The sequence below is a fragment of the Papio anubis genome, chromosome 11, assembly GCF_008728515.1.
Source record: "Papio anubis isolate 15944 chromosome 11, Panubis1.0, whole genome shotgun sequence".
Lineage (NCBI taxonomy): Eukaryota > Metazoa > Chordata > Mammalia > Primates > Cercopithecidae > Papio > Papio anubis.
In genome coordinates, this window is record NC_044986.1 from 25,457,823 (window position 1) to 25,529,911 (window position 72,089).

At 37.2% G+C, this 72,089-nt stretch overlaps 1 long non-coding RNA gene across 1 annotated transcript; it reads left to right on the forward strand.

Annotated features, from left to right (window-relative positions):
* The first annotated feature begins 8,249 nt into the window (after nucleotides 1-8,249).
* On the forward strand, nucleotides 8,250-47,598 carry LOC108580461. Its single transcript, XR_004176894.1, has 3 exons — nucleotides 8,250-13,731; nucleotides 38,872-38,963; nucleotides 46,543-47,598. It is a non-coding gene; the product is annotated as an uncharacterized LOC108580461 (long non-coding RNA).
* The last annotated feature ends 24,491 nt before the right edge of the window (nucleotides 47,599-72,089 follow it).

Genomic DNA, 72,089 nt, shown 5'->3' on the forward strand with positions numbered 1-72,089 from the left:
GGGCGGGGGAGAGCGAGCGAGAGAGACTGATATTAGAGCTGGAGCTTTCCAACTTGTGAAATGTTGATTTTCTAGGACTGAATCACAATGGAGAACACATCAGTATCCAAGGGACCACAACTCCCTGTTCACCCTTCATTGCCTGACCACCTCTAGTGAAACCAAAAATACCTTTCCATATGAAGAACAGGATTGTAAGATTCCAGGAGGCTGACCCTGGGGGTAGGAAGAGTAGGTGTGCTGAGCTTCTGCAAGACACAGAGAAACTTAGCAGGGCTGAAAGCTGGTGATTTTTTGGCCATGCCAGAGGAAGTTTTATGTTTGGGTGAATAAATCTGAAGCTCTTTAACCTATCAGAACTGTCAATTTAAAGTGAACCTGGAAACTTAGTGACAGAAGTAGTAAAACAACAGCTTTTGGTGGTGATGATTAAAGACCATTTAACAAGTTACTGAGGCTACAACAGAGTAGGCAGTGAGAACACTCTAATCAAGGGTGGGTGAAAATGGAACACATAAGTAAATGGAAGTTAGCTCTGGAAATTGCAAGTTTACTCTTTGAAACATGCACAGATTCTCCAGCTCAGTATCAGTCCACCATACCTTCATTTGTAATACAGTTGCAAGAAACCTTCCCAGAGACATGGCACTCTATGCCCATTAGCCTTTAAAATAAGTTTTGAACAGCTTATATAACACAGATCTACTCCTTGGAAATTCTGTTGTAGATGGTATTGAGGCAAATCATAACAGCATTTGGCATTAATAGTCCTGTCCTGAGAACATCCACACTGCTCTAGTATCTTGCCTTAGGACAAGGGTTCTGCTTTATGTGTCATTCTGTAGAATTTTTATTGAGGTAACTGCAGCAGAGATTTCATCCAGCTCCTGGAGACCTTTGACTTCACTGCCTACCTTAACAATCATATCTTTACTATCAGTAAAAATATTCAATAATATTAACACATCACTACTAAAATACTCATCTCACTTAAATCTGAACTTACAAAATTTCCCTTCTTTTGGTTAGTTAACTGAGTTGCTGGCTTTAAATGCATCAAATACAAGCACTGTGAAACCAAACTTTTGGACTAGAAATAGATACTGTTATACTAAGCTGCAAATTATTTCTTAGTCCTGAAAGATTTTGGACTGAAGAGATTATGCATATTTGGCAAACCAAACGTTCACGTAAGAAATGACTGAAATGTTTTGGCAGATTGTGTGTACATGTGCACACTCTTACACTTACAAGCCCAGTAGAGACAGTGTAGGTCATGCTTTGGACAGGTGGCTTGCAGTAAAGTCTACTAAGGCTATTGAATGTAGTAACAGGGGAAGTGACTTAGTATTTCAGCACCTAAAGTTTGCTAAGTAGTGATATCTCTCACCTCTCACCTCTGAAGTCTATTTCCTAATGCCAACCCCCTCAGCCACACACGCACACACTTTTTCAGTACATACGTACCTGTTTTCCAAAACAGCTAATCAATTTCATCTAAACACAATTATCTGTTTCGGCATCATGGAGGAGGTAACGTTTAAAGGTATTTTAGTAAATTGGAGCAGGGAGGATCAGATGAAACTTAGAGGAACTGAATTAAACGAAAGCAGCGGAGACCTGACTTCTAGTCCTATTTGTTATGTACCCTTGACAAGTTGTAATAATAATCTGGTATTTGAATTTTCTCATCTGTAAAATGGGGTCAGTGCCACTCAGAATTCATCCACAGAATCACAATTTGATACAAATAAAAGGGCATTAATGTTGTAAAGTCTTGCACATAGGTGTGTCACTGCCTTTCCAATATTTTTTCTTTCATGTTAAAGGGGGCAGTTCATTAACCCCAAATCTAATAAAATTGAAGACTTATGATTTCCCACTTAGATATCCCACCCTAGAAGGAAGCAGCATACACCATAATATACATCCTTTGGAGTTCTCTGATCTTTATCTAAAAGTTGCTGCTAAGAGACTAATGAATATAATAACATTTGAATGACAGGTACAAATTTATGGTAATTATGAGTTGCCCATCTAACTCTTCAAGAATTCTGGATGGTTTCCTTGCATCATTCCTCTCCCTCTCCTGTTAGTTTTGCTGATACTTTTTGGGCAGCCTTTTGAAGATGTAACTTTTGCCTTGCACATGATTACTACTCAGAATTTTCTATGGATTAATTAGCTAATACTGGTTAGCATCTTAGAATGCAGTGGAAGATAGAATTACACATTCACACACAAGGCACTCAAATTATACATGAAATTAAAATTAATACTTTCCTGTGAATGTGTGTGTTTTGTATGTTTTGTGTTGTGAATGTGTTCAGGGCAATTCCCAAAATTTGAGAGTCATTACTTAAATTCAGATACTAATACAGCCTTGTCATACAGGACAGCCTTTCTAGATGGGAACCTTTGCTAGATCTAGACCCAGTTGGGGTAATCTTGTGACATGAAAGATGCTGCGTAGGGACATATCGCGAGCAAGAACATGTTTCTTCTGCACCACTCTTTATATATGTGCTGTGATCTAATTTTATATATAATTAGTGCTTTGTGTGTATAATTCTGTCTTCCGTTGCATTCTCAAATGCTAACCAGCATTAGCTAATTAATCCATACAAAATTCTTATGAGGTAGATGGTATTTTCTCTTTATATTTTTATGCTAAACATAATTTAAATGTTTTACTTTTTCACTGCTGGTCTCTTCAGCATTAGCAATGTTGTTCAAAGAGATATTAACCTAAGACCATTATCTGCAGTATATTACTTATATCATTATGATGGTATTAATGCTGCATTCTCAATTACATGACTGTCTGGTGGTTTGACATCTGCTTGTGTGCCATCAGCTATTTTTAAGTACAACATGTATCAACACAACCTTGGTAATTACACTGGGTCAAGTTGTTTTGTTTAAATAAAATGCTTTTATCTAGCATCTTTTAAATTTTCGCAATAATCTTGAGGGTGAGATTATCGCTCATTACACAAAACTAAGGTTTAAAAAACAATCACTGACTTGGCCAAGATGATGTGAATGGTCAGGGATAGAGTGTAATTTGGAGTTCACATTGATCTGACTCCAGATCTGCCTTATAGACTTTCAATGTATAACTTTAGAAATCAGATCCTTTTAAGAACTGTCTGTAAAATTATTGTTCTTGCATGGATTTTGGCGGCAGCTGCGAGCAGGCAAATGTTGGTAATGGAGGCTTCATCATATGAAAAATGTCTGTCACATTTTATTCTTTATCTTCAGTAGTAATTGCATTGTTTTCACACCGTTCATCTTTAGAGTCTTGAAATCCAACACTTGGGTGATTATTTGATCATTAGGTCATTGGAAAATCTTGATCTGGTCTTTGTTAATACATTTCTGAATGAGCAACTAAATCTGATTTTATTTCAAAATTGAAAAGTGTTCGGTGTTTATAAGACTTTTTCACCTGACTTTTTAGATATTAGTAGAATTGGCGTTCTTTAGCAAATTTTTTTGAGATGGAGACTCGCTCTGTTGCCCAGGCTGGAGTGCAGTGGTGCCATCTTGGCTCACTGCAACCTCCGCCTCCTGGGTTCAAGCCATTCTCCTGCCTCAGCTTCCTGAATAGCTGGGATTACAGGCTTGCACCACCACACCCATCTAATTTGTGTATTTTTAGTAGAGATGGATTTTCACCATATTGGCCAGGCTGGTCTCGATCTCTTGACCTTGTGATCTGCCCACCTCAGCCTCCCAAGATGCCAAAGGTGTGAGCCACTGTGCCTGGCCTACATCTTTTTCTTTTATGATTGGGGCTCTGATCCTAATCAAAAATGCAAATGCAATGTGGCATGAAAGGCAAGGTGCTACAGAATAGCATAAGATATGAAGGTTAGACCTACGTTCAAATAAGACTGCCTTAATATCTAAAAAGTAGACTACCTGTGTTTTGCTTTCTGACAACATAATCAGTTTTTCTGAAGCCCCGCCCAGGCTTCACTCAATATAGTAGTGTCTTCAACCTGAAAGTGTTGAGCATCTTTCATGTGTAAAGCTCTGGGGAAACAAAGATACCACATCAATCCTATGCCCCTGACTTGAGAGTGTGAACACCTTATGTTGGGTCTTTTCCTATTATTCATAGGCATATATGTTTATAGAAGCCTCGAAATTTGAAAGACATTACTTAAATCAGGTATGATATTGGCAGTAAGATATATAGTAAGATATATAAAAACATATTCATCTGATTTATATCTTTGTGTTGGCAAACATGCAATATTTGGCTACAAAATGCATAATCTAGGAACAGAATTTAAATCTTTTTGAAATTTACTGTTACCCCCTAGAAAAGATTATTAATATTGACTCTGGGAATGATTTACATCTTTCTTAGAAAGGCCTCTCAAAACCACAGAATTGTCCAAACACGGGGTGTCACGCTTGTAATCCCTGCACTTTGGGAGGCCGAGGCAGGTGGATCACCTGAGATCGAGTTCTAGACCACCCTGGCCAACATGGGGAAATCCTGTCTCTACTAAAAATACAAAAAAAGAATTAGCTGGGCATGGTGGCACAAGCCCGTAATCCCAGCTACTTGAGAGAGTGAGACACAAGAATCGCTTGAGCCCGGGAGGTGGAGGTTGCAGTGAGCTGAGATCACGCCACTGCACTCCAGCCTGGGCAACAGAGTGAGACTCTGTCTCAAACCAAAAACTAAACAAAACAAAACATTGAATTGGGCACAAAAATACATGGGCTTATTTTATTCATGGTGTTAAGAATTGCAAATATTTATGGAGTATTTACTCTGCCAGAGAAAATGCTAACAACATTATACACATTTTCTTATTAACTTTAAATTGTGCAGATATTTTCTGAGCACCTGGTATGTCCCAGTTGCTGATCTTGGGATGTGTGTGAAGTGGTACAAAATGTTATGAACATTCATGAGATAGTAGAAGATGTATGTTACCTGAATGACAGAAGTGCTGGAGAGTAAAGATGAGATGGGAACCTTCTGGCTCAGATGGTTATGAAGGCTGTGGCAAGAGTGGTGCTTAACCTAGATCATGAATAGGAAGGATAAGTTTAAAAGGAGCGTTTTGAAATGGCCTTAAGTACAGGATAAAGGAACTGCGAGAACAAATGTAGAGAGGAGAGAGATCAAGATTCACTCATCTATGAGATCACTTTAGAATGAATGTAGATATATTTCATGCCTAATGAGAAACTGAAAATCAATGTCACAAAAAAAATGTGTTCGCCCTTAAATACGTGATTGCCCTGGTTTGCACATTTAAATCTCATCTTGGATGTTTTTTTTTTTTATGCTGGTTTCTCACATGGACAGTGTGGGGGGAACCAGACTGCGTGGCATGAAATGGTCACTCTTGATGCAAGCTGGCTCTGCTCAGATCAAATGGATGCAATAGTCAAAGATTGGCAAGAAACAAAGGTGAAAGCTTACTGTGCAAGTTTTATAGTGAAAGAACAGAGCCTAATTTAAAATATAGGTAGGGGAAAAAAGGACCAGAATGCTCAGTAGGAAATCCTACATGTACATAAAAGATTTCTATAGATCTCTGGAATGTTTCTATACCACCCTTAGATCAGTAAGGTACCTTTTTGCTTTTTAAAATGCTTCACTTCTGAATTTTGTCATGTTACTTCAGTTTTATTCTCATAGTCCTAAGGGGTAAGAATAACATATCATTGTTTATATTCTGTGGGAGATGAAACAGAAGAACTGATTTATCAGTGTGATTTTTTTTTTTTTCCCCACATATCAGTTGTTGGAAAAAGAGACAAACTCAAGACGCAGCATTCTATTGATACCTGGACTTGCTTGGAGTTTTGTTTTTGACATGATCTGGGGACAGACAGTGGTATGCATAGCTTTATTTTGGTTGAAGTCTGTGTTCCTGCCCATAAGGGACCACCATTGGGAAGAAGTGTAGAGATGGGACCACAGGGCTGCCAAGTTCCGGGAGAACATAAACAAGATATGTGCTGTGCTGTAGAGCAAGTTGCTCTAGGGTAACTCCTGAGTTACCTATTCACCTTTAAAAACTGACCTTACAGGGTACTAATAAGACTTACTGAGAGCAAGGTGCCTGCTCACCTATTTATTCAACTTATATGTAGTGCAAGGTGAGAAGAAGGAAGGCAATAGAGGCAAGATGAGAAGAGGGAAGACAGTGAATAAGGGGTTTGCACACTGTTATGAATGTGTCATCCCCAGCTTGTTTTCTGGGGAGGATGTAAGAGAGGTGGCATTTGATGTCTCCCTGCTGGCTACTGACCCTGGAGGGACAGCATGGACAACTTGATTGCTTTAAGTTATCCAAGTTGACTGTTTTCCCTAACAACCCTCTTTATAATTAGTGCTTCCAGTGTTTATGCACCAGCTTCACCTGGCTTTATAAGATTTCACTTGCCTAAAATTATTAGAATTTAGATAAATCAAATGCCAGCTCTCGCCCATCCTCCCCAGATAACAAGCTGGGATTACACACATAGTAACACTGTACAAACCACTTATTCATTGCCTACTGATGCGAATGTTATTTTAAATGCTGACACCATTGTATTGAAGCTATTCGTTTTTTCTTTAGCTGTTCTTGTACCTGATGGAGGCTGAGGGGTTGGCAATGGGGCTGGGGGGGGAGTTTGCTGAACACTAGAGCAACTCTGCTCTAGCCAGATAGGCTATCCACATTATAAAAAGCAAAAAATTATATTTTGAGCAACTTTGTGCAAACACATTACATATTACTACATTAGTCAATTTAATCCTCAACCCTGTAAAGTTATAGGTGTTGTCTCCATGCAAATGCTGTGGAAACTGGGGCTCAGAGGAATTAAGAAACCTGCCCCAAATTAGCTATCTAAAAAGTGGGCAGAGCAGTTATTTGAGTTGCATATGGGTTTATCTAGAAGTTTCTTACAAAGACTTCATAAGTCCATTGAGAGGGATCATAGAACTCTTGGTGTGAGTGGAAAAATCGAAGTGTGCCCCTTGCCCATGTCACCTGTTCTCAGTTACCTATTTTCTTCCTTTCATGACCTCCATCTATCCCTATGAGTAATAGCGTTATTCATAGATATCATTTTTTAGCTGTTTTCCAGGAAGAAAATATGGGGTCTTGACATTTGACTTCTCCATGCTGGCCACTGAGGCTAGGGAGACAGCATGGACTTGTTGTGCACGCTTATTTTAAGACAGGGATACTAAGGCATGGTATCAGGTAACTGGTTAATCAGCTTTGTGCCCTTGAGCCAAAGGTTTGATGGTTCTAGTCACATTTCCTAACCAGAATAACAGAACCCAAACTCATGGGCCATCTGATGTAGGGCTCTCCTATTTGGAAAGTAAAAGTTCTTATTGAACTCTTCAATTCCCTTGGCACTTCTGATTACAATAATTAGAAGATTTGTCACTCTGGTTTGGAAATGCTGTCTCCAGTCCCTCTGCAAAGGTCGACCAAAGACTGCCTGGCTTTGGCCGAGTGGGGATGGATTTGGAACTAGGACGTCCTGGGCTTTCTCATAGGCTACTAAACCAGCATTCAGCGTGGACTTCACTTGCCTGTATTTGCATTACCTTAACTTAGACTCAAGAATTAGTATTCCGTTGGAGGGGCCAGGAAAATGAGCAGGTATCTTCATGTTTTAATAACTCCCTAGATGATTCTTATAAATACTGAAGATTGAAAACCATTCCGTAGAGGAAATTGTTGTTGTTGTTGTTGCTGCACATGTAGGATGTCCTGCCAGCTCTTCAGCAAGAAGAGACAATGCATTTTCCTAGAAGGGGATCTTTCTACTGTTAAAATAAGCACCTTGCTTAGTAATTCTTGTAGTGGAAATGAGTTACAGGGAACCATCATTCCTAGATATCCGCATGAATAAGATATGCATTGTGAGGATAAAGGGGGGTACAGTCTTGTGTAAACAGATGCCTTAGATATAAATACCTAGATTAGCCTAGTGACTTCATGAAGATAACTTTGTGACTATGCCATCATATGTAAAAACAAATACCCTTCTTACAAGTTTGTTAGACTTATATAGGTTGATAGACATCTAACAGTTAAAATAGTGACTGACACATAATAAACACTCAAATGTTAGATGTTGATTACTTTGTCATTTTATTAATAACAATCATGATAATAAGCACAATATCTAATACCAACTAAGAATATATATATAATAGTAATATCACAAGTGATTTTATCTTTTTATAATGTGCTCCCTCTTCTATTTTTTCCCTTTTCCTCTTTGAGGTCTTATTGTATTTGTTCTGTTTTGTTTTTTGTTTACATCTCCCTTACAACATTTGTAACTATTTGCTCAGAGTAAATTATGCTGGTTTTCCGTTTACTTTTCTTGGTGCAGAAAAGCATAAGTTAATAAAACTTATGACCTTGTACAAGAATATAAGAGAATGATAGTCATTAAATATAGAATCTATATGTAATGGCTTGTAAAATACATGCAGCAAAACAAAGTAAAATCATAAATTGGAAAACTTTAAGACTTTAAGACAAAATTTTGAGTTTTCTTATGCCTCCCAAATACCTAATTGGGCATCTGGTACATTAAAAGGATCTCAATCAATTTTGTTGAATACATTTTTGTTCTTGTAAAATAAAATGAAGCTGTAAAAAAAATCTGGAAAGATGTGGCTAAAATGTTACCACATTATGACTGAGGGTTTTGATTATCCTTAAAATTTTCTGTATTTTCTGATGTTTATGAACATAAATAATTGCAGACTGAAAAAAGGGATGGTGAACTTAGCCTCATTATACTTAATTTTAGGCAACTGAATTTGACAAATTTCTGTAACTGCTAGGGTTGGTAGCTAGTTTTGATGACAAAGGTAGCAGGAAGATCACTCTTTTCTCTTCTGAATGTAATAGCAGATATTTTCACTCCTTTCTTCATGAGTTTTGTTTTTCTTTTTAATTACAGAAGAGACATTTGAAGGTATTTGTACCAACAAGACCATATACAGTTTAGACATTCTGGTGACCTGTGCTTCCAACAAAGAACATATATGCATGGGTTAGATACATACATAGATAGATGGATGGGATAGGTAAATAGATATATTTCAATCTAAATCTCAGACATTAGCTTGATCTTGATATTCATCTGTCTATGCATACATATTAACATGTACACACACACACACGTACTTAGCCATAGGTATACATAAGTCAAGCGCTTATACTCTACCTATAACGCCTCACTCGTGGAGGTGTGAGGTATTAAATGGTCTTCTGTGTAAATGGAAAACTCTTAAGACAAAGGAAATTGGAGGAGAAGGTGAGAGACAGTACTGAGATACCGAGAGATGGAGAAAGAGAAAGACGGAGCATGAGAGAAAAACAGACACTAAGTCAAAAACATGGAGATTCAGAGATAGAAAGAGAATCGCAGAAAAAGAAAGTCAATGACCATGGAGAACTTGTAATCATATTTTTAAAAAGTACCAGAGTGAACATGAGCTTGTAGTTTCACAACATTTTTTCCTAATGTACTAATATACTTTTCTACATTTGATGGAAGTTCTGAATTTTTGATTCACAGATGCTACATTGCACTACTAAATTACTCATGAAATGTGCACCAGATTGCAGGGCACAGGCCACCCACAGTTTTTTTGCAAAGGTGTATACATGTGGCTTCTGAATTTTCAAACTTTCTTATTTTTCTTGTTTGGCTCAGAATGCATGTTACCTTTGAAACAGTATTCACTGTAGTGGTTAAATTTCTAGGTCAAACCACAAAACGCCAGGGTTCTCGTATGCTGTGATTTTGCTGTCAGGTGGGTTAGATACTTTACATACTTATCCAAGCATCAAGCTAGAATTGGCAATTTCATTTCTGGTAAAAACTGTAGTTTAGAACTCATGCTGAGAAATAGTTGTGGTGGCCAAAACCTTGAATATTTTTGTCCTTTGACTCTCCAGAGCCACTCAACAAAAGGTAGTTGGTATGTACCCAAGCCACATGGTACTTCTCTTCTTTATGGAGATAGTGATTTAGTCATTTTTCCCTCTTTGAAAAAAAAATAGCACAGGTTAAACCATTGTGTATTTTTGCTGTCTATAAAAGCTACATTCTGTTTAGCTGGGGCTTCTTAAAAGACTTACTCAAATAGCAATATGTTTTACAAGAAACTTAACAATTGTTAAGTTTGGGATATAAGACTGATGGTCTAGTACAGGAAAAACGATGTCCTGCGGGGCAAATTTGGTTTGCCACTTGGTTTTTTAAAATAAAGTTTTATTGGAACACAGCCACATTCATTTGTACATATTGTCTATAGATGTTTCTGGGCTGTAACAGCAGTGTTGAGTAGTTGTAATAGTGACTAAATGTTCTACAAAGCCTAAAATCTGTGTGATCTGGCCCTTTACAGGAACAGTTTGCTTACCTCTGGCCTAGATCATGAGGAAGAAATTTTTAACCATTCCTTTTATATTTGCCTGTGCTATCTTGAAATATTTTTCCCGTGTGTGCAATAAAACTATTAAAACATTTTAAATGATTGTTGTGCTACATACTGAGATTGTGTTCCTATGCATCCTCAGAAATCAGAAACTGTCTTGTGAAGCAACCTGAACATACAGATGTCTTAGAGTGGAGGTGAAGAGAGTATTTAGAAGGACAATCTAGGTAAGAAATCATGGTAGCCAGCATTAGCAAGTGAAATATTAATATGGATTGATGTAGATTAAAGAAGATTTGATATAGATTGTAGGATATATTTTAGTGATCTTGAATCTAGAAAGGAAGGTGGGGAAAAGAACAGTCGAGGAAAATGCTCAGTTTCCAGCAATGGCAGTTGAGTGGATAATGGGATTATGCATTGTGATGGGGGGAAAGTCAGGGATGTGGGGATGTGGGGTTAACAGTAAGGAAGAGGCAATGCTGTTTGACACTGCTTTTGTTTGTACTTTGCAAGATAGATGGAGCTTCAGTACCACTGAGGGTAATTTTGTGTGTGCATGTGTTTGTGTCCACATACACACCTACTTTCAGCTTGACTACACTTGCTCATGAGAGTGCAGTCTAGTGTGTTGTGTGTGCATGTGTCTTAGTCAATTTGGGCTGCTATACCAAAGTACCATAGACAAGGTGGCTTATAAATGACAGACATTCACTTTTTAGAGTTCTGGAGGCTGGGAAATCCGAGATCACAGTGCTGGCAGATTTGGTGTTTGGTGAGGGTTCCCTTCCTCGTTCAGACATCATCTTTCTGTATCCTTGGCAGAAGGGGTGAAGGAGTCATCCAGGGTGTCCTTTATAAAGGCAGTTAATGCTATTCATGAGGGCTCTACCTTCGTGATCTAATCAACTGCCAAAGCCCCCCACTCCTAATACAATCACATTGGGAGTTAGAATTTCAACATGTGAAATTGTGGGGAACAAAAGAATTCAGTCTATGGCATCTGGCTTCTGGCCTTATTGTAGGATTTTAAATCAATGATGACCATACAGAAGTCCCTGATATGAATAATCTCTTGTTGCCTGAGTCCTCTGTGCTGAATAACAGTTCCTTGGGGTTCCCTACAATGTCTGCCCTGGACGTCAAATACAAATCCCATGCTTAAAACCTACAAGTCATTCTGAGGAGAAGTACAGGAGTAAGGACTTGTGCTATGATCTTTCCTTGAGGGTAGAACGTGTTGATCAGATACATGGCCAGCATATTCTTGAGCAAAGCCATTCTCAAGGTTGGTGATTCCACTGTGGTCCACAATAAACTCATTATCCTCTCATGGTAGCACAGAGATGAGCTGCTACTCCTAAACCCTTGTATCATCTGGCCATCTCTCTGAAGCTTCCTGAATGAGGTGTACATTATTAATGCAGATGAAGAAAAGTATATGAATTGATGGCTGCTATAAACTTTATATGAGTTAAGTCAAGAGAATTGGTGAATAACTGAATTACTGGATAAAATTGCTAGGCCAGTTCTATCTACCAAGTCTGTTACTACCAAAATCATGTCTGATGCAAACTCACCCTTTCTTGAAATATCTTAATATGGCTCAGTTGTCATAAAAGACTACATGTTTGTTCCATAACAAGAAGGTTTTTTCACATTAAAAAAATGAGGAAATCAAAGTTTTCTGTCCAGTCCATTAAATTATCAGTCTATCCTCTTAGCAACAAATGCCTGAGGACTTTTAGAAAGGTTTGTTTATTCAATTAGGAATAAATAAATAGAAAATGAAGGATGTTTCTCCCATTATTTTCTTCTCTTGCATCCTGCTTTCTTCAAATTTATCTTTCATACAAGTATCTCAGGAAATAACATTTGAGTTGGGGCTTGATGTGAGAGACTGAGTTGACCTGAGTTGTGTGTTTGGATCCCTTGTTCTATGAGAAGGTCACATGGGGGCTAAACCTTAGAGAAGCCAGCTTGCTTCCTTAAGGACATTACTTTTGCAAAAAGTGATTGCAGACATCAGTAAAATTATAAGAGGGGAGAGTAAAATAGCTCATTACAATAGAGTGGGGTTTACCTAGTTTATGAGCTCCATTTAATTACTAAAGACTAAGACATTTAGAGAAATTAACAACATTCTATTAAGGTCAAAGTGAGCAAGATTTGAAGGGCTCTAGCCATTGTGTTGTTTCAAGAACTCTCTTGGTTTGTAGAGACAAACTGAGATGTGAGGTAAAGAGGCCTGGACTAAGGATACTGACTTCATATTCATTTTCTGCTGTTAGTTGATTCTACAACCTCAAATATGCTGCCACTCATAAATACGGAGATGAAAATACCCATTTCTTTAGCTGGTTGTGAGGAATTCATAAGTTATGAGAGCAGCTGGCACAGGGCGGGCTTAGCTCACTCCAGATGTCCAGTGAATGTTTGGTTCAATCTGTCAATCTTGTCTAGAGAATTTGTTCAGGAAATTTCTCTAAGTCAAGGAGTTTTGTAAGGTGCCAGGAGATGCTGTTGGTGAGTGGAGAAAGATCATCAGACCTGATCCAGGTAATTTGAGTTTTAGTTCTGATTTGTGATTCATTAGTTTGCAAATGAACTAGTGGGCAAACTAATGCCCTTTTAGGCAAGTCAGTCAACCATTAGTTTCCTCATCTGGGATACAAGCGTAATACTGCAGTCCAGTGTAGCACGGGCTCTGAGTGAGACTGCCTGAGTTTGATTCTCAATCCTACCACTTAATAAATGCTTACTGGTCAAGTTACTGAAAAATTCTCTGTATGTTATCTTTAAGCACCAAAAATAGCCATTTCATATAATTTTCATGAGGCTAACATAAATCAACACGTTTAAAAGTATTCTAGCAGAGTGCCTGTTACATGGTAGTTGTTCAATAAATGTTAATCAGCATGATTTTTATTTCTTTTAAACCCTTGCTTGAGTAAAATCAGCAATCATCACAATTGGAATGCTGAGTATACACTGCTAATACAAATGTTAACACTACGTCTCCAAAGTAAAGGAAAATCTATCCAATGCTTCCGGTTTTATCTTACCTGACTTGTTTTCCTCTTTTCTTTCCCCTGTTTTATCTGTGTGGCAGAGCAGCAGCAACTACAGCAAGGCCAAACTGGCAGAAACCAAAGCTCCTTAGTCCTCTGTGTTCCTGGCTTTTTTTTTTTTTTTTTTTTTTCCAGGAATGCTTCACATATTTTCTCAGGAGCCACATACCTCTGATGAGCACAGCAGGTTTCCTGAAACCAGAGGTAGGTTTTGCTTTCATACAGCAGACTTATTTCCTCACTCAGGGAATCAGGTGTTGCTTCATCCATGTGGAATTACATGGCCTTTCCCTTCCAGTTCCAGCAGTTGCCACTCTCGGCCTCAGACCCAGCCAACACAAGTGCCAATGCTGCGTGGAGTCAGTCGCTTTGAGCCACCTGAGGGAACTCAAAGGGCCGCTCACAGAAGAAAGCTTAGGATAGGACTGTGGTCTCAGCTGTGACCCTTTTTCCTGGCAAAGTATGACACTGGATGAAACAAAGATGCCCCTTGGGGAGGGTAGGCTAGCACAAAAGCTAAAGATGGAAGGAAAGTGGCCCTTATTTCTTCCTGTCTGCCATTCAGGGGTCTGTCTCCCTGAATTACTGATATCCTAGCCTCATGTATGTATTGTGTTAATTGAGTACCAGCACTCAGAGCATTGGTTTGGTAATTAGTGGTGCTACTTTTCAGTTGTATGACTTCGGGCATTCACTTCATCTCTCTGAGCCTTAAATTTCTCATCTGTGTGATGCGGGTAGTCATCCCTGTCTTGACTGCTTAGCCAAATAAAAACTCAAGTTTTAAATTCTGAAACCTTAGGGTTCAAGAGCTGGGGAAGGGAGTCTACACGTTTTCTAATGGAGCTATTATCTGCTGCAGGCATTCATTGCCCTCACCAGCATCCTAAACAAATATGGATCCTCTTGATTCAGTTTGAATACTGACATGCCTAGGGAGCTGCCTTCGGGAGCTCTGATTGTTAGAAACTTCTTCCTGTGCCCTCTAGTAACTTTTACCTATTTCTCCTCTGGAGTCAACAATAAATTTCATCCCTAAACTGTTCTGCACATTGACAAATACTGTAAAAAATATCATCACATTTTTTTAAGTTGTCAAGTTATTGTCTCAGCTCTTTTACCTGCTCTGCCTTTTGGGATTTTTCTTTGGATTGATGAATGAAACAGGGCATGGCACTGGGTGTTTGTGAATGTTCTCAAGGGTCCTTGTGGGATTGGTTCTGAAAGCTTCCCTGATTATCTCTGGAGGCGATGATTATTACCAATAGTTTGACTCCTAGCACCATGATTAGAAAAAACCATGTTATTTTTTATTATGAACAAAATGGAGATGCATTAAATTTTAGTAAGAGACCTTGAAAACATCTAAATAATAAAAGCTGTTTGTAACCCAGCTACTGCAAACAAAATAAAATTATATTTTAATACCTTATATCTTGGTCATATTTCCATGTACATGATTATGTGCACATGTGTGATTGTTGGAATTATACAACACATTGGATCTGCATTTTGCTCTTACTATTTTATTTTCCCATGCCACTACCAATTATTTATAAGTATTATGATGCTTGCATCACAATATCTTATTGAATGAATATACCATAATTTACCCAATGAACTCCCTATATTAATCCCTAATTTGTGGTAAGTTTTCAGTAACATCAAGTCTATTCTCTGAAAAATGGAAATGTAGGAGAATACAAGACCTCTAAATTCCCTCGGCAAGGTTTTATTTTCCAAGTGTAGGGGTAGTAACTTTACCCCCCTTCTTCTTTTTATAACTGAGCAGAGTTAGAACAAGTGCATCTGATCCTGTTAGAGCTGCTGGAAAGCTTAAAAAAAAAATTGGTATGTTTAGGTAAACTCTGCATTTCAAATTTAAACTTAACGTGTTTTACTGGTGATTTTTATGACCAACAAGAAGTTTTGGTTTGTTTCACTTATTGGTAGAACAATGGGCCCACCAAAGGCTTGTGCTGCCTCTTTCTTCTGATATCAGGAATTTTCCTGGAAATTGTTTCTATGTCAGGAAGACAATTTTTTTTTTTTTTTTTTTTTTTTTTTTGAGACGGAGTCTCGCTCTGTAGCCCGGGCTGGAGTGCAGTGGCCGGATCTCAGCTCACTGCAAGCTCCGCCTCCCGGGTTCACGCCATTCTCCTGCCTCAGCCTCCCGAGTAGCTGGGACTACAGGCGCCCGCCACCTCGCCCGGCTAGTTTTTTGTATTTTTTAGTAGAGATGGGGTTTCACGGTGTTCGCCAGGATGGTCTCGATCTCCTGACCTCGTGATCCGCACATCTCGGTCTCCCAAAGTGCTGGGATTACAGGCTTGAGCCACCGCGCCCGGCCAGGAAGACAATTTTTTAAGGCACTTGAACTCAGGGGTAAGAATCAGAGTCCCAGGTATGCCTTCCACTCATAATTTGGGCCCCAGTGTTTGTTAGCGCATAACTCGGACAGCACAAAGGATCCTTACTCGTACAACTAGATCTGCTGCCCGTGGTGCTTGGTAAGAGTGGCAGTACCTCTACTCTTCTGCAGACTTACAGAACCAATTGCCAAAATAGAAGGAATAAGAACTCATATTTTTACAAGCACTCTAAGTGAAATATATCAGGAAAATTTAGTAAATAGATTGTGACTCACATAAATAAATGGTGTCTAGGGAGCTAACTTAGTGTGAAAGACCATTGCCAATTACTTTGTCCTGTTCTCACACTGATACTGTAAGGAGTCCTGCAGTATCTTAGATGTAGGGTTTTACTTCATCTTTGGCAATTATCAAAATCACAGAATTGGAAATAGCTCCATAACCCTATATGACAAGGGAGATAGAAGGGGACCTTTCAACACAGAAGTGATCATTTTTGAAAGAGGCCTCTCATATCTCCCCAAAAGCATTAGCACTAACAGAGAAGCAGCTGCATTCTTTCATTCTGGCCAATGCACCTTTGTGGAATGGATAAAAAACTTTGCTATCTCCTCTGGGGAGTGGCTAATTTGAGGCAATGGCATATGGTTGACTTTTAAAACAAAACAAAACCAAACAGAACGTTCTGGTTGCTTAGGCTCAGTGAAGTTCTCAAAAGCCAACACAAAAGGGAAGTCCAGATACATTCTCATTCCATCTGTGCTTCCTCTCTAGTCCAGAGAAAAAAAAAGTTAACTTCATTGGTCCTGATGCCCTGGGATGTTTCCAGCAGACTGTCTTCTGGCTTTTCTGATGTCATAGGTTTCTGTTTTTGCAGAGAACCTGCTAAGCATGTTCCTCATGTGCCTATTAAGAAACATGAAAAGTAACCTACCAAGATGACCCCCTGGTCTTGGTAGTGAGTGCCTATATCTGGTAGGCAGGTCCTCATTGTGGTAGGTTATAATAAAAAGGATTGAAGGTACTTTATCATTCCTTTCCCCATAGTATAACTTTAATGAACAGGAATGCCAGACCATTAAACTAATAACTTTGGTCCAAACAGACAGAATTATCTTGTTAAAAATCAGAAGAGAAAGCATGTGGAGCCGCAGGTAGGGGAGACTTATGATTAGTCGTCTTTACAGTTCACATTTTACAAAATTAAGAATTACGGGCATCCTGAGTCTCAGAGTTGTAGACCATTTGAAAACAAGAGAAGCTTCTCAGCAAGAGAAAAGAGACTCATCTAAGGAAACTCCCATAATGCTATCAGTGGATTTCTCAGCAGAAACCTTGCAGGCTAGAAAAGAAGTGGGAGAATAAAGTGCTAAAAGAAAAAAGCAGGAAGAAAAACTATCAACCAAGAACTCTATATCTGGAAGAGTTGTCTTTCAAAAATAAAAGAGATAAGAACATTTCCAGACAAAAGCTGAGGAAGTTGATCACCACTAGACCTAACTTACAAGAAATGCTAAAGGCAAATGAAAGCTGAAAATAAAGGGAACAAAGGGGAAATTAAGCTAAAATGAAAGTGTTATTTAACAACAAAATATATAAAATTCTAAAACTCACTGGTAACAGTACAGTGTCAATTTCAGAATATTATATAATTGTATGTAAATCACCTCACATAAAGATTAAAAGACAAAAGTATTGAAAATAATTGTAAGTACAATAATTTAATGGATACACAATATACAAAATATATGAATTTTGACATCAAAAATATAACGTGGGTGGAAGGTAAAAGATACAATTTTTGTGTGTGTTGGAATTTGTTTTTAACAGCTTTAAATAAGCTCTTATAGCTATATAAAATGTTTTATATACATATCATAACCACATACAAACTCTGTAAAGGATACACAGGAGATAAAGGAATCCAAATATACTGATATTTGGAGGGAACAGCTATCCCAACTCTCAAGTTGAAATTTGATGCCCCATGTTAGAGGCTGGGCCTAGGAGGAGATGTACAAGTCATGGGGGCAGATCCCTCATGAACGGCATGGGGCCATCCTAAAGGCAAGAGTAAATCCTCACTCCATTAGTTCATGTGAGAGCTGATTGTTAAAAAAGAATCTGCCACCTCCCCAACTCTTGCTTCCTCTTTCATTATGTGATCTCACTTGCCAGCTCCGCTTCACCTTCTGCCATGAGGGGAAGCGGCCTGAATCCTTCACCAGAGGCAGATGTTGACATCATGCTTCTTGTATAGCATACAGAACCAGGAACAAAATATTTTATTTATGAATTACCCAGCCTCAGGAATTTCTTGACAGCAACACAAATGGACTAAGACACATACCGTTAAAGGAAATCATCAAGTAATAAGGGAAGGGATAGTAAGAGAGCAAGAAAGGGACCTACAAAATGGAGAGTAAACAATGAATAAAATGGTAATAGTATTTATCAGTAAATACCTTGGATGTAAATGGATTAAATTCTCCAATCAAAAAACATAGAATGGATAAATGGATGATACACTAAATAAAACAAAAAAACAAGCCCAAACTCTGAACTATATGTCGCCTTCAAGAAACTTACTTCAGCTATAAGGAAAAGCATATACTGAATGTGACGGAATAGAAAAATTTCTCGCAAATGGAAAGCAAAAGGGAGCAGAGATAGATAATACTTAACGTCAGATAGAATAGACATTAAGTCACAAACTAACGAGACAAAAAAGATCATTATATAATACTAAAGGGGTCAATTACAAGGATATTATAAATATAAATTTAGCATTGGAGCAACTAAATATATTAAGCAAATATTAGCAGGTTGGAAGGCAGAAATAGACAGCAATGCAATAGAATATTCTGCACACAGAATGTTCTCCAAGATAGATTGTATGTTACATCACATAAAAAACCTTAGCAAATTTAAAAGGACTAAAATCATTTGTGGTCTTGACCAGACACAGTGGCATAAAACTAGAAACCAGTAACTGAAAGAAAACGGAAATTGTCACAAATAAGTGGAAATTAAGCAAGACACTCCTGAAAAAATCAGTGAATCAAAGGATAAGTCAAAAGTGATATCAAAAATACCTTTAGACAAACAAAATTGGAAACACAACATTATAATCTTACAGAATGCATCAAAAGTAGTTCTAGGAGAAACATTCATAGTAATTACTAGCCACACTAACAAAAAGGAAAAAAATCAAATGAACAACCTAACTTTATACCACAAGGGACTAGAAAAAGAAAAGCACAAAGCCAAGAGAAGGAAGGTGATATCAAAATTCAGAGCACAAATAATATAGAGACTAGAAAAAAATAGAAAAGATAAATGGAACTAAGAAATGGCATTTAAAAAATACAATTGACTAAGGAAAAAACAAGATTCAAATAAATCAGATATGAGAGAGGAGATACTACAACTGATTACCATCACAATACAAAGGATCATAAAAGACTTCTATGAACAATTTTATAGCAGCAAATTGGATAACCTAGAAGACATGGATAAATTCCTAGAAATATCCTACCAAGACTGAATAACGAATGAATGGAAAATCTTAACAGACCAATAATAATTAGGACTGAATCAATAATCATAAACCTCTCAAGAAAGAAAAGCCGAAGACCTAATGGCTTCACTGCTGAATTGTATCAAACTTTTAAGGAAGAATTAACATCAATTTCTCTCAAACCCTTATAAAAACTTCAAGAGGGACACTTCCAAACTTATTTTACAAGGCCATATATTACTCTTGATACCAAAGCCAAACAAGGATACTGCCTGAAAAGTACAAGCCAATATCCTGAAGAACATGTATACCAAAGTCCTCAATAAAATACTAGAGAACATAACTCAACAGTACATTAAAAGTTTCTTATACTATGATCAAGTGAAATTTATTTTTGGAGTGCAAGAATTGTTCAACACATGCTAATCAATAAAATGATACACCATATTTACCAAATGATTTATAAAAATGATCTCCTTAATAGATGCAGAAAAATCATGTGACAAATTGAACATCCTTTCATGATAAAAACACTAAATTAGACTTAAATGGACCTCAAGACAATGAAGGCCATGTATGACATACGCACAGCTAATTACCATCATCAATAGTGAAAGACTAAAAGCTTTTCCTCCCAAACCAGGAACAAAACCAGAATGCTCACTCTTGCCACTTTTATTCAAAATAGTTTTGCAAGTCCTAGAAAATTAAGCAAGAAAAAGAAATAAAAAGCATCCAAATTGGAAAGGAAGAAGCAATATTGTCTCTGTTTACAGATGGCATGATCTAAAGGTGGAAAACCCTAAAGACTCAACCAAAATCTTAATACTAATAAATTCAGTAAAAGTTACAGGGTATAAAATCAACATAAAAATCACTTGTATTTCCATACACCAATAACAAACTTAGAAAGATTGAGATAGCAATCCCATTTACAGCAGCATGAAAAACCACAAAATATGTAGAATAAACGTAATCAAGGGGGTGAAGTATCTTTACACTGAAAACTATAAAGTGATGATGAAAGGAATTGAAGAATACAGAAATAAATGGAACAACAGCCCATGCACAGGAATTGGAAGAATTAATATTTCTAAAATGTCCATGCTTCTCAAGGGACCTACAGATTCAATGCAATCCCTATGAAAATCCCAATGGCATTTTTCACAGAAAAAAAAAATCTGAAAATTTGTGTAGAAACACAAACGACCCTGAGTAGTCAAAGCAGTAATGAGAAAGTAGAAGGAAGCTGGTTATCTTTTACTGATTGATTTCAAACCATATTACCAAGCTATAGTAATTTTAAAAGTATGTACTGGCTTACAACCAGACACAAAGATCATCGACACCGGACAGAGAACCCAGAAATAAACCCACAAATATACAGTCAGCTAATCTTTGACAGGAAGCTAACGCACAATGTAGTAAGGATAGTCTCTTCAATAAACGGTGTTGGGAAAACTGGATTTCCACATACCAAAAATATAACTCGTCCCCTATATTACAGCACTTACAAAGATTTACTCAAAACTGATTAAAGACTTAAAAGTAAGACTGAAAAAATGTGAAATTCCAAGGAGAAAACATAGGGGAAAAATTCCTTGGCATTAGTCTTATCAATTATTTTATAACTTATTTTGACACCAAAGACAAAGGCAACAGACATAAAAAATGAATAATTGAGACTTTGTCAAACCTAATAAGCTTCTGCATAGCAAAGGAAACAACAAAATGAAAAGGCAACCTATGGAATGGGAGAGAATATTTGCAAACTATATATCCAATAATGGGTTAATTTCCAAAATACATAAGATACTCATACAATTCCATAGCAAACACAAATATTCTGATTAAAAACTGAGCAAAGTACCTAACAGACATTTCCCAGAAGGAGACATGGTCAATGAGTATATGAAAAGGTGCTCAGCATTGCTACCCAAAGAAACACAAATCAAAACCATAATGAGATAATGTCTCACATCTGTGTGGATGGCTTTTATCAAAAAGACAGATAAATGTTAGCAAGGATGTAGAGAAAAGAGGGAACCTCTGTGTACTGTTGGGTATGTACATTGGTATAGCCATTCTGGAAAACAGCATGAAGATTCCTCAAAACAAAACAAAAAAACTACCATTAGATCCAACAATCTCACTTCTCTGAATTCATTTCCTTTGGCTTTATATGAAGAATACAGTTTCCCTAATGGACATCTGTGCTCCCATGTTCATTGCAGCATTATTCACAGCAGTCAAGATATTGAAACAATCTTAATCTCCGTCAATGGATGAATGGATAAAAAAATTATTTTATACACACAAGCCCCAATGCAATATTTTATAAAAAGCAAATATGTAATTTTTGACAACATAAATAAACCTGAAGGACATTATTCTTAGAGATAGAAGCCAGACAAAGACAATATATAGTATTGCTTATATGTGGAATCAAAAACAGAACAAAACAAAACAAAAAACCAACAACAAAAAACTCCAACTCTTTAAAACAGCGTAGAATAGAAGGGTGGTTGCCAAGCACTAGGGGTGGCGGAAATGGAGAGAGATGTAGGAGAAAGGGTACAAACTTTCAATAAGATGAGTAGTTCTGAGGATCTAGCATATAGCATGGTGACTACAGATAATATTATACTTGAAATTTGCTAAGATCTTAAGCATTCTCACCAAAAAAAAAATAAAAAATATTATGAGGAGAGAGATGCATTAGTTAACTTGATAGTTGCAATTATTTCACAATATATATGCATATAAGTTACTGCATTATACACTTTAAATATGTACAATTTTATTTGTCAATTATACCTCAATAAAGCTGGGGAAGGAGGGAAAATATTTTTTTCTTTTGTTCAGACACACCTCCAAGAGGCATTCCTGTCCTTCGTTCCCTAAGTATTGTGAGGTTGGATTTTATAAGTAGGAGATGAAGAAACCAGGCTTTCATCAGAGCAGGAGCCACAGCTAAGTTTGAGCATCCCACCATTTGGAGTTTTGTTTCTTACAAAATCTGTAGATGGACTTCAGGGCCATTAGCCTATTGCAAATATCCAATTGTTTCCTTCATTTTCTGAAGCATGAAAGAAAAGACAGATTCCTTTATCATTTGCCCAGTTCTCCTATGGAGGAGAAGAGAGGCAAGTAAAGTTAACCTCTTGTCACATCACCAGAAATCCATGGAACCCTTCACAAAAAAAGCTGGTCACTCCAGAGTCTGGATGTCAGTCAGGTGCAGAGGGTAACAGGTCTCAAAAACTCATTCTGTAAAGGGTGTTGGTGCCAAAGAGATGGAAGGCTCAATGACCTGGGGCATAGTTGCAGGAACAGGTAGGTGTTCCAAGTAAGAGCAGAGCCATCAGAGCTGGCACAGTCAGCACAGACCAGATAAAAGGACTCAAATAGGAAGACAGGGGTCTAAGTGGCAAAAATTCTGAAGGCAGAGCAAAGTAGGTGGTCATAAGCTCCATATTAAAATGAAATAACTGAAAAGTCAAAAAGGCAGAGCCAAACCAACAGGTGAGTCCAGGAATAAGGAATTTTTTTGATCTGAGTTAGTCACTTGGTGATGCTTCTGGAATGCTTAATTCCCAGAAGCATTTGTTTATTAACAGAAAGGCAGAAGTACCAGTTTAGGTCTTTATAGCCTTCATGGAGGTACTAAATAATGAAATAGCAGAGTAGAACCCTAAAACTTTACCAGTTTGGGGGTTATATTTGTAGCCAACCTGGGAAAGCTTAAAGTTATGTCTCAGAATAGCAGCCTAAATTTTGATACATGATAGATCATTTTTAGAATACTCTTTATTTTTACTTGCTTGGACCTCTAATTTATTTCATTAGGTTACACTAAAGGAGGCTTCTCTTCAAACATTTTTAAAGACTGATCCATAATTTGTTTGCACCTCCTTTAAAAACCTGGAAAACCTCCCCTTTGGACTTGGGCAGTTGTCTCTGTTATTCTGAAACTCCTCTTATCCCACATATTCAGGAAATGTGAGCCCTGAATGGTAGTTGACTTGAAGTTTAAACAGATCATAACTCAAGTGTGAAAGCAACTCTGCTGTTTGCTCACCAGGCTGTTAAGCCTGCCATTTCCAAAGGCGGCCTGCAGGGCAGGCTTGTTAAGCACGAGAAACCCTACTTGTCTGAAGCTTTTAGCCTGGACCTTGCTATCAGTTAACATTTAAGTCAGAGAAATAAACTAGATGGCATGACCCTATGAAGATGGAAGATCACAACAAAGTTGTTAATAAGCAAGATCTCAAAGGGATAACTCAGGAATAAAAATGTAACATGAAAGAAATGTTCTTCTTCATTTTTATATAAATAATTTTTCAAAAGAAATTGGAGAAAATGGTCATTAAAGTCAATAAATCCAGATGAGCAAATACTATTTCTTTGACTCATTAATTTTTTCTTTTCTAAGTTTTACATACAAGTTCAGCAATTAGTACCTGTCTAGTACTGAGGGTTCTGGCTTCTCAACAATTTTTATTATTATTATTATTATTATTTTGACAGTCTCACTCTATTGTCACCACTGGAGTGCAGTGGGCTAACATGGCTCACTGCAACCTCCACCTTCCAGACTCAAGAGATCCTCCCACCTCAGCCTCTCTAGTAGCTGGGACTACAGGTGCACGCCACAAACCCAGCTAATTTTTGCACTTTTTGCAGAGAAGGGGTTTCACCGTGTTACCCAGGTGACTCTCAAACTCCTGAACGTCAAGCTCTCCACCTTCCTCGGCCTACCAAAGTGCATGGACTACAGGAATGAGTCACCATGTGCCTAGCCTTGACAATTATCAATCATCCTTCATCACATGATTCGGAGCAGGAAATTGTAACAGTGTGGTGGAATGAAAAATGGCTTCCCTCTATCCTTTCAGGTGCTTTGGGCTACAAACTAAATTGATATAAGAAAGATTAACAGGAGTAAAACTAATTATGTACGTATGCTCAGGGGTCCCACAAAACATGAGCCTTAAAGAAAGGTCACATGATTGAAGCTTCAACAGCATCCTGAGCAACAGAAAGGAATAGGAGCTTTGGGTTTCTGAGGGATGGCTGGTGATGACATAAGTCATAGGAGAGTGAGGGAAGGAAATGTTTGGTGAATAAAGGTTTCTTGTTATGCAATTAAAAAGTCCCTCAGATAATAAAATTTATCTTCAGCAGTCCTCTTTTTAATACAGGTACTTTTGCTAATACACTCTTCCTTTATGGATATAAATTTATTTTACAACAGGACAGCTTTTCAGGGATACTCCTCTACCTGCCGTTTACCAGAAGCAGCAGCTCAAAACTGCCAAAGTATATTTTGAGGTGGCGTATTCCGGTCCCCTGTGGTCATATTTTGGGGTATGTTCATATTTTGGTGTCTCCTGAGCCTCAACATTACTCCATCTGTCATTTCCCCAACAAGTTTTAAAATCCAGAAACTGAGTTGGTAAAGTAATAACCCATTGAAGAGGCATTTCTATGGCAACAACAAAAAAAGGAAAGTTAATAATTGGAGCAGACTATAAATCATGTTTCTCAGTCTGAAGGGCAGCCAGTCAAGGCTTCTAAAATGTAGGTTAAAAGTATCTTTTGGTGTCTACATGTCTCTGGTGATGTCTGAGTGGCCCACAGGGCAGCAGGCACAAAGGTTTTCCATAGAAAAGTTGTGGTGATCTCTTTAATGTTCATATCAACTCATCTAGCTTCAGCATGCAGGGCTTCAGGAAAAGGGTGATTTTTGTTCTTAGTCATACTAAGCGAGAAAGGCAGTTGAAGAATTCTAGGCAAATGCTGGAGAAATTCAGGATCCAGTCCACTTTAAAAGGTTGAATAACAAAACCTCAAAGAACAGGATTAAAATCTATTAATAGGTACAATATAAGTAGGCTTCTACTGAAGCAAAATTTCCTTCTATAGTCACCCCCAATTTTACCAAAGATGATCACAGTAAGACTAGTTTGTTTGCAAGATAACTTTAATCTCATGAAACTTGGCCTGATTATTTATATAAATAAAGCAAGAATAGTGATTGTTTAATACAGGCTCTTTAATGTAACAATATAAAGTTTTACTCCTTAAATTTTTAATTTTTATGGGTACATAGCAAGTGTATGTACTTAGGTACATGGGATTTTAATACAGGCATACAATATAATATACCCATCAGAGTAAATAAGGATGTCCATCACCTCAAGCTTTCATTATTTCTTTGTGTCACATACATTCCATTTATACTCCCTCAATTCTAAAATGTGCAACAAATCATTCTGAGCTGTAGTCACCCTGTTGTGCTATCAAATATGAGATCTTATTCATGATATTTAACTATATTTTTGTGCGTATTAACCATCCCCACTCCCCCATCTCTAACTACTATGCTCAGCCTCTGGTAACCACCATTCTACTCTCTATCTCCATCTGTTCAATTGTTTTAAGTTCCCACACATGAGTTAAAACATGCAAAGTTTGTCTTTCTATGCCTGGCTTATTTCACTTATAATGTCAGCCAGTTACATCTACGTTGTTGCAAATGATGGGATCTCATTCTTTTTATGACTAAATAGCACTCCATTTTGTATATGTACCACATTTTCTTTATCCATTCTTCTATTGATGGACACTTTGGGTTGCTTCCAAATCTTGGCTATTGTGAATTGTGTTGCAGTAAACATGAGATCTCTTCCATATACTGATTTCCTTTCTTTTAGGTATATACCTAGCAGTGGGACTTGTTCTATTTTTAGTTATTTTGAGGCACCTCCATACTGTTCTCCATAGTGTCTATATTAATTTACATTCCCACCAACAGTGTACAAGGGTTCTCTTTTCTCCACATCCTTGCCAGCATTCATTATTGCCTGTCTTTTGAATAAAAGCCAATTTAACTAGGGTGAGATGATAACTCATTGTAGTTTGGATTTGCGTTTCTCTGATGATCAGTGATGTTTAGCACCTTTTCATATACCCATTTGCCATTTGTGTGTCTTTTGAGAAATGTCTGTTAGATCTTTTGCCCATTGTTTAACTGGATTATTAGATTTTTCCAATTGAGTTGTTTGAGCTCCTTGTATGTTCTGATTATTAATCCCTTGTCAGATGGATAGTTTGCAAAAATTTTCTCCCATTATGTGGGTTGTTTCTTCACTCTGTTGACTGTTTCCTTCACTGTGCAGAAGCTTTTTAACGTGATTTAATCCCACTTGTCCATTTTTGCTTTGTTTTGCATGTGCTTTTGGGATACTACTCAAGAAATGTTTGCTCAGACCAATGTCCTGGAGAATTTCCCCAAGGATTTTGTCTAGTAATTTCATACTTTCTAGTCTTAGATTTAAATCTTTAATCCATTTTGGTTAGATTTTATATGATGAAAGATAGGGGTATAGTTTTAATCTTCTGCATATGAACTTTTAGTTTTTGCAGCAACATTTATTAAAGAGACTATCCTTAATGTATATTGTTTATCTTTTGTTGAAAATGAGTTCACTGTAGATACATGGATCTATTTCTGAGTTTTCTGTTCCGTTATCTTATGTGTCTGTGTTTTCTATGCCAGTACCATGCTGTTTTGGTGACTATAGTTCTGTAGTATAATTTGAAATCACATAAAGTGATTCTTCCAGTTTATTTTGCTACAAATGGTTTGGATATTCTGGGTCTTTTGTGGTTCCATATAAATTTTAGGATTGTTTTTTAGATTTCTGTGAAGAATGTACATTAGTATTTTGATAGTGATTTCATTGAATCTGTAGTTTGCTTTGGTTAGTATGGACATTTTAACAATATTGATTTCTTCCAATACATGAACATGGAATATCTTCATTTTTTTGTGCTTTCTTCAATTTCCTGCATCAATGTTTTAATAGCTTTTATTGTAGAGAAGTTTCACTCCTTTGGTTGAGTTTATAGGTATTTTATTTTAGTTGTAGCTATTGTAAAGGGGATTACTGTCTTGATTTCTTTTTTAGATTGTTCACTGTTGGTATGTAGAAATGCTACCGATTTTTGAATGTTGGTTTTGTATCCTGCAACTTTACTGAATTTGTCAGTTCTAATAATTTTTGATTGAATCTTTAGTTTTTTTTCAAATATAAGATCATATAATCTGCAAAGATAACTTTACTTCTTTCTTCCTAATTTGAAAGTCATTTATTTATTTCTCTTGTCTGATTGCTCTAGCTGTGACTTCCAATACTATGTTGAATAACAGTGGTGAAAATGGGTATCCTTCTCTTCTTCCAGATCTTGGAGGAAAGGCTTTCAGTTTTTCCCCATTCAATATGATACTAGCTGTGGGTTGGTTGTAGATGGCTTTTACTATGTTGAAATACGTTTCTTCTGTACCTAGTGTATTAGTCCGTTTTCACACTACTATAAAGAACTGCCCGAGACTGGGTAATTTATAAAGCAAAGAGGTTCAATTGACTCACAATTCAGCATGGCTGGGGAGGCCTCAGGAAACTTACAATCATGGCAGAAGGTGAAGTGGAACCTTCTTCAAAAGGCGGCAGGAAGGAAAAGTGATGGACAAAACAGGAAGAGCCCCTTATATGACCATCACATCTCATGAGAACTCACTCACTATAACAAGAACAGTATGGGGGAAACCACCCCCATGATTAAACTATCTCCACATGTTCTCTCCCTTAACATGTGGAGATTATGGGGATTACAATTCAAAATTAGATTTGGGTGGGGACACAAAATCTAACCATATCACCAGGTTTTCTGGGACTTTTTTTGGTCATAAAGTGATGCTGAATTTTATCAAATACCTTTTCAGCATTAATTGGAGTGATCATATGGCTTTTATTCTTTATTCTTTTGAAATGATGTATCATATTGATTGGTTTGCATATGTCGAAACATCCTTACATCCCTGGGATGAGTCCTACTTGGGCATGATAAATAATCTTTTAATATGTTGGTGAATGTGGTGTGCTAATATTTTACTGAGGATTTTTGCATCAATGTTTATTAGCAGTATTGGCCTATACTTGCTTTTTGTTTATTTTTTTAATGTGTCTGTCTGAGTTTTGGTATAAGGGGAATACTGGCCTCAGAATGAGTTTGGAAGTATTCCCTTCTGCTGGGATGGAATATTCTCAAACTAATTTTTGGAATAGTTTGAGTAGGATTGGCATTAGTTCTTCAAATGTTTTGTAGAATTTAGCTATGAAGTCTCATCAGGTAAAGTTACTGTCTTTGCTAGAAGACTACTGTCGTTTCAATCTCTTGTTACTGGTCCATTCACATTTTGGGTTTCAATCTTGGTAGACTATATCTGTCTAGGAGTTTATCTCTTCTAGGATTTCAAGTTTACTGACATAGTTGTTCATAATAGTCTCTAATAATTCTTTGAGTTTCTGTGATATCTTTTCCTTTTTTGTTAGTCCTGCTAAAGGTTTGTAAGTTTTGTTTATCTTTTCAAAAAAAATTTTTTTTCACTTAATTGATCTTTTGTATTTTTCCATCTGAATTTTATTTATGCTCTTACATTTATTTTTTGTACTAATTTGAGGTTTGTTGTGTTTTTGCTTTTATAGTTCTTTAAGATCCATCATTAGGTTGTTTATTTGAAGTTTTTTTTACTTTTTGTTGTAGGCACTTTATTGCTATAAACTGCCCTCCTTAGCACTGTTTTGCTGTATCTCATAGGTTTTGCTTTTTGTTTCCATTTTCATTTGCTTCAATACATTTTTAAAATTTCCTTTTAAGGTACTCATTGACACACTGGTCATTCAGGATTATTATGGTTTAATTTCTATATGTTCATATGCTTTCCAAATTTCCTTTTGTTATTGATTTCTACCCTTATTCCATTGTGATCAGAAAATATATTTGATATTATTTCAATTTTTTTTGAATATTTTAAGACTTGTTCTGTGGCCTAACATATGGTCTATCTTTGAGAATGATTCATGTGTTGAGGAGAAGAATGTGTGTTCTGCAGATATTGGATGAAATAGTCTGTAAACATCGATTAGGTTCATTTGGTCTATAGTGCAGATGAGGTCTGATGGATCTTTGTTTTTCTGTCTGGATAATCTGTCTAGTGATGAAAGTGTAGCATTAAGATCTCCCACAATTTATGTGTTCAGATTTATTTCTTTAGTTTCAATAAAATTTGTTTTTTATATCTGGGTGCTCCAGTGTTGGGTGCATATATATTTACAATAGTGATATCCTCTTGCTGAATTTATTTTTTACCATTAAATAATTACCATCTTTGTCTTTTTACAGCTTTTGTCTTCAAATCTATTTTGTCTGATATAACTACTTCTGCTCTTTTTTGGTTTGCATGTGTATGGATTATCTTTTTTCATCTCTTTATATTTAGTCTGTGTGTCTTTATAGGTGAATTGTGTTTCTTATTGGCAAGAGATCACTGGGTCTTGTTTTTTAATCCATTCAATCACTCTGTCTTTGCATTGGAGAGTTTATGCCATTTACATTCAATATTACTATTGATAAGTAAACTACTGTCATTTTGTTATTTCTTTTCTGGCTATTTTGTGGTCTTCTCGTTCTTCTATTCTATTTTCCTTACTGTGAAAGTGATTTTCTCTAGTGATATGTTTTAATTTCTTACTTCATTTTTTTGTGTATCTGTTGTTGGTTTTTTTGATCTAAGTTCATCATGAGGATTGCAATTAACATATTACCTATTTTAAACTGATGACAACTTAAATGTGATTGCAAAAACAAACACACAAACAACAAAACTAAAACAACTCTACACTTTATCTTCACCCCATACTTTTTTAAATTTATATTTTATACTGTCTATGTCTAAAAAGTTTGTTTTTATTTTTGATAGGCTTCTCTTTTCCTACTCAAGATATGGGTAGTTTACAAACCACAATTACAGTGTTATAATGTTCTGTATTTGTGTGTGTACTTTTACCTGTGAGTTTTGTACCTTCAGATGATATCTTATTGGTTTTTAATGTCCTTTTCTTATTAAATAACTACCTCTAATATTTCTTGTAGGATATGTCTGATGTTGACAAAATTCCTCAGCTTTTGTTTGGGAAAATCTGTCTTTCATGTTTGAAGGATATTTTCACTGTATATAATATTCAAGGATAAATATATTTTCCTTCAGCATTTTAAATATATCGTGCTACTTTCTCCTGGTCTGTAAAATATCCAGTGAAAAATCTGCTGCCAGACATATTGGAGCTCCTTTATGTGTGTGTGGTTTTTTTTCCCTCTTTTCTCGATGTTTTTAGGATTCTTTATTCTTAACCACTGATAGTCTGATTATTAAATGTCTCAAGGTAGTCTATTTGGCTTAAATCTGCATGGTGTTCTATAATTATTTTGTACTTGAATATTGATATCTTTCTCTAGGTTTGGAAAGTTCTATATTATTATCTTTTTGAATAAGTTTCTTACTTCAGTCTCTTTCTCTACCTGCTCTTTAAGGCCAATAACTCTTAGATGTGCCTTTTTGAGGCTATTCTCTAGATCTTATAGGCATGCTTTATTAATTTTTATTTTTTTTTCTTTTGACTATTCTGACTTTCTACTTTCAAATAGCTTGTCTTCAAGCTCAATTATTTCACTCATTCAGTTCTGCTGTTGAGAGACTGATGTATTCTTCAGTTTGTCAATTGAATTTTTCAGCTCCAGAATCTCTGCTTAATTATTTTAAATTATTTCACTGTCGTTGTAAAATTTATCTCATGATTCAGAACTCCTTCTCTGTGTTATCTTGGATTTTATTGAAATTCTCAATAAAGCTACTTTTAATTACCTGTCTGAAAATTCACATACTTCTGTTACTCTGGAATTGATCATCAGTGTCTCATTTAGTTCATTTTGTGAGGTCGTCTTTTCCTGTATGGTCTTGATGTTTGTGTATGGTCACATGTCTGGGCATTGAAAATCACGTATTTATTGTGGCCTTTGCAGTCTGGGCTTATTTATACCCATCCTTCTTGAGTAGGCTTTCCAAGTATTAAAAGGAATTGAGCATTGTGATATAAATCTGTGGTCACTGCACCCATTTGTGCATTTGAGGGCACTACAGGCCCCATAATGCTGTAAGTTTTACAGACTTAAAGAGTTATTGCCTTGGTGGTCTTGGGTAAGATTGTGGAGAATTCCCTGGATTTCCAGGCAGAGTCTTTCTTGTTCTTTTCCCTTATTTTCCACCTGAACAGACCCTCTCCCTCTCTGTGCTGAATTGCCTGGAGTTGAGGGAAGGGTGACTCAAGCATTCCTGTGGCCACTACTACTGGGACTGTGCTGGGTAACACCTGAAGCCAGCACAGTACTGGTCCTTGCCCAAGGCCTGGCATGCCTATTTCTTGGCTGCCACTTATGTTATTCCAAGACCCAAAGACTCTGTAGTCAACAAATGTATCTTGCCAGCACTGGGTCTTTCTTTTCAGTGTAGCCAGTTCCCTTCTGGCCCAGGCTAGGTCTAGAAATGGCATCCAGGAGCTAGGGCCGGGATCAGGGGCTTTAGAAACCTGTTTTGTGTTTTATTTTACGTGGCAGAGCTGGTATCCAGGTTGCAAGACAAAGTCCTATTTATTTTTCCCTCTCCCTTAAGCAGAAGTCACTGCTCATGACTACCACTGCTTGAGGCTCATAGCAACTACAATCCAGGGTACTGCTGGGTTTGTTTTTTGTTTTTTTGGTTTTTTGTTTGGTTTGGTTTTCGAAGGCCCAAACACCCTTTATTCAGCAAGTGATAGGTCTTTCCAGACCTGGTTCACCTCATTCAGGGCAGTGAGTGCCCTTCTGGCTCAGGGTAGGTCAGGAAATGCCCTCCAAAGAGCTAAGGCCTGAAACTTGGGACTTTAGGAGTCTGCTTGTTGCTTTATTTTACTGTGGGCTCAGCTGGTACCCAAGTTGCAAGACAATGTCTTTCATACTCTTTTCCTCAAGCAGGAGTCTCTCCTCATGGCCACCACAGCTGGGAATGTGCTAGGTCACACCTGAAGCCAGCATAATACTGGGACTTGCCCCAGGCCTGTGGCAACTGCTGCTTGTCTATTACTGACATTTAATGCCTAAGGGCTCATGATTCAGCAGGTAGCAAATTCTGGCAGGACTGTATCCTTATCTTCAGGGCAATGGGTTCCCTTTTGGCCAAAATGGGGCCAGAAATATTGTCCAGGAGCTATGGCCTGGAATATGGTAACTTTAGGACCCTGCTTGGTGCTTTGACTGGCTGAACTCGTATCCAAGTTGCAGGAATAAGTCCTCTTTACTCCTTCCTCTCCTTTCCTCAAGCAGAAGGACTGCGTCCTGGAGCTGTGAGCTCTGTTACCTGGGGTTGAGGGAGGGGTATTACAACTCTTCCTTGGTTACCTCAGTTGTTGTTTCACTGGGTCATATGTACCCCAGGTCAGCTGGCTCTGAGTCCAGCACAGCACCAAAACTTGACCAGGAATTTCTGTCCTTGTGGTCTGGACTGTCTTTCAAGCCTATTGAAGACCTTACAGCACTTTAGTCCATGCTAGTGGGGCATGCTGAAACTCAGGTTTTGATCACTGGGATGGATGATTCCCCTCTGGTTAGTGCTGGCCTACATACTCTCTCCATGGGTACAGCCCAGTTCTGCCCTGTGATGTTTTCTACTGTGACAGGGTAGCATTGAGTTCCAATGCAAAATCCCATAACCACTTTGCTCTGCCTCTCCCAAATGCACAGATTCTCTCTCCATGCCATGCTGTACTGCTGGGGGATGGGGAAAGAGTGATGTTGACAAGTAAAGACTCTTTCCTACCCTCTTCAGAGCCTCTTTTTTTGCTATGATGTTAAATCCAAGTTCTGTGACTGTTCGCCTGATTTTTTAGTTCCTATGAAGATGCTTTCTTGTGTGGATAGTTGTTAAATTTGGTGTTTCCGCAGGGTATGATCACTGTAGGGTTCTATTCAGTCACCTTGCTCTGCCTCTTCCTAGGCTCTTTTAAGTTTGCTTTGCTAGAACTTTTAGTAAGAAATTTCAGATTGGGCTTTTAAAAGCTTCTTGGAACTAAAAAGTCAAACCAAGGACTCACCATCAAACTTTGCCTGTAATACCTATAGATACGGGTGAATTCCTCTCTTCCTAGTTCCTCAAGTATCCTGAGGTTCCTGGGCCTGGCAGAAAGTGACATTCCTTTCCCATCTGTCAAGCAACCATGTGAATCATGTACTCAAGGTACGACACCATTTATTTCCCATATGGCCCTATGAAGTCAACCCTAGTTCCTTAAAGTTGTTCATATCAGAAAGTGAGACATCACAGTCAAAGCCTTGGTAGTATAACCACTGTTTCCAATTGTTCTTTGTTACAAGAACAAGTTTTTTTATTAAGCTTATGCAAATGCCTGTATTGCCATTGGGAGAAGAATAAAAAGAATATTCGTGAAGAGTGTCCAAATTCTGGAGAGATCAAGTTGGGGGAAAAGTAAAAGTTTCCATTTTTGTTCACAAAATTGTACTTTACCAAATTGCTATATGGTATAGACAACCTAAAAAAAAATTTTCTTAAATCTGGAAAAATTAAACATTTAAAGAACAAGCAATGTTTCAAACAAAACAGTAATTAAACAATTTTCATCGTCAGTTCGTTGAGACCCTTGTAATTCTTGTTTTACTTGATGTAGAATTAACAGCTTCATGAACCTGTCAATGTCTTCACTAGAGCACTGGATAGTCAAACCCAGTCCAATGGTATGATCTTAAAGTTATCAGGAATCTGTACTTGTCATGAATCTGTACTTGTCTTTTCCATGAATTTTCTTGAAGATAAAGCACTTTTGGATTTTAGATACTTAATGTCTGGATGAAAAAAGACTTAAAAATAGACATGGTTAAAGATCTGATGAGAGTTTATTAAAATGTAATTGACAATAAAATTTGGTTATCTCTGTAACATAATATTTAAAAATAACTGGGATTATGACTGATTTACCAGGACTTACCAGTTTTCTAGGAATTTTATAAAATTTCTGGAACACATATTAATGTATATCGATATAACTCAAAGAAGGTTAAATATTTTTCCAGTTTTAATTTTCTATTATTTTAAATTCTGGGGTACATGTGCAGGATGTGCAGGTTTGTTACATAGGTAAATGTGTGCCATGGTGGTTTTCTGTACCTGTCAACCCATCACCTAGTTATTAAGCCCAGCATGCACTACCTATGTTTCCTGATGCTCTCCATCCGCCTAACCCCTCCCACCTACAGGCCCCAGTGTGTGGTTGTTCTCCCTGTGACCATGGGTTCTCATTGTTGAGCTCCCAGTTATAAATGAGAACATGTGTTTGGTTTTCTGTTTCTGCATTAGTTTGCTGAGAATAATGGCTTCCAGCTAAATCCATGTTCCTGCAAAGGACGTAACCTCATTCTTTTTTATGGCTGCAAAGTATTCCATGGTATATATGTACCACATTTTCTTTAGTCTATCATTGATGGGCACTGATTCCATGTCTTTGCTATTGTGAATGGTGGTACAATGAGCACACATGTGCATGTATCTTTATAATGAATTATTTGGATTTCTTTGGGTATATATACACCCAGTAATGAGATTGATGGGTCAAATGGCATTTCTGGTTCTAGGTCTTTGAGGAATCGCCACACTGTGTTCCACAATGGTTGAACTAATTTACATTCCCAGCAACAGTGTAAAAAGCATTCCCATTTCTCACAGCCTCTCCAGCATCTGTTGTTTCTTGACTTTTTAATAATCACTGGCCAGGGGCGGTGGCTCATGCCTGTAATACCAGCACTTTGTGAGGCCGAGGCAGGCAGATCATGAGGTCAGATAGAGACCATCCTGGCCGACATGGTGAAACCCCCTCTCTACTAAAAATACAAAAATTAGCTGAGCATGGTAGCGTGCACCTGTAGTCCAAGCTACTCAGGAGGCTGAGGCAGGAGAATTGCTTGAATGTGGGAGGTGGAGGGTTGCAGCGAGCCAAGATTGCACCACAGCACTCCAACCTGGTGACAGAGCAAGACTCTGTCTTAAAAAAAAAAAAAAAAAAAAAATCAATAATCACCATTCTAACTGATGTGAGATCGTATCTCATTGTGGTTTTGATTTGTATTTCTCTAATGATCCATGATGAGCTTTTTTCATGTTTGTTGGTGGCATAAATGTCTTATTTTGAGAAATGTCTGTTCATGTTCTTGGCCCACTTTTTAATGGGGTTGTTAATTTTTTTTCTTGGAAATTTAAATTACTTGTAGACTCTGGATATTAGACCTTTGTCAGATGGATAGATTGGAAAAATGTTCTCCCATTCTGTAGGTTTTCTGTTCTCTATGATGATAGTTTCTTTTGCTCTGCAGAAGCTCTTTAGTTTAATTAGATCCCATTTGTCAATTTTTTCTTTTGCTGCAATTTATTTTGATGTTTCTGTCATGAAATCTTTGTGCCTATGTCCTGAATGGTATTTCATAGATTTTCTTCTAGAGTTTTTATGGTTTGGGTTTTACATCTAAGTCTTTAATCTATCTTCAGTTAGTTTTTGTATACAGTGTAAGGAAGAAGGGGTCTAGATTCAATTTTCTTCATATGGCTAGTCACTTCTCCCAGTTTCATGTATTAAATAGGGAATCCTTTCTCCATTGCTTGTTTTTGTCAGGTTTGTTGAAGATCAGATGTTTATAGATGTGTGGTCCTATTTGAGTTCTCTATCCTGTTCCATTGGTCTATGTGTCTGTTTTTATACCATTACCATGCTGTTTTGGTTACTGTAGCCTTGTAGTATAGTTTGAAGTCAGGTAGCTGATGCCTCCAGCTTTGTTCGTTTTGCTTAGGATTATCTTAGCTATACAGGCTCCTTTTTGGTTCCTTATGAATTTTAAAATAATTTTTTCTAATTCTTTGAAGATTGTCAATGGTAGTTTAATGGGAGTAGCTTGAATCTGTAAATTACTTTGGCCAATATGGCCATTTTCACAATATTGATTCTATCTGTGAGGATAGAATGTTTTTCTATTTGTGTCCTCTGATTTCCTTGAGCAGTGGTTTGTAGTTCTCTCTGAAGAGGTCCTTTACTTCCCTCATTAGTTTTATTCCTAGGTATTTTATTCTCTTTGTAGCAACTGTGAATGAGAGTTCATGCATGATTTGGTTCTGTTTGTCTATTGTTGGTATAAATGAATGCTTGTGATTTTTGCACATTGATTTTGTATCTTGAGACTTTGCTGAAGTTGCTTACCAGCTTAAGCTTTAGGGCTGAGAGGATGGTGTTTTCTAGATATAGTATCAGTCAAGCATCATTTCTTGACAATTCCTCCCATATAATTTAACATATCAAATAAACCTAATTAGCCTAATATGTCTCTTTTATAAGAAAAGAAAAAAATTATCTTGGCAAATCTCAGAAGCCTGTTTAGAAAATCTCAAACTAATTCAAGGTCAAAAAAGACTTAATTTAAAACTGAATTATTGGGAGTTTCTCAAAAATATCAAAAGGTTTAAAATATTTGATGAAATAGGATCACAGAACACTTTGAAATAAAATCAAAGACAAGATTTCAAAGGCAAATACAGAAAATTAACGTAGTTGTGTAGATAAAATGAAATTAAATCAAATGACACAAGATTTCAAAGGCAAATACAGAAAATTAACATAGCTGTAGGAAAAAAAACTTAGCTCTTTTAACATTGAAAAGATTTGATTGTCATAAGTAATCAAAGATATAATTAAAACATGAAACACAAAGTTATTTTGACAAAACACAGAATCTTCCCCACCCTCAAGAAGAACAATCAAAAGGTAAAGAAATTTTACTTACCATATTTTATCAATATTCCAAGAATATCTTGCTTTTAAAAGGGATGACAAATTCTAGTTTTGCATCACTATACTTTAATATCGAAATAATAAATTAATTGCTATTTTTTAAAAACTTATAAATTCATTCCATTTTAATCAGTTTGACCACTCAGATTTCTTTCCCTTTATCACTCCTTCAAATTTTCTATATCCATTCAGTTTTTATTCATTCTTCCTTATTCATTCTTAAACAACCTTCCAAAATCTTACCTAGACAGACATATTTTTCTCAGCAAAAAATCTCATCCTCACATGTTACTTTCCTTGTACATTTTGTATACACTTTTCCTTGTTACTAGGAGTTTGATTTACATATTAGAATTTTAAGTCTTAGTAACAAAATTTCCTGTGAAAACCTAGGAACAAGAAATTTTAAATGGTCTGAATACACATTTTATAATTTCTAGGAACACATGCTTCCTCAGAACAGTTTAATATGAAACAGAGCATATTTACTAAAGACTCAACGATTTTTTTTCTTTATATAAACTCCAAGAAGCCAAAATAAACTGAAACTTACGTTCAGCAATTAATATTGCAGTATTTCACTTTATTTGGAAATGACATACACATTCAATTAATATCCATCATCTAAGGGTATAGTTACCAAAGAGACTGGGAAAGCATTTTAAGTAAGCATATTATAACATTATTGTCTAAAAGTTTATAAACTTTTATTCTACTTTTATTTCACTCACTTGTTCCCTGCAATTATGCTTAGATTATTTATGAAATTTAAATGATATATTCGACAAAAACTAGTCATCTCAAGGTATTTCCCTGTCAGCTATATTTGTAGCACCTGCATTTAGGCAAGTATCACAAAATCAATAATACAAAATTAAATAATTGGGCTTTTGTTTTTTGGCTGTGCTTTATATACAAAAAGTAGTGGACACTGAACTTTCTCTTGTGCATTTGTTCTTAGGTTGCACCAATTATCTTAGGATTTTAAACATCCAATGAAAATAAAAGTTGTCTGTCTGCATTATATTTAATGCTAACAACTCTAAAGACATGTTGTTTTAAACCAATGACATTTTTATTTACCAAAGTTTACTAAGCTAACATGAATTTGAGAAACATTTGAGTTCTATTTTTCTGAGAGAATAATTTTTTAAACACTTACTTTTCCTTAAGTCAATTAAGTAGAGGTCATTTGGAGGCAGAAAAATATATTACATAACATATATACATATGTAGACATCCATAAACACAGAACAGATATCTCAACTTTCACTCTAAACTTTTGCCCCATGGCAGCTATATATAGTAATTCAAAACTTACTGAATCTGGCATATTGAACAAAGTTAAGGTTACCTGCTCAGATGGTTAAAACTTTTTAAGAGTTTTCATTTGCTGGTTTCCAAACAGTCGTCTCCCTCCCTCCTTCCCTCCTTCCCTCCTTCCCTCCCTTGTTTATTTTCTTTCCTTTGTTTTATTTTATCTGAGAATTATCTTTCTTAAATTTGCATTTCAAAAGTAATGGTTCTTGGATAAGAAAAGGTAGAAAATTTACATCTCAAGGGTACAGAGGAAGAATGCACATTTACCAAGAAGTTTTGGAGGCATATTTGCCTATTATCAGATGTCTAGGGTAATTACTATTTAAACTTTTCCTTCTTTTCTTAATTGCAGGACAGTTCCATTTTCAATGTCTTGATTTTCTAAAGTATCTACAAGCTTCTTGAGATACATAGATGAGGTTTGGGAATTAGTAAGAAGGAAAGGTGAGTTTGAATTTCTTCTAGAGGCATATTTCTATTTTTGTAAAGACTCAATTTGTAAAACACTTGTTTTTAATTCTTCAAAGAATTGGGTTGCAACCTAAATAGTATCAAGGGTTTGACTCATCCATCCTGCATTATCTTCAACTTGCTCCTTTACATCAGGGAGAAGATTTCCCACTAAGATGGAAATCAAAAGATTCATTTATTCTATATTTGGAACTGTTCATCTTTGGAATGTTTTAATAAACTTTTTTTCTTTCTATGCATATAGTGCCATTTTAGCTTAGGAGAGAAAGCCTAAAAACAATTCTGTTGCACTCTGAATATAAACCAAAGTTCTAAAACAAAAGTATACCTAAACAGGTGACTCAATTCTAAAACTAATAAGCCTTTTATGGCTGCACCACAGATGCACTAGTCATCTTCAAAGCGAAAGTAAAATGATAGTTCTTCCAAGAGCTAGAGTCACTCAAAGACATACAGAAGAAAGACTTAGACAATGTCTCTGTGAGCTGGCAACAGTTGGTATACTACGTCCAAATGGGGTGCAACCAACATTTCTTTCTGACCATATTCTTGGGAGCTCCTAACATACGTACCCCTGGCAGGCAGAAGGCCAAGCCAAGATCTCAGCTCTCCTTTGGAGAAAGAGAATGAGTAACAAATGGGTACTCCAAAGCCAAGAGTCATAATTCAAATTGTTACAAATGTTTCTCTTGAGCTGAAGGAATTTATTGAGGAAATTGAGCTGAATTTGGAGAAGATAGGTTTTCAATTAGAGACCCAAGGATCCAAATGAGCTTTTTTAGAGGGTCAAGGACCTGGACATAAGGAAGTATGAGGACAGAGAAGGGGAATTTATGGTCAGTTTAAAGAATTTTAACTTGTTCTAAATCTGTATTCTTTTTAATATTGCTAAGGAAGTCTCTAAGGCAATCTGTTACAGTGCTTTGTGTCTTCATTTCAATTTGATTTTTCCATTTGTACCAATATGACAGTTGTTCAGGATGAGAGCTCTCTAAAATTTTTTCAAATATAACCAACTTACTTATTCTAGAAGCAACTCAAAGCAATAAGACTTTTCATGAAAATACTTTCCAGGTTTAGAATACCATGATGGTGAAAATGGTGTTCCTAAAGTGAGTACAGAGACTGCAGCCCCCATGATCTAAAAAGTTTGCTGTCAGAGATAAACTAAGAAAGCAAAAACCTTCATTGCCAGAGGTGGTAAGAACAGTATTTGTGAAAATGATGTCTCTGGTCTCTCACAGAAAATTAGGGTGCCTCCAGTCCCTGAACCATTATGTGTCATTGGTGACACCAATAAGGTGCTACTGGGACTGGACTTTCTCAGTGTTTGTCAAGCAGTTGAAGGTTGAGACAACAAAGGCCCTTATGGATTGGGACCTCTCATTAAGACAAACTCACTTGAGCACTATCATGACTGAACAGATACTGCTGCTTGTGACTTTGTGTCTGCAACTTCCAGCCTATTCAACAGGCTGTCTGACGCAAGCCGGCACACTTGCCTGCCGATTGGCAGAGACCGAAGACAGTGTTCTCACTGGTCAAACAGCCAGATTCTCAGGATATAAAACAAAAGGAGAACCTCATACCTTTTTTTTTTTTTTTTTTGTCTCAGAGACCTACAGCAAAGTTTGTCTAAGCAGACATCACTCTAGTGAGATCTGTGAACTTACCTGGCTGGGAGGCCAGCTCAAATAATAAGCTTATATATAAGCCTTATGCCTATGTTTTTACCGTCTGATTCTCCTCTTTATGACACATGGAAAAAAAAATGACGTCTCTGGGAGGGAAGGGGTCAGAAAACAAGAGTACTCATACCCCGCCAAAAAAAAAAAAAAAAAAAGTTGCTCTGTGTGTGAACAAGAACTAGTTCATACACATTTTTTCCTGCTAATTCAAATTTAGAAAGGGAAAAAGACAAACTCCTACTACTCTTTGGCCACACTTTGTAGGCAGAGATCTGGCAACCTGATGTGGAAAGAAATCTCATCTGTGACCACCATTTTGCCAGGAGTCACAGGATTCTGTAGCCGCAGCAAACTTGGAGCAAACTGGTCCCCACCAACCTAGACGAGACAAACCAATGATAACTGAAAATCACAAAAAAATTGTAATACTCAAGATCTCAAAGAGATGATTCAGGAATAAAAAAGTACCATTAAAAAAAAATGTACTTCATTCCTTTTTTTTGGAGACAGAGTCTCGCGCTCTGTCGCCCAGGCTGGAGTGCAGTGACACTATCTCTGCAAGCTCCGCCTCCTGGGTTCACGCCATTCTCCTGCCTCAGCCTCCTGAGTAGCTGGGACTACAGGCGCCCGCCCACCACCACACCCAAATAATTTGTATTTTTAGTAGAGACGGGGTTTTCACCCTGTTAGCCAGGATGGTCTTGATCTCCTGACCTTGTGATCTGCCCACCTCGGCCTCCCAAAGTGCTGGGATTACAGGCATGAGCCACTGTGCCCAGCTCCCCGCCCCCCACTTTTTTTTTTTTTTTTTTTTGAGACAGAATCTTGCTCTGTAACCCAGGCTGGGGTGCAGTGGAACGATCTCGGCTCATTGTTACCTCCGTCTCTGGGGTTCAAGTGATTCTCCTGCCTCAGCCTCTTGAGGGGCTGGGATTACAGGTGTGTGCCACCACATCCAGCTAATTTTTGTATTTTTAGTAGAGATGGGTTTCACCACGTTGGTCAGGCTGTTCTTGAACTCCTGACCTCAGGTTATCCACCTGCCTCGGCCTCAGAGTGCTGGGATTACAGGCGTGAGCCACCGCGCCCAGCCCCCTTCCTTACTTCTATATAAATAATTTTTAAAATATTTGGAGAAATGGCCATTAGGCTAGAGTTATAAAATATTAATAAATCCAGATTATTAGATTCTATTACTTTGTCTCACTACTTGAACTTTCTCTTAAAGTATTATGTACAAGACAGATAATTAGTACCTGTGTAGCACCAAGAATTCTGACTTCCAACAATTATCAGCCATCCTTTATTAGATTGATTCAGAGTAGAAAATTGTGATGTGTTATTTAAATGGAACTGAGATTGTAATCACCAATCTTAAGCAATATTTCAGTCTTGTTCTTCAACAATTGGTAAGTTTCCAGTTTTGGGGGGAAATGAAATGGAATTCCCATGTGGATTCTACATGAGCAATTGGACAGACCTTTAATAATAGCTCTAGTATTTTTGACTCCTTGGAAAATGAGTGGGTTTGAGAGGAAGGTATGTTTGGCTATTTTCAAAGCTCTACTATAGTTAATTACAATGATAGTTAAAGGTGTAGATATTAAGAGTTAAATAATATTCATAGTCTCTAAAGCCACAAATGTCAGGTAGGTGAGGTTCACAAGTTAGGCAGGCAGGATCAAAATGATTGCCCTACCTAAAGAGGGCAGTTGATGTTCGTCTCCAACTAAGTGTTATACTCTGGCAAAGAAAGCTCAGAGAAAGAGCTGAAAATATTTCGAGTTTTGTTTCTAAAGCTCACTCTGGTACCAAGCCAAGTGACTTGCTTTGGCCAGTAGGATGTTAGTAGGTATTATTCATGCAGAAGCTTAAAAGCCTTACTTGTATCAGCCCACCTTCTCTTGGAATTCTGCTACCGTAAGTACAAGCCTAGGCTAACCTGCCTGAGAATTAAAGATCACAAGAAGATCGCAAAGGTGTCCCATACCATCAGCCTAGAGCCAACCAACTTCAAAATATACTGGAGCCCCCCAACCAAGATCAGCAAAAACACTTATGCAACCTGTAGCTGACTGAAGACCCATAGTGAGCCCAGCTAAGTCTGGCCTACTTTAGCAGAATTGCTCAATTATCCCATAGATTCATGAGAAATAATAAATATTGACTATTGTATGGCACAGGTTTTGTGGTAGTTGGTTACATAGCATTAACATGCCGATAGATAACTGCTACACCACCCCATAGAAAATGATCAATACATGTTAGCTATATACACTCATATTTCATTGAAACTAAGAAGTTTTCACAATGGCACTGTTTTGCTTTTTCCAGCAGCTTTCTATAGAAGTTTTCATACAATAGCACTATAACTAACATATAGCTAATAGTGACTGCTATATTCCATAAATTATCAGATGCATCCTGAATTAATAAGCCATTATAATATAAAAGTTCTGCTTATTATAGAAAATTTCACCAGTACTCCGTGAAATACTTGTGATTGGTGAGTGTTGCTGAAACCTGGCTCCTTGGAACCATTGTGCTACAGAAATAAAGGTTGTCAGGTTGACACAATACAGAATCAGAATTTGGGGTTCATGAATAAAAGGGTTGCTAAATAGTGTATGGTGAATGGTCTCCTCCGTTAAAGCAGATAAATGCTGTCCTCTTTGATCTCCTATGTGACCAGAGAAGAAGTGAGACACCCACGAGGGCTTCCAAGTTGTCAAAACATCACAAGGACAAAGGCTTGAGAAACAAGGCTTCCTTTGACACTTGCAATTTGAAGGGATAAAATATGGTCCCTAGAGTCTCTTTATGCTGAATTAGGATATTGTTTAATTACACTGGCCATAAATGATGTGGGGACAGTCAGTGAGATTTTAAATACTACAATTAAAGGTATTCATTGCATGTTTTGCTTTTTATGTTTCTTCAGGGCTTGTGCACTACCAAGGGACAAATTAATATTTTATTCCATTATTTCAATCTCTTATAGCTTTTAATAGAGTGAGGAAAATGAGGTTAATATTTGGCATTTATACTTTTAATGGCAGTTTACGGGCATTAGAAGAAAATCAATAATGTCATTTCATTGCTATTTTTCATTTTAAACCAAAAATAATCCCCAGGTTGAGACCTACACTTGACTCCAAATAACTTTAACCTGTATGTGAATATATATATATATAAAATTCATATATATGTGTATATATTCATATATGTGTGTATATTCATATATGTGTGTATATTCATATATGTGTATATACATATATATGTGTATATATTCATTACATACATAATCTTCATCTTAAAAAAAAAAACCTTAAAAGTACTTTCACAGATGATGAATATATATACACACATACACACTCTTCATCTTAAAAAAAAAAAAAACCCAAAAGTACCTTTAATAGATGATGAAGGCCACTTCAAAGATGAGTGTCCCCAAAGTGTTTGAGAAAATGGTGACACCACAGGGATCTGGATTGTCCCTTACATGATGAAAACCACGGGGCAGTGGGGAAGTATTTCTCAGTCAAGAAGAATTAGCCTTCCATAGCTGAGTGATGAGCTGATTCTGAATTTTATTTTTGCCAAGAAATTCCTGTTACTCCCTTGTGTCCATGTCTAAGAAAGGACCTTTGCCTTATTAATGATCAGGCTTGGGAACCAATCTGCTAAATTATCCTCTTTGCCTAAGATCTAGCTTTAATTTCCTGCCCAGACACCTTATGGTTCCCTGAGAGGGCAGAGGTACTGACCTAGTGAGGTGAGAGAGTATGGATTTTGGGATCACAAAGGTCATGTGTTAAAGCAACATATTAGTGAATATTTATTGAATAGTTTTTAGTGTGCCAAGCTCTCTTCTAAGGGCTAAACATTTGGCATTTGATTTACCACTCACATCAGACCTATTATGTGGGTGCTGTTAATAGCTCTGTTTTACATATAGAGCTGGGGAAACTTGAGACAGAGAAATTAAGGGACTCACAGAGTCCTAATAGTTATTGTGTGGCACAGACAGTATTCAACTCCCAGTAGACTGACTCCACGGGCTTCTCTGCATCTCTCCAGTGGAAGCCTTCCTCAGTTGGACTTTGGTCATTTTCAGATTCAGACAGACTCTTCAGATGAGCTAGAGGCATTAGAAAAAGAGGCATCTTGGTTCTGTTATGAAGTAAACTATATGCAGTCGGACAAAATCATATTCAGGAAGTTGTTTAGGGCTTCTCAGGGGTTGAGATAGTTTAAGGTACACAACATCAAGTGTCCAATGGCAAAAGGTGGGGTGAGTCTGGGCCCCAGTGGATGAAATGTCCTGGGAGTATAAAGAGAAACACACATCTGTATTCCCTCCCTTCTCTTGGGCTCCACTCTCTCCTTGATGGCATTTGGGATTAGAAAGCAAGTGTATATGAGTTAGATCTGATGCTAATTAGAAGACATGTCCCCTCATTGCCATGTGAAGACAATGTTCATTAACTAAAAAACATTCTCTCCGTTGCTGTAGAAATTACAATAATGACATTGGTAATAGAAAATTCTACAGCAGAAACACATCAAAGTTATTTCTATTCTCGTATTTCAATATCAAAACTCTGTTGTTCGAAACCATACCCACTCTAGGAGATGTTAAGATGTTTCTGTCTCTCCTCAGGAAACATCATACTTAGCTTTGAACGCTGGGGCTGTGAGGTCATCTAATTGTTTTTCCTGCCTTTGGCAATGTCAGGCAGGAACAACTCATTGTTTTAAAGCTATACATCTGCTTTTTGCCATTTATAATATGGAAATATAAAAAAGAAAATGGGTTCTTTGTCTTTGAAAAAATAAGATGTATTTGGTGTATATTGGTCACACGCCATATGCCTCAGAAACTGTTCTTGTTTGCAAGCCACAGAAACCAATTATACTTTATCAAAAAAATGTGTAATCAAGCTAATTAGCATACCCATCGCCTTGTATGTTTACCTTTATATGGTGATATATATGTGCATGAAAATATATGGTATACCTTTAATATGCAATTATTCATCAATTATGTCTCAAAGTAAAATGATAGTAACAAATGAGCAATATAAGATTTATATATGCAAATATATAAAGATTTAGATATAAACAAATATATTTATATATAAATACATATCAATAAGGATTTATATATAAATATCAATATGTAAAGATCTACATATAAATATATATCAATACATAAAGATTTATATATAAAAATATATAAATGTATATTAGCCCCATCCCCTAGGCTAATGATATAACTCTGTAAAAATCTCTTCCCACCATTTAAATGTATGTATTTATATACACATATGTACATATACATATATTTATGTATTTTATGTATATATGTACAATATATTTATGTATATTTTATGTATATAGAAATACATCATAAATACATGTATTTTAATGATAGGAAGATATTTTTACAGAGCGTTATTACCCCAGGGTATGGGGCAGCAGGAGCCACAGCTAAGATTCTACAAAAGGACAATGTGATTCATACATGTCTTAGCTTCAAGATTCAAAGTACTGAAAAAATAAAACAAGGATGGAAATGCTATAAAAACAGAGATAGGGAGGTGTTGAATGCTCACCAGGCAGAAACAAACAAAAGTTTTCTTTAAGCAAATGTAAAAACAACAACTGTGTGTGTGTTGCCTTATATAACACACAGATTTCTGAAAACCTGCACTTACAATGCATCTTACTTCAGTTGTAAAAGGGTAACTATGTATTGTCTAATTCAGATGCTGCTGCTTTTTGTAGCTACTAATGCAAAACAGAAGCTCAAATTGATTTTTTTTTTAAAGTAAAATTGTCCCATAATTGCTTTCTTCTAGGAAAGAGGCTGAATATGTAATTGTACTCTTGTGGGGAAGCAAATTCTGAATTCTGCCAGCAGGAAGCTCCTCTCTTCAATAGATCTTGAAGGAAGATTCCATCACAGATCCCATTACTTCAATCAGACAATTATCTCTCAAGAACTGAAAGAGGAATCCTCTTTTTTTGTTGTTTTTTTTCCTTTTCTTGGTGTATGCGAGCATGTATGTGATCTTTTTCTCCAACAATACATAGTATTTCAACCATGAGTAGAGTGGTTGATTTTATCCTGTTTTCCAAAGGATTAAATAAATCATATTTGCTAGTTGAGTGCCTGCTAGGGGTCCCTACATTCTCTTTAAAGTCTACTTCAGGTAATGAGGCTTTCTTAGAGGACCACCAGCCCACGGAACATCTTCCCCTTTCTAGAATTCCACTGGGGCACGGTATCTGAAGCACACTCTTATGCTTGATATCTCTGTTCTCTCGTCCTTTCCTGTGTGGGGATCACATGTCCTCTTCTAGTCCAGGCTTTCTGGCAATTCTTAAAGGGCTTCTGGTAAGACCTAAACTGGTCTAATATTGAAGGAATTGATACGGTTATTTGCTATTTATGTATGTGAATTATGAGCATTAACAAAAAGCCGTCATCTCCCAATATCCCCCTCAAGGTGAATCAATAATTAATAATTGGTCTTTGTGGCTTTTCTGGCTGCCTCTTAGAATTTGTGCACTTGAGTTGTTTATCGAAGGAGGCTGTAACCAAAGACCAGAAGCTTAAGCTGGCTTGTAAAAAGAGCCAAGAAATTTAGGGACCTTCTACTCCTATGGAACCTAAGCTTGGGGACTTCACGGCTCAGTCAAATTTTTTAGAATGATAAAATATGGAGCTGAATTTGCTAAGTTAGCAAATTAAAATTAAGACAAAATAAAAGTAAATACAATGACAAAATGAAACTTCTGGCAGTTAACAAGGGATTTCAAATAAAGAACATTTTTATCACAAAAAGGATGAAAGAATATAATCCAAAATCAAAATAAAATTATTTTGAATAAATTTACCTTTAAATAAAATATACTTCATTTTAAACTTTACCTAATTTTCAAAACATGTCATTGAACTCTACAATACTATACAATAGAATATAATATACAGCATTATACTCTGCAATATGAATAAATCTCACAAACAATGCTGAGTGAAATAAGCTTAGACACAAGATGACCCAAACTGTATGGTTCGATTTATAAAAATAAAGAGGTGAAGCTAATTTCTGTTCATAGAAGTCAGGGTAGTGGGATGTTATCAAGTAGTAGATGGAGGGTGTATGGAAGGAAGTAAGGGAGGGGGCATTTCTAGGGTCCCAGTAATTTTGTATGTGTTACAGATGACACGACATATATCTTTTCATTTTATGTAAATTAAGCAAGTTGTACACTTTTAGATGTACATTTTGCTATACTATTCTTCTATTACAATTTTTAAAAAGATATGCCATCACAGCCCCATAGGGACCTATGGGCATTTGTAAACCACTGAACTGGTTCAGTTTCCTTTTTGACGGATGAGGAGACTGAAGAGCTGAGAAGAAAATCGCCTTGTTCGAAGTTATGCAGCAAATCAGGGATCCAACTGGGAACTGAGTCCAGGCTTCCTCAGCTGCATCCTGGGACCTTGTCATGCTGCAGGCTTTCTCAGCCTAAGATCGCCACCGTACTTGAGTTGTCTCTACCAGGAAGGGCCTGACTTACCTTAAGATGCATACTCAGGTGCAGGGTGCTCAGCAGACATGTGATTTACACTCAATGAGCAAGACTTAGATGGATGTTGCCATCACTTCATCCTCACCCAGGGATCTGAGCACTTCTTAATGGATAACTGTCTCCTTTATACTTGTACATATCCAAGACATTGCATTATTTCTTTAAGTTTTTTTTCTCTTTTTCTAAGACAAATTCCTTTCCTTGAACATGTGGAACTCTCCAACCCTTCTTGTTTTATTTTCCCCTCACATTTGCATCTTTTTCTTTTCACTAGATCCTCCTCTCTGCCTACAAATATGCTCAATATCCCTCTGTCTTAGAAAATAAATGAGATAAAGGAACACAAAGCAAAACTAACAGAGCAGCCTCTTTCCTCATCCCTGCTAGTGTATCATTAGGTATTTATTGAGTGCCCATAATGTGTCATTGTGCCAGCCCAGCCCACGGTCAGACAGGCCCAGGGTTCCCCTCTACTTAGTTTTTTATTTCTTCACACTGTTCGAAGAATCCAAGTAATTCTTATTTTTTTTCACTAATCTCCAATTTTCTTCTCAACCCACTGCTATCTGGCTTCCACTCTCAAGGTGCTACTGATACTGTTCTTTTGAAGGATGCCCAGATCCTCCTGCTGGGGCATCTATACATCTTAATTCACCTGGGATAGTGACAGCATATGCCTGTCATTCTGGCACTCATATTAATAGGCCCCTGTTTTTAAATTCTAAACAATTTATCAGATTGGTGAATAAATTATATAGTCAACCTTATGTTTTATTGACCACATAAATGGCCATTCCTGAGTCCTTGTTGACATCGAGCCTTTGTTATATTGGGCATAGTGTGTGTAATGGTTATGTATGTAGGCTTTAACATAGAGCCCTGGGTTCAATTCTTTTCTTGCATAGGATCTGTGTGATCTTAGGCAAGTTACTTGATTACTCTGATCTTCAATTCCTTCATCTTCTAAAAGGGCACAGTAATAATAGCATCTACCACACAATATACTTAGAAAGGTTTAACAAAACTGTATCTAAAGTATCTTGAGCAGTTTTTGGCAGTTACCATTCAATAAATGGAACTATTTCCTCACTGTGTCTTTCTTGCAGAGTCTAATGTAAACTCATGCTCCCCACAGTCTCCTCATCTCCAGTGATGTTTCTTGGGATACTTTCTTCCTCTCACCCTTTATTTGCTCACCCTCACTCACTGTGGTCTCTGTTTTTATTGTTTCTATGTTCAACACTATAGTAGAGCCTAATGGTTAAGCTTCATGGTCTGTGCTGAGCAGTCAGACCTCATTGGTTTGTCATCCCAGCTCTGTTACATGCTAGCTGAGTGTACTTGAACAAGTTATTTTACCTTTTGTTGCCTTGGTTACTATAACTATAAAATGAGGTTTACAGAAGTATGTACCTTCATAGCTTCTAACAACTTTAAAGCAGTTGTTACAAAGATTCAGTGAGCTAAGGCATGTATCCTGTGCTTTGCACAGTGCCTGGGACAGAGTGAGCACCCACAAAATATTAGTTATCACTATTCTCATTCACCAGATTAGAGATTTCAGCCCTGCACTTATTCTTCCCTCTTCCCGGCCCCATGTAAAAATCTGTGGTTGGTCCTGTGCGTTTGTCCTCTGTGGAGCCCTCACAAATCCTCTCCTTTCCCTCCACACCGCTCTTACCTCAGTTTATACCTTTGTTCCTTCTTTCTTGTCTACTAGAATAATTTCCTAACTAGTTTCCTTGTCTGCATATGTCCCCCAAAATCTATTATTGATAGCAAAGCACTGCACACATCACTCTTTAACACGAAGAACTCCTATGATTCCCCATTGTCTACAGATTAGATTTTAAACTCCTGATATTCAAACTCTCCTCTATCGAGACTCCATTTCCTTTTCAAATATTATTTCTCCTCTGCACACATTGCTGCACCTGAGAGCTCAGCTATACAGACCATTACCCTCTTTCTCATGTCTGACTGCAATTACTCTAAGGAAACCATTGTTTCTGTTCAATCTGTCCCAATGTCCATGCCTTTGTAAATTCCCAATTACTACCATCCTTTACAGTTCAACACTGATGCTATCTTCACCATATCTGCCCTGGTATGTCCTCTACCCTTCAAATGGAAGGATTATCTCACTACCATACACCCCTCTGAGATGATGTCTGACTCCTCCCAATTGATGCCACATTTTCCCTCTTGTGTTCTGTCTGAAAATACTTGTTTTGTCCCCACAATAACAGCATCTGCAAATGCCCACTTTCTCTTCTGATTTCCCTGTCCTCTATTCTTCACCATGCAGTTTGCATCAGTATGTTCAGGGGAGTGAGGAGGGTGGCTTGATTTAGTTAACCCCAAAAGCAGGAATTGAATCGGGCTCTGCGGAAGCCACTGCAAAAACCGTAAAGGCCTCTATTCCTGCCTTGCAGGAACATAAAGCTGAATTGAGATGAAAGAGCACACACTCATGAAAATGACTTAAGAACATTCTCAGAGCAGCACATAAATAGATGCAGCTTTTACGCAGTGCCAATGGAGTTTGTAAATGCTTGGAAGATGCAGAGTAGAGAGAGCTCGGCAGCTTTGGGATATGAGAGTGAAGGCGCAGTGGAGGTAAGGAGTTTTAAAGAGAAACTGGAAAGAAGGGAGACAGAAATAGCAGGAAAGAGAGGGGAATTTATCCTGGCGAATAGCAGTTACTGAGCAGGATGCAGTGACGTCCATTTTCTCCCATGCCCGAGGGCCAAGGCTAGTTCTCTTTTGGAAACTGAAGGTATATTACTGGCTTAAATCAAAATACCCTCAGGCCCCAATTTACAGCACTAGTGAAATTAATCCTTCATGTTTAATAATAAGAGCATGTATTTTGGAGTCGAGCATGCTGGGTTTACATCTTTTACGTATATGATCCTGGGCCTGTGATTCTACCTCTTTAATCCTCAGTTTGGTCAACTATCTTTAGTACAGCTTGGGGTTCAGAAGAAAGGTCTGACAGTAATTAAATTTTTCCTTTTCTAAGTGCTGGTTGGATAATCTTGAAAAAGTCCTTTGACTTCACTGAGCTTCGTCATTTTCATGGGTGTCCATTGAAGATAAATAAAATAGTGTAGATAGGTGGTCTGCCTTATCAAAAAAGATCAATACATCTTAAATGATATCAATATGATTCATTACACTCTGAGGGATCAGTATGTTCAGCTATAAAATGAAAAAGCTAATAGTCACTTGCTAGGGTTGCATGAAATTAATAAGCCATCATTCAAAATACTGCCCATAGAATGGGCATTCAATAAATGACAGACTGATACTATTCCAAGACAATATATGCCTGAAGTTAACACGAAACACACATTACCACTGTATTTAGTTGATTGTGTAATTTTGTGTTTAATGTCTTCTATGTGAGAATGAAATTCCAAGAATTCAGAGAGATGCTTGTCTCATCTATGAATGTCTGGCACTAAAAACAATTTCTGATATATACAGTAAATTGATGCATAGACAAACAGGGAGGCCTAGAAAACAAGTTTTGGTTGGTAATTATGGGGACATACACAGCTGGTCAACGGTAGATTTTTTTATGGACTAATTGTTCAAATTATTTTTAGAGTTGTTGGAATGAGGCCGTTTGCATTAAATATGCAGAGTATTAGTAATTAAGCTATAGATTTTAACTTTCTCCAGTCTATGATCTTTTGTTTTATTTACACTTTATTTACAACAAATCCATGCTCTTTCTTCCATATTCTCTAACTTTGTCTATTGATTCTTCGAATTTTCTCTTATAGATCTTATTACTTACTATACAAATTAAAAGATCTGTGGGCAAAAAAAAACTTTATTAAAAAGTGCTTACTATTAGAATATAAGGCATTGTGTCTCCTGAGAATTAGTATAATTTTCAGAAACCTTAATTAGACCCTGGGAGAAGAAGAGGTTTAGTCATGGCAACTTAACCAGTCAGCTAAGTCAGACTTACTTTTTCAACTTGCAATCTTCAAAGTGGCTAAAACTTCATTTGCAAATATTTATTGAGCACCTACTGCATGCAATGTTGTGAAATGCTGCACTAGGTAAAGTGGGGATTAGAGAGAATATGGTGCAGCCTCTGTTCCCAAGAGTCTTCTACCTTAGTAGTGGAGGAAAAAAATAAATCCATAAACTTCAGTATGCCACTAGAGCACCTTGATTTTAACACAGAGAAGAGAGAATGTTGAAATAATTTGGATACAATTATTCTCAAGACTGACTAGATACCTCAGATGTATGTCTTATAGAGAGAGAAGTAGGGAACTGGCCAGGAGCTTCAGGGAAAACCAAGGCTGTTGTGTAAGAGAGTTTCAGACTTATTTCCCACATCTTCAATGGGCAGAGCTAAGGCTGATTAATTTATTATCTCATTCATTCATTTATTCAGCAAATTTTTTTTTTTTTTTTTTTTTTTGAGACAGAGTCTCGCTCAGTCACCCAGGCTGGAGTGTAGTGGTGCAATCTCGGCTCACTGCAAGCTCCAAGCTCCACCTCCCGGGTTCACGCCATTCTCCTGCCTCAGCCTCCCGAGTAGCTGGGACTACAGACACCCACCACTATGCCCAGTTAATTTTTTTGTATTTTTAGTAGAGACGGGGTTTCACTGTGTTGACCAGGATGGAATTCAGCAAATCTTTACAGAGCATTAACTAAATGACAGGAATTGTTTAAGTGGTACCGTGAAAAAAATAAAAATTTGTTCCCCAATGAATAGGAATAATTTATAGAAAGCTATAAAGGAGACAATCTTCAGAAGACGGACTTACTCAAAACCAGAGCTTTTCGGAGATGAGCTTCCAATAAGACAAGGTCAAAAATCTCTCAGAGGTTCCTAATTGTTAACCCATAGAAAATATTTAATGCATTTATTCATTTAGCAAATATTACTGTTTACTACAAGTCATGAGCCTTGCTAAGTGTTGGGAATACAGAGATAATTAAGATAGACAAGGTCTCTGTCTGTAGAGAGATTTCATTCTAAAGGAAACATTTATAAAAATGTTGTAAACAAATATTTACAAAAGTATAATTTCAGGTGATAAGTATAAAAATTATAAAGCATAATTTATAATTATGAAAAGAGTCTGAATGGGATGTTTTAAATTGGATGACCAGAGTTTTTTTTAAGAAGGGGTATTTGAGCTGAGGTATAGGTTACTGTGATATGGAATCCAGATTCTTCCATTTTAGGACCAAAGTACTCATTCTGTCAGTTGCTAGAAGAGGTGGCAGCTGATATCTTTCAGTTGAGTTTCTCCCTCTAGTGATTGTCCTTGACTGTAGAGTGGCCTCACCTAAATCCATTACCCTTTCCACATAAAGGCCTAGGCACCTAATTCCTAATAAGATACAATCCTACAGGGCCTTACTAGCTCCAAAACTCCCCTGTCTGATCGACTGAAACTTTAATTGAGGTTGCAGTACCTCCCTACTTCTCCTTCTTACTTCCCTCACAGGACTTGATCCTGAGAAATCTCCCCAGAAAATTGTCAGCTTCTCAGACTCTGCTTCCACATGACCTGTGACAGAAGTAATTGGTAAGAAGTTGACCAGGCATTAATATAAAATATTAAATTGATGTCAATCATGGTACCATTATGAATACAAGGCAGTCTAAGAAGATGGGACTCTTTTCTGGTTCCCAGACAAGCGTGATATCAGCCAATTGCCCTCTCACAGTTGTTTTCTCCTGACCAAGATTGGCTCAACATTCTTTTAGCTTGACTAAATCTTAGACATGTTTCTCCCTCATTATTTTTGGCATAATCATCCTGATGATGAGCCCCTGACCTCCCTCTTCTTGGACTACCTTAGAAAATTTGCAATTGTAAATTATTTCTCTTCTCCTTTGAGACGTAATTCTTTCAGGCTTCTGCCAGTTGTACGACCCAAGAATGTCGTTCTCAAGGACCTAAAGGGCTGTCCCTTTTAAAATATCACCAAGAAAAGACAGAATCCCTATCTCCCAGTCTTTGTTGGAGAGTAAGAGCCTAACTTTAATAAGTAGAAATTAGCAAACAGAGAAAGTCTAATTGCATCAAACAACCTTCTCCTCAATACCTTCTAGTCCTTTTCCACTAGGTCACCCCAGCACCTAAAATCTTTCCTGCCTTTCATTTTAACAAAGTTTTCAATCTCTCTTGTCTATTGCAATTGTCTTCAGTAGAGTTTTCCTTGCCTACTTGGCTCTGTCTAGTGCATTTTTTGACACTTATTTTATCTATTAGTGATTTTGTCAAACAGGAAGCCTTGGTGGAGAAAAGTGGCCGGGATTGGCAGGGCGTGACTCTGCTAAAAACAAATTTATATTCTAGATTATTTGAATTTCTCCAGATCAGGAACATGGAAGATTCAAAAGTTCTATTAGTTAGACTTCTGGAAGGACAGCAAGAATATATCTGCTGATATCTTAGAAATTCAGTGTGATAATAAGCTGGCGAAGAGCATGTTTTGGAGAGGCAAGCATGAGAACCAAGCCTGGGTTTTAGCATGGTCTGAAAGAGCAGTTGAGATTTCAGGTCTTAGGATAAGCATAGGGAAGTTCCAAAGTTGATATTGAGCATCCTAAACTATGATGATCTTTTCTCTAAGACCTTTTTCTGCCCCGATGATTTTATACCAACTTCTCCAAAAATAATCATGGTGCCTCAGAGAGTTCAATTATTACAGTTACACAATGGTCTGTTAAGCTGACACACTGAAATTTCTTACAAAATCCTACTGGCATTTGAGCAACTTCTAGATGTTACTTTTTTTGTTTGCTTTAATGTTAATTTTTATTTATGAAAATTCTCAGCAGTAGATTACTGGGTCGAAGCTATATACATATATATACACACATATATATTTATATATTTTTATTTATATATTTTTATATATATATTTTTTTGAGATGGAGTCTTGCTCTGTCACCCAGGCTGGAGTGCAGTGGCCTGATCTCTGCTCACTGAAAACTCCGCCTCCCAGGTTCATGCCATTCTACTCAGCCTCCTGAGTAGCTTGGGACTACAGGCATCCGCCACCATGCCCGGCTAATTGTTTGTATTTTTAGTAAAGACGGGATTTCACCATGTTAGCCAGGATGGTCTTGATCTCCTGACCTTGTGATCCACCCATGTCGGCCTCCCAAAGTGTTGGGATTACAGGCGTGAGCCACCGCATCCGGCCCTCTAAGCTATTTTTTTTTTTTTTTTTTGAGACGGAGTCTCGCTCTGTCGCCCAGGCTGGAGTGCAGTGGTGTGATCTTGGCTCACTGCAAGCTCCACCTCCCGGGTTCATGACATTCTCCTGCCTCAGCCTCCCGAGTAGCTGGGACTACAGGGGCCCACCACCTCGCCTGGCTAGTTCTTTTATATTTTTAATAGAGATGGGGTTTCACCATGTTAGCCAGGATGGTCTCGACCTCCTGACCTCGTGATGCACCCACCTCGGCCTCCCAAAGTGCTGGGATTACCTCTAAGCTATTTTTATGGCTCTTGTAACCTGGTCAGACTGTCCGTTCGAATTATGGAAACAATGTACTTTGCTGCCAATATTTGAGTGAACCAGTATCCCACAATCTTGCTCATTTTTTAACCAATTTATTGTTTTTGTTAAGATCTGGAAATCATTTTGATAACATTTGAATGTATTTATTTACTACATAGTCTCCTTTTTCCCTCCAGGTAGCATAACGAAGACTCTTGGGATATGTTTCAGATATCTGCCCTGGGACTCAGGTCTCCTATTTCATCTTTCCATTGACTAGGTTTAAATAATTCTTTCTATATTTCTTTGCACATGGTATGAACAATGATAAAGTATTGGAGCATGGATGTTCCCTAAAGCAGGGCTCATACTGGAGCAGTGAGAGAGTCCTTTCACATCTAGCAGATACACATTCATCCCACTACCTGTATCTTTTCCTTCCTGAGCCTCACAACTATGAGATATTGTATTAAAATCAACTAAGAGAAGCTTAAAAAACTAAGAAGACCCATAGGGGTCACTTTAGCATGAGGCAGCCTGGTAGGAATGGGCAAGAGCATATTGACTGAAGGCTCATAAGCTAACTGCATGAGACTTAATTTCATTATCTATTTTTTAAAAAACTGTATTACATTCAGCATTCAATATTTTTCAAAAAGAGTGCACATATTCTGAAATTGAAACAACATACAAGTGTGAAAATTTTTTAAATGATGATTATTTTCTATTTTTACTACTGCGAGGTATCCTGTTAAGATTTTAATTCTTTTATAGTTTTTAAATATTTAAAATACTATTAATATAAGCATACAAGAAAAAACAGGGAAGACTGCAATGTACACTTATTTACTTATAATTACCCAGCATTATCAAACTCTTATAATTAAGAGTTTTTAAATGTTTTTTATATTTATATACATTACTAGGTTGGCAAATGTTTTCTTTTTTTCTTTTTTTTGGTAATGCAATTATAGTCTGCATACAATTCCTTTTCTTGCTCTGACATTCTCCCAAGTCAGTATATCTGGATAATAGTTCTCAAAGTGACTGTATATTATATTCATATGAAGAGATTTTAAAAGTTATCACCAAGTTCATCGCTTGATGTTTGAAAGTGTCTTTTAGGGCTTTTAGATCTTCACTGGATTTTTACATAATTTTGAATTATGTTCCCCAAATTGCTTATTTATTACAAAAAGACTGAGATTAGAGTCATGCTGATATGAATGTGCTGATAATTTCACATGTATACATATGTAAAAAATCAAGTTGTATATCTTAAATATACACATTTTTGTCAATTATACTTCAATAAAGCTAAAAAAAAAACCACTAAACATGCTCACTTTTTACATACATATCTATTTTAGTTTTCTAAAGCTATTAATGTACAAGTTTTACAAAGAATGTGGATAACTTATAATGGACTTGGAATTTGAAGAAAAGTCTGTCAGACTCAGGGCCAGCAATACGATAAGTCCTGATTCTTTCCTTCTTAAGTATCGGGTGTGTGTGTGAATGCATATGTCTGCATACACACATATTTGGTGTTTATGACTGCCATGTATACAATGTGGGTCTATATATGCACCTGAGCGGGTATTTTAGAACATCTGATGACCTTATCATTTCAAGAACTGTGGCCACAGATTGAGAAAGAAAGCACGCTTTCAGTAGTCTGAGCATTTTTCAACAAAAGTAGAGACTTGCCTATCCTCAGTCATTTCTGTGGGAGGAGTGGCCTCTCATTTTATGCTTTTGTAGGGACATCCATTCCCAGCCCATAGTTTATGAGCAACATTCTGTCAGCAGGCAGGAATAGTAGCTCACTACAATTAATTCCCTTCTTGCCTCCACACCTCTGAGAGTGAGAAATAAAAGGGCATTAAAGGGAAGGTAGTTACAACCCACAAAGGGACCACATAAAATGTTACCTGTTGGCTCAACACATTGCTCTGTTCATGACTCCTAGTTCTGTTTCCATCTCCCAGGGCAGACAGAGTGTATGGCCAGCTGAGACCCAAGAGAGATACACTGGCAGTCTATCTGCATGATATGGTAGGGGTATTAGCTAAAACTTTACTGAAAGTTAACATTCTGTATCAAAGGTTGTTCCTTTTCTTATGTGTGTTATGTGCAAGACAGAAGAAAACAAAAGAGATGAGTTGCCGCTGCAATTTAAAGTATGGGGGCAGAGAGTTGAGTGTGATCTGCAGAACTTCCATGTGACAGCATAGAATAGTGGTGAAGTTACTTTTGTGGGCTTCAGTCCTCCTTGCCTCCCTTTGTAACATTAGCATCATAATACATGTCTCCTGCTGTTTCAGGGAAGAGTAAGTGGGTTTAGATATATGTGGTGAATAACAGTACCTGACATATAGTCAGTTCTCAGTGCTAATAATCATATAAATTGAAAGCAATTAAAACACCCCCATTTATCTTCCCACGTGTAATTTCTAATGCACATTCACGTCATGCAAATTCATCCTCACAACACTCAACACTCAATTAAGGTAAGCATGCACTCTTGTTTCCCTTTGCACAACTTTTGCAAGTCAAATGGCTGGCTTGGTTAGATTCAATCCAGTGTTCCTTGCATTAAAGGAGCTGCCACCTAGAGAAGAGGATGATGTTTCTTCCAGCCGTGGAACATGCTGCATACCTCTGGTGAGGGCCACCATCAAAACTCAGGCCTGCTGTTCTCCTCTAGGAGGACAGGTGGTCTTAAGGAATAGGGACCTTCTAGACCAGAATCTTCACACCAAACCTTTAGTCTATGGTAATCACTTTATATAAAACTTTTATCTTGTTCACTTCTTCGAAAAATTTCAGATCATTGATATTTATTGACTTTTTTTGTTTCTTTAAAAAAGAGGACAGGCCGGGCGCGGTGGCTCAAGCCTGTAATCCCAGCACTTTGGGAGGCCGAGACGGGCGGATCATGAGGTCAGGAGATCGAGACCATCCTGGCTAATACGGTGAAACCCCGTCTCTATTAAAAAAAAAATAAAAATAAAAATAAAAAAAAAAAAACTAGCCGGGCGAAGTGGCGGGTGCCTGTAGTCCCAGCTACTCGGGAGGCTGAGGCAGGAGAATGGCATGAACCCGAGAGGAGGAGCTTGCAGTGAGCTGAGATCCGGCCACTGCACTCCAGCCTGGGTGACAGAGCAAGACTCTGTCTCAAAAAAAAAAAAAAAAAAAGGACAAGCCGGGCATGGTGGCTCACACCTGTAATCCCAGCACTTTGGGAGGCTGAGGTGGGTGGATCACCTGAGGTCAGGAGCTCGAGACCAGCCTGACCAATATAGTGAAACCCCGTCTCTACTAAAAATACAAAAATTTAGCCAGGCATGGTGGTGGGCACCTGTACTCCCAGCTCTTCCGGAGGCTGAGGCAGGAGAATGGCGTGAACCCAGGAGGCGCAGCTTGCAGTGAGCCGAGATGGCGCCACTGCACTCCAACCTGGGCGACAGAGCGAGACTCCGTCTCAAAAAAAAAAAAAAAAAAAGACAGCATTTTCTCCATACAATATGCATGCAGTTCAAGGTTCTCTGTTTTTCTAAAAATCAGGAAAAGTACATTTTGGAGACGGTTGGTACAACTCTAAGGCGTGGATTTGATTTCCTCTCCTCTTCGACAGGACATGGGCGAGGCGATGCCACAGTGTGACTTCATGCATCTTCAGAAAGGTACAGACAAAAGGCTTAGAGATTCTGAGGAAGGAGAATTCTACAGTAAAATGCAGATATCCCTTCCCTAGCATTTTTATCAGTCTTTGATAGTTTTTGGAAATAAGGAAAAAGCAACAGGTCGTAGGGCTTTATTCTTTCAAAAAGTGAAATAAAGACAGAACACGGAGGCAAGGAAATATGAGAAAATTTCAGCTCTGCATTCTTGAGCCTTGTATCTTTAGGTTGCCAATTCAGAAAACACAAAAAGTACATAGTAGTCTTATGTTTAATTTTTTATCAGTAAAACACATCCATATACTCATTTTTAATTTGCTAAAACTAAAATCTGTTATCAAAGCATTCGGGTGCGAGGTGTCATTCTACTACTCTGGAGACCTGGCCTCTTTCATATCATAAGAGCATGATTAGGAATGCTCTCACAGCCAAGGAGGGAAGGAGACAGTGAATGGAACTCTGTTCCTCTACCACTCATCCTATATTGCTTTATTAAAATTCATATATAAGCATTTACTGAGCATCTACTTTATGAAAGGAGTTTTCCCTGTTCCATTATTTCTGGATTCCAGGATAGAAAGTATGTGATTCTGGAGAAACAGAGACTCAACAGAAGTGAGTGCTGGTGTTCCAATAGAGGACCCAGGGAAAGAGTGCAGCTCAATCATCCCCTTGTGCTAGAAATGCTACCAGAAGTTTCCTTGTGGTCAGGTGGTATATATGAACACCACCTTCTGTGCTAGAAGATTATTATGCCTTGATGTGCTCTGGCTGGAGTGTGACTGCCAAATACTGGAAAGTATTCAGAAGGGTACATCATGATAGGTGGTGGTGGAGACAGAAGGAATCATTTATGTCATGAATTAACGGAAATTATACCACCTGAACTACAAGAGGATGTACAATTGTCCAGCCCAAGTTTTTTATCTGGGAGATGAAAAATCTGAGATTCAGAAAGGACAGGTTACTTTATCTAAGTCAGCCAGTTAGAGAGCAGTAGGAAGATTAAAATTCACATATTCCAATTTCATGTTCGATGCTTGTTTTCATAAACACACATAAACAGGAAGTCCTGGGAAGAGAAGATATTAGCTGTGTCTTTCTACCACCCAGAGGCTTCACCTCTCTCATGCTTCTAAAATAAAATACCAGGTTGATATTCTGACCATGGGCCATAAACCAGGGTCAAGGAAGTCCAAGGAGACTGGTCGTCTTCCCAAAGCATCCTCTCTTCTTTATCAAGGACACTTCCCCAGGTAGTTAAGACAGAGTCCTAACAGGGCTGTAAAACCACCACTTAATTTATCCCTTCCCCACTCTAGTCAGATAGAGGCCCAGTGCTTCCTACACCCATCCAGACTTAGCAGCTCCTGGGGCCAAAGTGGGTGATATTGGTTCAACAGTACAGAAGACAAGTCCATGAACCAGACTACCAATGGTGTTGGGTTTAGGAAACAAAGACTGAAAATTGTAACATCTTTTGTAGTTGTTTTGTATAGACCATACCTTTTTGGCAGTGTTTATTTTTTCATCATTTGGATGTGCAAATATTTCTCAAGCTCATCAAAGTGGTACAAACCTAACAAGATTTTTCCCTTATAGACAGTAACAGTTAGAAAGGAACTTAAGCCTTCTTTACTCTACCTTAGAACATAGGAAGTGCTAATAGTTGTAAGGTAAGCAATAAAAAAAAAATGTTTACTGTATGCTCGCACTTTACTTCACCATGAGAATATAAGAGAAAACAAAACAGACATGGTCCTCCTGACATTTAGCTTGTAATTTTGCAGATGTAGATACCTTAAATAATCAATTATAGTGGATCAGTGTCTTGTCAAGGTAAAGGTAATATGAGATCGAACCACAGGGACACTAACCTAGTTTAGGGAGGCTAAAATATCTTCACACAAGAAGGGCATCTTAAAAATTATTTTATTTTTATTTTACTTTAAATTCCAGGATACATGTGCAGAATGTGCAGTTTTGTTATATAGGTATATGTGTTGTTTGCTGAACCTATTTACCCATCCTCTAATTCCCTCCTCTCACCTCCCAACCCATAACAGGCACTGATGTATGTTCCCCTCCGTGTCCATGTGTTCTCATTGTTCAGCTCCCACTTATGAGTGAGAACTTGCAGCTTTTGGTTTTCTGTTTCTGTGTTGGTTTGCTGAGGATGATGGCTTCTAGCTTCATCCATGTCCCTGCAAAGGACATGATATAATTCTTTTTTATGGCTGCATAGTGTTCCATGGTGTATATGTACCACATTATTCAGTCATTGATAGGAATTTGGGTTGGTTCCTTGACTTTGCTATGGTAAATAGTGCTGCAATAAACATACATGTGCATGTGCCTTTATAGTAGAATGATTTATATTCCTTTGGATATATACCCAGTAATGGGATTTCTGGGTCAAATGGTATTTCTGGTTCTAGATCCTTGAGGAATCACCATACTGTCTTCCACAATAGTTGAACTAATTTGCATTCCCACCAGCAGTATAAAAGTGTTTGTATTTCTCTACAGCCTCACCAGCATCTATTATTTCCTGACTTTTTAATAATCGCCATTCTGACTGACATGAGATGACATCTCATTGTGGTTTTGATTTGCATTTCTCTAATGACCAGTGATGTTTAGCTTTTTTTCATGTTTGTTGGCTGCATAAATATCTTCTTTTGAGAAGCATCTTTTCATATCCTTTGCCCACTTTTTGATGGGGTTGTGTTTTTCCCGTAAATTTAACTTCCTTCAAATTTGTTTAACAAGGAGTTAAAATTTGTTTAACTCCTAATAAACATAATAAAATTATGTTTATTAATTTGTGTATGTTAAATTCTGGAAATCAAACCTTTGTCAGATGGGTAGATTGCAAAAATTTTCTCCCATTCTGTAGGTTTTCTGTTCACTGTGATGATGGTTTCTTTTGCTGTGCAGAAGGTCTTTAGTTTAATTAAATTCCATTTGTCAATTTTGACTTTTGTTGCAATTGCTTCTGGTTTTATCATCATGAAATCTTTGCTCCTGCCTATATCCTGAATGGTATTGTCTAGGTTTTCTTCTAAAGTTTTTATGGTTTTGGGTTTTATATTTAAGTCTTTAATTTCATCTTGAGTTAATTTTTGTATAAGGTGCAAGGAAAGGATCCAGTTTCAATTTTCTCCATATGGCTAGTCAGTTTTCCTGGTACCATTTATTGAAAAGGAGATCCTTTTCCCATTACTTGTTTTTGTCAGGCTTGTCAAAGATCAGATGGTTGTAGATGTGTGGTCCTATTTCTGAGTTCTCTATCTTCTTCCATTGGTCTATGTGTCTGTTTTTGTCAGTACCATGCTGTTTTGGTTACTGTAGCCTAATAGTATAGTTTGATGTTAGGTAGTGTGATGCCTCCAGCTTGTTCTTTTTGCTTAGGATTGTCTTGGGTATATGGGGTCGTCTTTGATTCCGTATGAATTTTAAGGCAGTTTTTTTTTCTAATTCTGTGAAGAATGTCAATGGTAGTTTGAGGGGAAGTAGCACTGAACCTGCAAATTACTTTTGGCATTATGGCCATTTTCACAATATTGATTCTTCCTATCCATGAGGACAGAACGTTTTTCCATTTGTTTGTGTCCTCTCTAATTTCCTTGAGCAGTGTTTTGTAGTTCTCCTTGAAGAGGTCCTTCACATCCCTTGTTAGCTGTATTCCTAGGTATTTTATTATCTTTGCAGCGATTGTGAATGAGAGCTCATTCATGATTTGGTTCTCTGCTTGTCTATTGTTGGTGTAAATGAATGCTTGTATTTTTTGCACATTTATTTCGTATCCTGAGACTTTGCTTAAGTTGCTTATCAGCATAAGGAGTTTTTGGACTGAGATGATGGAGATGGGGTTTTCTAAATATAAAATCATGTCATCTGCAAACAGAGGCAATTTGACTTCCTCTCTTCCTATTTGAGTAAGCTTTATTTCTTTCTCTTGCCTGATTGCCCTGGCCAGAACTTCCAATACTACGTTGAATAGGAGTGGTGAGAGAGCACATCCTTGTCTTATAACAGTTTTCAAAGGGAATGTTTCCTGCTTTGGCCATTTAATATGATATTGGCTGTGGTTTTGTCATAAATAGCCCTTATTATTTTGATATGTTTATTGAGAGTTTTTAACATGAAGGGATGTTAAATTTTATCAAAGACCTTTTCTGCACCTATTAAGCTAACCATGTGGTTTTTCTTTGGTTTTGTTTATGTGATAGATTGTGTTTATTAATTTGTGTGTGTTAAACCACCATGCCTCACAGAGAGGAAGCCAATTTGATTGTGGTGGATAAATTTTTTGAAGTTCTGTTGGATTCAGCTTGCCAGTATTTTATTGAGGATTTTCGCATCCATGTTTATCAGGGATATGGACCTGAAGTTTTCTATTTTTTGATGTGTCTCTGCCCGGTTTTGGTATCAGAATGGAGATGTGGTACCATTCCTTCTGAAACTATTTCAAACAATTGAAAAGGAGGGACTCCTCCATAACTAATTTTATGAGAAGGCCTTTTAAGTTGAGATCTGATGGATCAGTAGAGGTTGGCCAGGCAACTCGTATCAGTGTAGCACTGAGGCATTTTGAGGCTGGGGTGTGCAGGTTTCCCAAGTAGAAATTATTGTAAGTTGAATTTTACAATAAACTTGTGGTATTTTCACCCTATCAAGAAGAAAAGACAAAAATAAAAATTAATGAAACCAATCACTTGGCTTATTACTACAGCAATTTGGGGTAGACTGCCAGTGAAGAGCTGAGGTTCTCAGTCTAACAGCCTATGAGGAATTCAATGTTAACAACAACCATGTGAGAGCTTGGAAGGAAACCTCCCTCAGGTGATCCAGTGATGACTATAGCCCCTGTGAGAAAATAACAAATGTTTTTTTAAGTTGCTAGTTTGGGGGTATTTGTTATGCAGAAGTAGGTAATTAATACACCATTACTTGCTGGGACCAAGACTTGTTCAGCCTCATTTTTGTATGTTCTCTTTAAGTTCTTGTTCAAATCGGGATGGGAGGCGGGGTAAAAAAAAATTTTGTTGTAATTTTTCTCAGTGAAGACAGAATCAAACTATGAACCACACAAATGTAGACATTGGATTTTTCATAGTCATAGAAGTCTGAGTCAGTGGTTGATTGACATGAAAGCACCCGATTATGCAGACACTATATCGTAACACTGATTAGTGCCTCATGTCAAAACAAGGCCTTTGGGATTCTCAGCCTATGGTGCACTTTGGGCTAAAGGAGGTTAAATGAAGAAGGTTGGAAGCCAATTCCAGAAGAAGAGCAGAAGCTGCTGCCATATTCTTTTCAATACAGCCTTTTTTACGAGTATATCTCCAGATGGCTTCCTTGGATGACACACGTCATTCCCAGTGAGTTTATTTCCCTGGCCTCCTTTCCCTCAAGGGCCCCCCAAAAAAGAGATGTGATTTGTAATCTCCTGGCAACCTGGGGTAGCTCACATGTTAATAACCAAGGTGACAATTTTTTCCTTGGGGAATCAAGATTCCTATATGCCCTCTGCTTCCCACTTCTCTAAGGGGAAATATTACTGCCAAGTATATTCTTAGAGATGCTTAAAAAGCACATACGCAGCAACATGTTCTAGCAGAAATATAGGCAAGAATAAGGATAAGCTATTTCTAGATAAAAATACAAGGAATGTATGCATACAAGAAAAACCAAGTTTATGTGATCTTTTTGCCTCTCCCACAGTCCTAGGGACCAACATCCCAAGAGTTTTGTTTTCCTTCTGTTTGTTTTAATATTTTGATTATGGAATATTTCAAACTTATCCAAAAATAAGATAATATGACGAACTCCTATGTACCCTCTTTTTCAACAATTATCAAGTCACTTATATTTTATCTAGACCCTTCACTCACTCCCACCCCTAACACACACAGGACAATATTTGATGCATTTCTAAGAAATATAACACTGGTCTGGGGAGGTATATATAATACCTACCTGTGGTATTTGTTTTTTCCTAGTACCATATGTGGAGTGAATCCATAGGTAGTGAGGTAATAGGACTTTTCCTAGATGTCCTGTTTATCAAACACTATTATATTGAATACTCATAATGATGCTCCAAAGAGAGTACTATTATTAATTTTATTTTACCAATGGAGAAACTGGTCTGATGAAATGAGGTTAGTTGCTCAAGGTCAAATGGTCAGCCCATGATTTGAAGTGAAGTCTGTCAGAAAACTGGTAAGAACACTTTACCCAAGAGTTATATATGGTCCCTCAAAGATTAGATTTTCTCTTTTTCTAAAATAGGCTTGTTGTTTGTTTTCCATGCAAGAGGAAGCAACACAAACCTTCACTTTTTGCTCTTTCCTGAAATAAGAAAGTGGGCGCCTAAGGATCTTGCAGTGCTTATGCTGAAAGCACTTTGTGAACGAAAGCCATGGCTCAGCTCAGGACTTCCAACTGGGATGACACAAAATCAAAATAGAACAGTTTATTTCAGCTCTAATCAGAATAAAAGCAAATGGATCAATGTTTTCCAAATGAAACTTGTCTAGAATAGCACTTATTTTCTAAGTCTCACAGGTATTACAAACCAAAACAGGAAATGAAAAGCTATTAAAATAAATGGTCCAATAGTGTTCTTTAAACAACTATCAGCACTTCGATGAAAAAACTTTTACCCACCCCCACCACTTGTTTATTGTATAAATTCAAACTCATATATCCTTCTTGGTAGGTCAGCATTAAATTAGGGTAAAGACTTCTAAGTCTCAGATACTACTATTTGAAAGGAAGTTGAGATAAAATTAGAAAAAAAAAGACAAAGAATTTTTAATATATGTGAGTGTTATGTTTGTAGGTAATCTGTTGCTGGACCAAGAGGAAAGTTGATAACAAGACAATAAAAATATCCCAATATTAGTCAAGTATTACATTTTAATTTTATGTGCTGAAAAATATTTATTAATGTGACATTTTCGGAATTTGCTTTTCCCATTTTCCCGTTATGTTTACAGAGGATTTTTTTTGTTTCTCTCAATCTCTTTTCTTCCCTCATGGTCCTAGGAAGCATTTTTGGTTCTCTCAATCTCTTTTCTTCCCTCATGTTCCTAGGAAGCATCTGGAGAAAGGGAAAGGGAGGAAGACAATAGGGATAAAGTAAAATAATAATAGTGGTCTCCATATCTAATATTATTTCTCATTGGTACCTAGAGTTGTGAAAGCTATGTAGTTTTATCAGGCTGGTAGCTTTTCAATGGAGTTTTAAGGAGAGTGGAGGAAGAGTTATTGTAGAAGATTTTAAAATACGTATATGAAGGGACTCGTCATTTTGTAATTACTTTTGTATATCTGGATTATGTGTCTTTAATGGCCTCATTAAAGGGTTCCAGGCGTTAACCCTGTAGGTCACAACTTTTATGAGCAACATGTATTGGTACTGATCCTCCAGTCTGTAGGAAGAGTTCAGCAATTTTTCCTCTGCATTCTTTCCTCCTCTGCTGACTTTTGCTTATAGTAGAAACAGTTGATTTAAATGCTTGCTCAGTACAGTGGAAAAGTCCTGGATTTGCCAAAAGTAAAATTTTGGTAAAGTAAATGAATGTGTAAAGAAGGACAAACAGCTTTGAAGGACTCTCGCATCAGTTTTTTAAGCTCTGCATGTGTTTTCTGCAATTAAAATCCCTTTCCATTCTCTCAATTTTGTATCTCCCTGAGGAAGCTCAAATCAGCCCTCTCCCTCAAACAAATGCCTGCTTAATCTCCAGGGGAGGCTCATTCACAGGGACTGGGATTTACTCAAGAGGTGATCTGAGTATTTGCAGAATATTTGATATCCAAACATTTTTTGCTTGAGCTGTTAGTAACTTTGGGAGGAATTCAACAGAGGTGGTTGTCACTGAAGAAGGCAGGGGTGGTTGCTGAACATTAGCAATCTCAGTTGGAAGCAAAAGTGCTCAATTTGCAGAGGAGATGTGGGGAGAGTGAGAGGATGCCCTGATATATTTAGCCAAATATAAATAGTGAACATGTATTAGTCATTTATTATAATGGCAGGCATTGTATTTCTTCCTAATAACCCTGAGAATTATGTTATATTAATATCCCCCTTTCAAAGAAGGAAAATATGAAATTTAATGAGCTTGCAAACATTGCCCATGGTGTTTCAGGTAGTAATTTTCAGAGCTGAATCTAAGTCTAAGTCTGCTTGATACTGAAGTTTAAACTTTTGTTACTCTTTTTTTTTTTTTTTTTTTTTTTCTATTCAGAATGTTTAGGTGGTGTTTGATCATTTAAATGGAACCTAGCTATCAAAGCACTGAGTTTTGGAAACATTTTTATTTAGTAAGAATATATTATATGAGTCAGGCTCTTTCTAGATATGGTGGAGGTCACAAAGATGAATAAAGTCCAGTATGTTTTCATGGAATCTGTAGGCTGTTAGAATAAGTTTTTCTGAAGCAAGGCAGATTATCAATGGCACAAGACAAGAATAAACAAAGGGTTTCATGAGTTTACAGGTGAGACGAGTTCCTTCAGGATCGGGGAAGAGAACTTGAGAGCTGGTTCTGAAATTCAGTGAGAAAGCTTTAGACTACAATAAGCATGAAACAGCACAATTGGAATACTGAACTACAATTCACCACTCAGAAGACTGGTTTGATCCATACATTTCTTTTTTGCTTAAAAGTATCCTCAGAGCACTTCAATTCTTCTAAAGGTTAATTAATGGATGCATTGAGTATTATGGTAAAGATTAATTGAGGTGCCGGAGGGATGATGGAGAATTAAAAGTATTATGGAAATTTTCTGCTAAGTCATTTTTCTATGAAACAGCAATGGTTTTTTGTGTGTTTGTTTTGTTTTGAGACAAGGTCTCATTTTGTCACCCAGGCTGGAGCAGGGTGGCACAACCATAAGTTACTGCCACCTTGACCTCCTGGGTTCAAGGGATCCTCCCACCTCAGCTTCCTGAGCAGCTAGGACTACAGGGATGTAACATCATGTCTAGCTTTTTTCTTAAATTTTTGTAGACACAAGGTCTCACCATGTTTACCTGGCTCATCTCAAATGCCTGGGCTCAAGTGGTCCTCCTGCCTCTGCCTCCCAAAGTGATGGGATTACCAGCATGAGCCACTATGCCCAGCAGAGACAGCAAATTCGATGGCAGCAACAGTGTCAAATTCCTGAGTACATTTCTGAGTAAATTGTTTAAATCCTCACTCTAGTTAGGTTTTAATTTGCAAATCTAACAGCTAACTTCCCTAGAATGTGCAAAAGATAAAAAGTCCTGTGTAGATTTTGATTTAAAGTGTGTTTTGACCCTAGCTCAGGTCTAAGGGAGTGGCTTAGATACCCTAAGCAGAGAAGAAATTGTAATTTCTTTTGAAGAAAGATCTTCTAGCATCTTGTGCCTTCCAGAAAATAGCTAGCACTTGTTAGAAAGCTAACACTTGTCAGAAATAAATGCAAGAGGAGTCGTTTTCCTGATGCTTTATTCACACAAACATGTCACGGTAAAGTCAAGGTGTAAGCTGCCGCATACATTTGATTGGACTTTGAATATCACTTTGTAGAATCACTTGCTTGGGGCATGTCCAAAATGTTGGTTTGAAACTGCACATAAAGCCACTATTTGGTCACCTGAGATGTTACTGTGAGATACTTCAATGACTTTTTTCTTCAAATTTTCTGCACAGTATTCTTTTACTGACTTCACCAATATTTCAGTGATTCTAGGCTAAAAAGTTTAAGATTATGTGAAAGTACATGGATTTTACTAACCAGAGTGTGACCAACAATCCTGGTACTCTCTCTGCAGATGACAGAAATGAAGTCTTTAAGGGTGTGGACCCTACACTGAGACCCTCTGGATTAGGATTTGCAAGTTCACCTCCTACTATGGGACAGTCAGAATGTAACTGCTGTTAGAGTTCAGAGCCTTGATGAATTTGGAGTTAGACCATTGTTCAAATCTGAGCTCTACTAATTAATAACTGTGCATTCTCAGATAAATCTGTTAACTTCTCTGAGGCAAGGACTAAGAGTGCAAGGGGAAACTTTGTGGAAGGAATAGATGTAGAAGACCTAAAATATGGAAAGGAGTCTACCAACATATCAATACTCTAAGCCTGCATTTGATAACATGGAGTTAGATGCATCTGAATGAATGTGGAAATTCTCATAAAATAGAATTGAATGAGAATGCTGGCCACTTCTAAGAATTACATTAAATTACTTGCATGATTTTCCTTTCAGACATATGTTCACTAGACTTCTCTGAGGCTCCACATTTTCCATCCCTGTTTGTGCTGTCCTCTTAGCCTAGAACATTCAGTGTTAGGCTGAGGATGCACCCCATCTGAGAAAGAGGGAAAACAAGGCAAGCATCTCTCTCTCTCTCTCTCTCTCTCTGTGTGTGTGTGTGTGTGTGTGTGTGTGTGTGTGTGTGTGATAGAAATATGAGCTCTAAAGCTCAGATATGCCTGTCTTTTTACAGTTAGGGTTTACGGTAAAATGCTGCTAGGTCCCAAGACTTTGACTCTCTTGACAGCCAATGGGTTTGAATTTAGTGTTTGTGGGGAGAAGGTTACCAAGCGTGGTAAAAAGTTCTGGCATTTCAATGTGAATTATCGAAACCTATTACTGTTGGATAATTCATCAGATATCAATGTTATGTCTTCTTCAGAGCCTTTGGAGTGTGAGAGGATTTTTGTGGTGATTGTGTTAGTTTTAGTGTTTTCTCATTTTCCTGTTTGAACCAAGTGTTTAACTGTCGTGTTTTGATTGTGATCATTCCTCATGTGCACCATCTAATGACCACATTACCCACCTCCTTCACCTCTTGAAATCTGGAGTTTGTCTGCTAACATGTCAGGTCATGAGCACTAGGATCAATATTACTGAATGCCAAGACATAGCCTATCTTCAGATTTAAACTCTGACTTAGCTTGGGTTCAACTACTGGAGGCCACTGTGCAATAAAAGTTGAAGTAGGATGGAAGAGGGAGAAATGCATAAAATAAAATGAAATACCATTATAAATATTATGTCTATGGCTTCTCTCTTTTCTTGAAACAGAGCTATGGTATAAAGCAGGACTGTATTTACAATGAGTTAATGAAATTTTTATTTGAATAATCACACCCAAAATTGCTTTCAATCTCTCTAAATGTCATCACATATTATTTGCTTTTTCCATTTTTCAAGACATCATATTTTTAAATTTGTTCACCTGGTAAAACCTGTTGGTTTCTGCCAGAGACTTGTTAACTAGAAAAGAGCAATTTCCCTTTTTCATTCCAACCTCATACAATTGCCTGAACTAAAAAATAATGAAAAACATGAACAATTTCAAGGAGCAGCACTGTTAGAAATGAGCTGAAATGTCAGTGGATTTATTAGAAAACATCTCTGTAGAAAATCAGGATTGGTTTTCCAAGTTTGAGAGAAGGAAAATGGTTTAATCAATATTGTCCAAATTAATTATAGGGAAATGGCAATATGTATTACACAAACTATGATTTTTCATTGGAAAACATCGTGTTAAATATTTTTAACAACAGAACTTGTTCAGAGCCTTTAACATATCACTGTGTAAGAGAATCCCCGATATCGTTTACAGCAACAATGTCTTTCTCTTAGGCCTTATTTTAGGACTAATCTTCAGTGAAGCACATTTAGGAAAGCTGACTTAGGTATCTTATTTTAACACTGATTTATTTATTCTGATAACTAGGATGGGAGCACATACCTAACCTTTAAAGGGAAGGTAGTATGAGGGTTCATTATGTGACTACAATTTACATCTTGGTGTCTCTTTCAGAAACAGTCTTAGAAGGATGAAAAGATTGAGCCAAAATAAATAGCTTTGGAAGACACTCTTAGTTGTAGTCTACCTCAGTAGTCCTTCTACCTAACAGTGCTTCTTCTTGACAGTAATGTTTTTGTTTTTGTTCCCCTCCCCCACCCGAGGAAGAGGCTAGCAGGGTGGGTAGTATTAACTGCAATAATGTTATTGCCCCTTTTATAGTTTTCCTTGCAACTAAGGGTTTCCAGGTGACTCAGTTATGGTAAAGGACACAAAAGGAAAATACTATTAGTAAAACATGTGCATCTGAGAGGAGACAGAGTTCTTGAGTACCAGCTCTTCCGTTTCTGTTCGCATTGATTGTGTTTAGATGGCTTGTGGCCATCTTGTAAAGGTGAGGCCAACATGTTCAATGTATACATTTAACTTCATTCTTTCTTTGATATAAGCAACTTTACTTCATTCTCTTTATCTAACCTCTTTCTTTGAATGATTAGAGAAATGGCCAGTGAAGTTGATAACTTTTACTAATTTACACAATGTTCAAATAGTTTCTATTTTGACTTCTCTTTGACTTATTTTTTATTTTATGATGATCAAACAGGTAAAAGTCTCTTAAGAAACTTACCTATGTTCCTCAAAGGCACCACAGTAGGACCTGTGATATTTTAAAAAATGAAAGCAAAAAAGAAATATATAAAAAAGTTCCTTATGATGTGGAGGTGCATTCCTTCTACACCTAAATTATTGATAGTTCTTATCATGAAAGGGTGTTGAATTTTGTCAAATGCTTTTTCTGTATCTGTTG